The sequence below is a fragment of the Lolium rigidum genome, chromosome 6 (genome assembly GCF_022539505.1).
Source record: "Lolium rigidum isolate FL_2022 chromosome 6, APGP_CSIRO_Lrig_0.1, whole genome shotgun sequence".
Taxonomy (NCBI): domain Eukaryota; kingdom Viridiplantae; phylum Streptophyta; class Magnoliopsida; order Poales; family Poaceae; genus Lolium; species Lolium rigidum.
In genome coordinates, this window is record NC_061513.1 from 103,594,536 (window position 1) to 103,666,624 (window position 72,089).

At 45.6% G+C, this 72,089-nt stretch overlaps 2 protein-coding genes across 2 annotated transcripts; both read right to left on the reverse strand.

Annotated features, from left to right (window-relative positions):
• Nucleotides 1-13,549: 13,549 nt before the first annotated feature.
• Nucleotides 13,550-14,503, reverse strand: LOC124663061 (transcription repressor OFP8-like). The gene has a single exon (XM_047200815.1). The coding sequence runs from the start codon at nucleotides 14,501-14,503 to the stop codon at nucleotides 13,550-13,552; it is 954 nt and encodes a 317-aa protein (XP_047056771.1).
• Nucleotides 14,504-17,602: 3,099 nt separating this feature from the next.
• Nucleotides 17,603-25,720, reverse strand: LOC124666746 (GTP-binding protein At2g22870-like). The gene is made up of 4 exons (XM_047204077.1): nucleotides 25,047-25,720; nucleotides 24,215-24,284; nucleotides 23,209-23,371; nucleotides 17,603-18,167 (listed from the first exon to the last, which is right to left on the reverse strand). Exons 1-4 carry the CDS (start codon nucleotides 25,603-25,605, stop codon nucleotides 17,949-17,951), a joined length of 1,011 nt encoding a protein of 336 aa, XP_047060033.1. The 5' UTR covers nucleotides 25,606-25,720; the 3' UTR covers nucleotides 17,603-17,948.
• Nucleotides 25,721-72,089: the final 46,369 nt, after the last annotated feature.

The window sequence follows — 72,089 nt, forward strand, 5'->3', positions numbered from 1 at the left end:
TCTCTGCCTAGAAATAGTATTGATTCTTGGACTAAATGTAAGGATGCTTTTATTGGTAGATATTATCCTCCCGCTAAAATTATATCTTTGAGAAGTAGCATAATGAATTTCAAGCAATTAGATAATGAACATGTTGCTCAAGCATGGGAGAGAATGAAATCTTTGGTAAAGAATTGCCCAACCCATGGACTAACTACTTGGATGATCATCCAAACCTTTTATGCGGGATTGAATTTTTCTTCGCGGAACCTATTGGATTCAGCTACTGGAGGTACCTTTATGTCCATTACTTTGGGGGCGGCAACAAAGCTTCTTGATGATATGATGATAAATAACTCTGAATGGCACACGGAAAGAGCTCCACAAGGTAAGAAGGTAAATTCTGTTGAAGAAACCTCCTCCTTGAGTGATAAGATTGATGCTATTATGTCTATGCTTGTGAATGGTAGATCTAATGTTGATCCTAATAATGTTCCTTTAGCTTCATTGGTTGCCCAAGAAGAACATGTTGATGTGAATTTCATTAAAAGTAATAATTTCAACAACAATGCTTATAGGAATAATTCCGGTAACAACTATAGGCCATATCCTGCTGCTAATGGTAATGGTTATGGTAATTCTTATGGGAATTCTTACAACAATAATAGGAGTGTACCCCTGGTCTTGAAGCCATGCTTAAAGAATTTATTAGTACACAAAGCTGCTTTTAACAAATACTGTTGAAGAAAAGCTTGATAAAATTGATATTCTTGCTTCTAAGGTTGATAGACTTGCCTCTGATGTTGATCTTTTAAAATTGAAAGTTATGCCTAATAAGGATATTGATAATAAAATTGTTACTACAGCAAATGCCATCCAAGTTAGAATTAATGAGAATATTAGATTGATGGCTGAATTGCATGCTAGGTGGGAAAGAGAAGAAAATGAAAAACTAGCTAAAGAGAATAATGTAGCTAAAGTTTGGACTATTACCACCACTAGTAATGTTAATGATTCACATGTTGCTACACCTCCTACTATCAATGGTAAAATAATTGGTGTTGGCAATGTTTCTACTCCTAGTGCAAAGCGTGCAAAATTGCTGAAAGCTGCTAAAGCTACTTGAAATTGATAAAGCTGCTGAAATTTTTCAAAATATTGGGGACAATGATCCCATTGCTGTAGATCATAATGGTTTAGACTTTGATGATTGTCACATCTCTGAAGTTATAAAGTTCTTACAAAAGCTTGCTAAAAGTCCCAATGCTAGTGCTATAAATTTGGCCTTTACAAAACATATTACAAATGCTCTCATAAAAGCTAGAGAAGAGAAACTAAAACTTGAAACCTCTATTCCTAGGAAGTTGGAAGATGGTTGGGAGCCCATCATTAAGATGAGGGTCAATGATTTTGATTGTAATGCTTTATGTGATCTTGGTGCAAGTATTTCTGTTATGCCTAAGAAAATTTATGATATGCTTGACTTGCCACCATTGAAAAAATTGTTATTTGGATGTTAATCTTGTTGATAATGCTATAAAGAAACCTTTGGGGAGGATTGATAATGTTCGTATTATGGTTAACAATAACCTTGTCCCCGTTGATTTTGTTGTCTTGGATATTGAATGCAATGCATCTTGTCCCATTATATTGGGAAGACCTTTTCTTCGAGCTGTTGGTGCTACCATTGATATGAAGGAAGGTAATATTAAATATCAATTTCCTCTCAAGAAAGGTATGGAACACTTCCCTAGAAAGAGAATGAAGTTACCTTATGATTCTATTATTAGAACAAATTATGATGTTGATGCTTCGTCTCTTGATAATACTTGATTCACACTTTACGCGCCTAGGTGAAAGGCGTTAAAGAAAAGCGCTTATGGGAGACAACCCATTATTTTACTTCTGCACTTTATTTTATATTTGAGTCTTGGAAGTTGTTACTACTGTAGCAACCTCTCCTTATCTTTATTTTATTGCATTGTTGTGCCAAGTAAAGTCTTTGATAGTAAAGTCAATACTAGATTTGGATTGCTGCAGCAGAAACAGATTTCTTGCTGTCACGAATTTCGATATGCCTCTCTGTAGGTAACTCAGAAAAATCTGCCAATTTACGTGCGTGATCCTCAGATATGTACGCAACTTTCATTCAATTTGGGCATTTTCATCTGAGCAAGTCTGGTGCCTCTTAAAAATTCGTCTTTACGGACTGTTCTATTTTGACAGATTCTGCCTTTTATTTCGCATTGCCTGTTTTGCTATGTTTGATGGATTTCTTTGTTCCATTAACTTTCAGTAGCTTTGTGCAATGTCCAGAAGTGTTAAGAATGATTATGTCACCTCTGAATATATGAATTATGCACTGACCCTCTAATGAGTTTGTTTTGAGTTTGGTGTGGAGGAAGTTTTCAAGGGTCAAGAGAGGAGGATGATACAATATGATCAAGAAGAGTGAAAAGTCAAAGCTTGGGGATGCCCTCATGGTTCATCCCTGCATATATTAAAAAGACCCAAGCGTCTAAGCTTGGGGATGCCCAAGGCATCCCTTTCTTCATCGACAACTTATCAGGTCACCTCTAGTGAAACTATATTTTTATTCCATCACATCTTATGTGCTTTACTTGGAGCGTCTGTTTGTTTTTGTTTTTGTTTTTGTTTTTGTTGAATAAGATCGGATCCTAGCATTCTTTGTTTGGGAGAGAGACACGCTCCGCTGTTTCGTATGAACACATGTGTTCTTAGCTTTATTTTTAATGTTCATTGCGAAAGTTGGACTATTTCATTCATTGTTATATGGTTGGAAACGGAAAATGCCGCATGTGGTAAATGGTTTAATGTCTTGAATAATGTGATACTTGGCAATTGTTGTGCTCATATAGATCATGTTTAAGCTCTTGCATAATGTACCTTGTACTCATTAATGAATAACTACATAGAGCTTGTTAAAATTTGGTTTGCATGATTGATCTCTAGAGTCTAGATATTTTCTGGTTAAGGTGTTTGAACAACAAGGAGACAATATAAATTCTTATAATAGCTACAATATGTTCATATGTGAGCTTTGCTGCACCATTTTATACTTGAGTTTGCTTCAAACAACCTTGCTAGCCTAGCCTTGTATTGAGAGGAATTCTTCTCATGCATCCAAATCCTTGAGCCAACTACTATGCCATTTGTGTCCACCATACCTACCTACTACATGGTATTTCTCCGCCATTCCAAAGTACATTACTTGAGTGCTACCTTTAAAATTCTATTCTTTGTCTTTACAATATATAGCTCATGGGACAAAATAGCCTTAAAAACTATCGTGGTGAAGAATATGTACTTATGTGTCTTATTTCTTAATAAGTTGCTTGTTGAGCGGTAACCATGTTTCTGGGGACGCCATCAACTTTACCTTTGTTGAATATCATGTGAGTTGCTATGCATGTTCGTCTTGTCTGAAGTAAGGGAGATTTTCATGATCAAATGGTTTGAGTATGCATAATGTTAGAGAAGAACATTGGGCCGCTAACTAAAGCCATGATTCATGGTGGAAGTTTCAGTTTGGACAATCAATCCTCAATCTCTTATGAGAAAATTAATTGTTGTTGAATGCTTATGCATTAAAGAGGAGTCCATTATCTGTTGTCTATGTTGTCCCGGTATGGATGTCTAAGTTGAGAATAATCAAAAGCGAGAAATCCAATGCGAGCTTTCTCCTTAGACCTTTGTACGAGCGGCATAGAGGTACCCCTTTGTGACACTTGGTTGAAACATATGCTATGCAATGATAATCCGTGTTAATCCAAGCTAATTAGGACAAGGTGCGAGCACTATTAGTATACTATGCATGAGGCTTGCAACTTATAAGATATCTTATACATAACACATATGCTTTATTACTACCGTTGACAAAATTGTTTCTTGTTTTCAAAATGAAAAGCTCTAGCACAAATATAGTAAACAATGCTTCCCTCTGCGAAGGGCCAATCTTTTACTTTATTGTTGAGTCAGTTTACCTATTCTTTCTATCTCAGAAGCAAACACTTGTATCAACTGTGTGCATTGATTCTTACATGTTTACCTATTGCACTTGTTATATTACTTTGTGTTGACAATTATCCATGAGATATACATGTTTAAGTTGAAAGCAACCGCTGAAACTTACATCTTCCTTTGTGTTGCTTCAATTCCTTTACTTTGAATTTATTGCTTTATGAGTAACTCTTATGCAAGTCTTATTTATGCTTGTCTTGAAAGTATTATTCATGAAAAGTCTTTGCTATATGATTCATTTGTTTACTCATTATCTTCATCATTGCTTCGAATCGCTGCATTCATCTCATATGCTTTACAATAGTATTGATCAAGATTATAATAGCATGTCACTTCGTAAATTATCTTTGTTATCGTTTACCTACTCGAGGGCGAGCAGGAACTAAGCTTGGGGATGCTTGATACGTCCCAAACGTATCTATAATTTCTTATGTTCCATGCTACTTTTATGATGATACTCACATGTTTTATACACATTATATGTCATTATTATGCATTTTCCGGCACTAACCTATTGACGAGATGCCGAAGAGCCAGTTGTTGTTTTCTGCTGTTTTTGGTTTCAGAAATCCTAGTAAGGAAATATTCTCGGAATTGGACGAAATCAACGCCCAGGGTCCTATTTTTGCACGAAGCTTCTGTAAGGGTACATTGCCCCTATGTGTGGTTTTGGTAATTAATGACAACCCCTATGGAGTAATGTTTTCATTGAGTTTATATGAAGGAATATTCCATAGGTACTACTTGTAGTCCATGTGTTGGATTCAAGTATGGATGCCATGAAGATAAAGATATACCTTGTGTATTGGCATCAAGATCATCGATTTGAAGATACATATGTGATATGATCAAGAAGAAGAAATAAAGATAGAGTTCTTATGTGGAACTCAATATTAGCCATACTCTATCTTATGTGATAAGCAATGGATGATCAAGATCTTGAGAGCTTGTTTCCAAGTGAAGAATTCTTTATATACATCTCAAGATAGTACGATAGAGTATGAGAAGATACAAGGTTGAGTCGGGCAAGTTCAAGATGAGCATCTCAAGTGAATCACATGCTTGAAGCTTGCCGTCCATTTGGTGATAATGGACATGTGAAGATGTGCATCAATAGAGCTTTCCCATCATGGTGTATGGGGGAGCATTTGTGAGTCTACACGAAGCGACGATGATCAAGTGAGGCATTCCGGCTTGAGTGGAGCTTGAAGAGCTATCATCAAGATCAAGCGGGTTGCGCAAGGCAAAGGTATGGCCTTGCTAGGTTTTCCTTTTACCGGTCTCAAGGTGGTTGTTGGGAGACCGGATTATAGGATAGATAGCCGCACTATCAAGAGGGGCTTTCGGTTGGGTAACTTGATCGCATCGTCTTAGGGAGCTCAATCCTTTGCATACTTTGCATATCCTTATTGCTTCTTGGTGTTTCTCTGTGTGAGGTTCTTGAGCTTGTTGCTAGCTTTACAACAAGCCCAAGTTCATCGAAAACGGAATCCGCATGCATCTTCTATTGCGTTTTGGAGTTTGGACGTATTCACCGTTTCTTGACGGTGGGAGACTCCCTCTCTAAAATCATCTAAAATGTTCTGTGAGGAGTCTCCATATTTCGTCGTTATCTTTCCAACAAAATTGGTTTCATGTCAATCGGGGTCCGGACACAAAAGTTCTCACAATTTTTGTAGAACATGTTTTCCTGCTCTCCCGGTCAGGAACCCGGTCGGACCAGCCCGTGCGCCGGACTGGCTCCGGCCTGCCGCCCGGTCAGCCGGCCTACCAACCGGCCTGGCCGGCGTGCCGACCGGTCAACCGGTCGCCAACCGGGCGCCAACCGTGCGCGGAACTGATCCGGTCTGCTGCTCGGTCAGCCGGCCTACTGACCGGCGGGCTCGGCGTGCCATCCGGTCGACCGGTCGCCAACCGGGCGCCAACCGGATGAGCTCCTAGAAGACGCAAAGTGACCCCCGGTCGGGGTCCGGCCTGCCGCCCGGTTTGGACCGGCTGGTCCGGTCTGTGGCCCGGTCTGACCGGGCCCTGGACCGGACGGCCCGGCCCCAGGCCCGGTTGACCGGCCTCCTCGACGGTTTTCTCAGCCCAACTTTTCCCCAACGGTTATATTTGCTCTTGGGCTATAAATAGCCCTTCTTCCACCTTGGGCTGAGTTAGTTCTTCCCATTCTCTCTCCTCCATTGTTGCATTTGAAGAACTTGCTCTCCCCTTTGATTCCTCCAATCATTCTTGCTCATTCTTGAGGGATCTAAGAGAGGAGATCTAGATCTACACTTCCACCAATCCATTTCTTCTCTAAGTGAGGGAATCTCTTGGGATCTAGATCTTGGAGTCTTTGGTTGACTTTCCCCTTTGTTCTTCCTCTCCAATCTCATCCTAGCATTCGTTGCTTTGGTGAGATTTGAGTGTGAAGGACTTGAACACCTCTAGTGTTCTTGCTTTGCATCGTTGCATAGTGTTGAGCTCTCTACCACGATTAGTTCGAGTGAGAGACCGTGAGCTTGTTACTCTTGGAGGGAGACCTCCTAGTTGGCTTGGTGATTGGTGCTCCGGCGATCTCTTCAAGAAGATTGTGAAGAGGCCCGGGCTTCTCCTTCGTGGAGCTTGTGAAGTGGTTGTGGAGCTTGCCATCTCCGGAGCGGAGGAAAAGCTAACCATAAGGAAAGGGCCATTATCCTTCGTGGGTGTGGTTCGGAGAATAGGGTGAGCCTTCGTGGCGCGGGGAATCCTTCGTGGGACCTCCACTCCTCCAAACGTGACGTACCTTCTTGCAAAGGAAGGGAACACGGAAATACATCCTCGTCTCCGCGTGCCTCGGTTATTTCTATACCCAAGCTCTCTTTCCTTGTGATAGCCATCGTGCTTGAAGTTCATATATCTTGCTATCACTTGTGCTACATATATCTTGTGCCTATCTTGCTTAGCTCTAGTTGTTATTGTTACACTTAGTTGAGCTTAGCATATCTAGGGTTTGTGCTTGTAAACTAAACGATAGTTTAATTCCGCATTCTTACAAGACAAATCCGCAAGAGTTTTTAATTGCCTATTCACCCCCCCTCTAGGCGACATCTCGATCTTTCAGCTTCCAGAAGTCCGAGGGAGAGACGAAGTGGGGCCACGAGGCGCCGCCACAACAGGGCGGCGCGGCCAGCAAGGGGCCCGCGCGGCCCTGTTGTGTGGGGCCCCCGTGGTGCCTCCTGACCTGCCCTTCCGCCTACTTAAAGTCTTCGTCGCGAAAACCCCAGTACCGAGAGCCACGATACGGAAAACCTTCCAGAGACGCCGCCGCCGCCAATCCCATCTCGGGGGATTCAGGAGATCGCCTCCGGCACCCCGCCGGAGAGGGGAATCATCTCCCGGAGGTCTCTTCATCGCCATGATCGCCTCCGGGTCGATGTGTGAGTAGTCCACCCCTGGACTATGGGTCCATAGCAGTAGCTAGATGGTTGTCTTCTCCTCATTGTGCTATCATGTTAGATCTTGTGAGCTACCTATCATGATCAAGATCATCTATTTGTAATGCTACATGTTGTGTTTGTTGGGATCCGATGAATATTGAATACTATGTCAAGTTGATTATCAATCTATCATATATGTTATTTATGTTCTTGCATGCTCTCCGTTGCTAGTAGAGGCTCTGGCCAAGTTGATACTTGTGACTCCAAGAGGGAGTATTTATGCTCGATAGTGGGTTCATGCCTCCATTAAATCTGGGACAGTGACTGAAAGTTGTGGATGTGTTGTTGCCACTAGGGATAAAATATCGATGTTTTAACTAAGGATATTTGTGTTGATTACATTACGCACCATACTTAATGCAATTGTCTGTTGTTTGCAACTTAATACTGGAAGGGGTTCGGATGATAACCCTGAAGGTGGACTTTTTAGGCATAGATGCATGCTCGGATAGCGGTCTATGTACTTTGTCGTAATGCCCTGATTAAATCTCATAGTACTCACCATGATATATGTATGTGCATTGTTATGCCTTCTTTATTTGTCAATTGCCCAACTGTAATTTGTTCACCCAACATTTGTTTATCTTATGGGAGAGACACCACTAGTGATCTGTGGACCCCGGTCCTATTCTTTACATCTGAAATACAATCTGCTGCAATTGTTCTTTACTGTTCTTCGCAAACAAACATCATCATCCACACTATACATCTAATCCTTTGTTTTCAAGCAAGCCGGTGAGATTGACAACCTCACCTGTTACGTTGGGGCAAAGTACGTGATTGTGTTGTGCAGGTTCCACGTTGGCGCCGGAATCCCCGGTGTTGCGCCGCACTACACTCCGCCGCCATCAACCTTCAACGTGCTTCTTGGCTCCTACTGGTTCGATAACCTTGGTTTCTTACTGAGGGAAAACTTGCTGCTGTGCGCATCACACCTTCCTCTTGGGGTTCCCAACGGACGTGTTAACTACACGCAATCACACCTCTTGTTCCAGTTCATTCACTAAGTCATTAGTTTCCAGATGACCAACAACTAACTAACCTCTTAGCTTGCAAACTCACCCTACAGATGTTGATTTGATCAGTAAGACCATAGAGAACTATTCTCAGAAGAATATCATCTACAACGGCTGTGTTCCAGCAGCTCCGATTCTCAGTTTGCGATCCACCCTGCTCTCAGCCACCTCATGGATCACAAGAGGCACATGCCAATAGGTATCTTGCGATGGCTTCTACAGACATGGTGGTCTGGTTTACTGCCTTCCTGAGGAAGTACTGCCTCTGAGGAGCCCAAGTATTGGGTGCTTGTTCTCGTGCTTGTTCAGTTGCGGATGATGAACATCACTTCCATGATGTATATTATGGGAGTAACCAGGTTAGATCTAAACTAATGCCAAGTATGTAAATTTTGCAAGATGGTATTTATGTAACCCCTCGGTTTATGAATTTGTGTTGCATCACGAGCAACTGTTCGTGCTATCGTGGTGCAACACTATGATCCACTTCTAGAACTTTGATCTTTCTACTAGAACTATGGTAGCATTGCTGATTATGTGATATATAGTTGTCGCCATCTTCTTTCCTATTGCGTCGAACACCTTGTGGGAATTGTCTCTTAACTTGGTAAGCTCACAAAAAGGCTACGAGGTTACTGTATCCAGAAAACATGATGTAACCACACAAGTTCATTTCACGAAACATGATTTCTAGGCAACCAAACAATAGGGGACTTGGCTTCCCCTTTGATGCCCGGTAGGAATTGTTAGCAACCAAATAAGTTGCAAGACGTGGACTAGAGGTTGCATTTACGCACACAACTTCCACAGTGCCAAGTTCCCCGGTGCAGGAAATCCCTGCGAGCAACCAATCACGCCCCAAGAGCATGTTTGGTTGCTCCCGTAGTAGTTTCCCGGCTCGGCATCGAATACGTCGTATGGAGCCACCGCGACATTGTTGTGGTAGAGATGAGAGGATAGCGCGGTGGCGGTGGTGGAGATGAGAGAGGATAGCGCGGCGGCGGTGGAGAGTAGAGGATAGCCCCGCGGCGGTGGAGGGCGTACTAAATAGGGATGCCAACTACCCGCACAGCAGCCGAGGCGTCACATTTACAGCAGCGGCTGCGCGTGGACCGGTGGTTTCATCGGCGGCCGGCCGCGCTTTAGCCGAGGTGTCGCATTTATGATGCACCCGTCGCTTCGAATCGCTGCCAAGGCAGCCTCACCCGCGAAAACCGACGTGCCGTGAGGCACCAGCACACCCGATTTGCGCCCTCCGCGAAGAAGCCGGCAGGGGGTTGAGCCCATAAACCACACCGGCCACCAAAATGCTATCAGGACCGCCGCTATCAGAGCCACCGGTAACGGTGAAGACGCTGCTGGATTGGATCGATAGCTCATGGCCGTGCCGGCGCGGCCGACGGCGACACTCGTCGTACGTGATCTCTTGTTCGCAGTTGCATGGCTTCACTTCGGAATCGCGGATGCGTAGGTGGTGGTGTCATGTGTGGTTGGTTGGTGCGGCTCGCCGTCCCAACCGTTCCCACCAATCGGATTGTGGTCACCAACCGCGCCAACCCGCGCGCACATCAGCACATGGCTGCTCCTACTAGCTCGCGACCTCTATACCGAAGCAGGGGCTGCAAACAAGAAAAATATCATCAACGGGAAAGTCTCCCGTTTGCACATTATAATTTCGGTAATGCCCGCGACATACGCCTTGCAAGGGAGAGGACGTTGCCAATTTGGCACTTCTCCTTTGTTTGCCGGCTACTCCTTCCCCCAGATTTTGTTTGTTATTGTATCGATGATAGGGGATGATAGGGGCAGAGTCAGAATGAAAGCATGGGGTATATTCTGAACTAAAGTATATTAGAGTATTCGGTTGAAATTGAGCCCACATGCGCCAAAGACTCTGCGTCATCTAGTGAGAATAAATACTCTTTGTCAGCTAAGCTAGTTCAACTAAGCAAAATTCTCTAGTCAAATGTTGGTTCTTTTTTATTTTAGAGTTGAATCAACCAAAGAACGAAAGATAGGTGTTCGGCATTGTTGATGCAAAAAATTATCAGGTATTCACACGAAACACAACACTGTGCTCTTCAAACAAGTGTACATTCGTAAGTTAAAGCATCTCCAGCAAATCTCCTAAATCACAATATGTAAACTTGCATGTACATGGTGCCGTAAACGCGAATTCCGGGTTCGCGCGGGCGGCACCAATCAGATCCCGTCAATCGAAAACTGTAAAATCAAATATTTGCATATTCTAATCCGCACCGCAATATTGTCAATGATATGCTTTTGGGAAATTCTTCCATCTTCAATGCATAAAATCTACGCACCCTAGCATTTGGAGATCGAAGATACACGCGACGAAACACCCGGATCATCACCTTGGAAAACATCAGAACGACTTGAATGGTTGTATCTACTCGTCGGTATAGTCCATGGGGAAGCTATGTGCGAGCACCCGCATAGCCATGGATATTTTCTGATAAGGGCTAACCCCACGGCACCGACAATGTTTCTTTTGTCGAGTAAAATAGCGAGAATTGGCCTTGCAAGATTTGACTATGTCGACAAACAAACTACGGCGCATCCGGTACCTTCTACTAAAAAGATGTGGCGGGCATGTCGGTACCTCGGTGAAGTTCTTGCATTAGCGTGGTGTGCCAGAGCGCTCGGTTCCATGGGATGCAAATACGGTTGGCTATAGATTCGTGCCGCCTCTTGAGGTTGGCTCTATCTTGGAGCTCCTTCGCGGCGAGGATGAGGATCATGTGCTCGGTCTCGTCGTTGTTGAGCAATTCATCTATGTTTGAATCGTGCGAACACGAGCAGTCCTCGAAAAGGAACTCGTAGCTCAACGACGCAGACATCTACAACAATCCTATGTCAAAATAAAATAAAATCACACTCAATAGAACGAACTTGAAGAACATTTGGAATCAAATTTTATCGCTGGCGTGGTCGATGCGGCTCGATGTGATAGGAGGAGCTCCGGCGAGTTCAAATCCGGCAGCCTACGTCCTAGCCGCGGCCGAATCAAACCTCTGTTGCGCATCCATAGTGGCCTCCATCGAAATCTTGCTCTGTGGAAGAAAACGAGGCCCGCTCGGGAGATTCAACCTATTTGCCGACGTGGTGGGGTGCGGGGCACTCGTAGCCACCGTGGCGTGGTCGATGCATGCGAGTAAGATGGCGGGAGGCAGCGGCGGTGCGGCGGAAAGAGGATGCGCGGAAGGAAAAAAAAGTGTGTGGGAGGGGAATAGGAAATTTTAGTGTGCCCCCTAGCACACAATCTACGCCCCCTAGCATTTCCGACCAACATCTCATCTCTTTCATCGCCGTCAATTTTCATGGATCCTCTTCATTTGGAGATCGAAGATAAACGCGACCAAACACCCGGATCATCACCTTGGAAAACATCAGAACGACTTGAATGGTTGTATCTACTCATCGGTATAGTCCGTGGGGAAGCTATGTGTGAGCACCCGCATAGCTGCGGATATTTTTTTGATAAGGGCTAAACCCCACGACGCCGGCAATGTTTCTCCGTCAAGTAAAATATCGAGAATTGGCCTCACACAAGCTTTGACTATGTCGATGAACAAACAACGACGCATCCGGTACCTTCTATTAACAAGATGCGGCGGATATTTCGGTACCTCGGTGAAGTTCTTGGATTAGTGTGGCGTGCTCGAGCGCTCGGTTCCACGGGATGCAAATGCGGCTGACCGTAGATCCGCGCTGCCTCTTGAGGTTGGCTTTATCTTGAAGCTCCTTCGCGGCGAGGATGGGGATCATGTGCTCGGTGTCGTCGTTGTTGAGTAGTTCATCTATGTCTAAATCGTCCGAAGACGAGGAGTCCTCGAAAAGGAACGCGTAGCTCAACGAAGAAGTCATCTACAACAATCCTATGTCAAAATCAAATCGCGCTCAATAGAACGAACTTGAAGATCATTCCGAACCAAATTTTACCGATGGCGGGGTCGATGCAGCGTGACACGATAGGAGGAGCTCCGGCGAGTTTGAATCTGGCGGCCTAGGTCCTAGCCGCGGCTGAACCAAACCTCTGCGGCGCATCCATAGCGTCTGCCATCGAAATCTTGCTCGATGGAAGAAAATGAGGTCTGCCTGCAGGTTCGGCCTACTGGCGACGTGGCAGGGTGCGGGGCTCTCGTAGGCGTCGGGGCCTAGTCGATGCAGGTGAGAAAGATGGCGGGAGGCTGCGGTGCGGCGGAAAGAGAATGCGCGGAAGGAAAAAGTGTGTGAGAGGGGAATAGGAAATTTCAGCGCGCCATCTTCCCCGCACGGATAGAGGTTGGGCTCTCTTCCGCCACTCAACCCACGAATACCGATTTGAGGCGGGTTGTTTTTCATACCCATGTAAAAATATTCACAAGTCACCTCATTTTACGTTATCTTATCGATGGGAGAAACCGAACAAAAACTATAAAGAAGGAGATGTTCTAACATCCACAAGCTAAGGTACAGACGTATAGTACCATACTACAGAGTACGGAAGTCAGGGACGGAGCTAGGAATGAAATATAAGGGGGACAATCTTAGTATGAGAGAGACATAATTAGCTAAAATCACAGAAATAAGGAGTTGCTATGGCTTGTGTCCAAAGGAAAATCATGAGCATAGCTAAAATCACAGAAATAAGGAGTTGATATGGTTTGTGTCCAAAGGAAGCCCCCCTTGTCTCCGTCCCTGACGGAAGTCTAGTGTTGACTGTTCATAGAGTATTAGTACTTTTTTCACGAAAGATAAGTGTTAGGCATTGCTAATTTCATAAATATACAATCACATATTTACACGAAACACAAGTAAAATCGTAGAAATCCTAGAAGTTAACAACCAGAAACTAAGGTAGTACAGTACAGTACCAATACCACTGACAGAAACAACTACGGAGCACGGAACTACCAATTAAGCAGTTAGCGACCTTGGCCGAGATTCAGCGATGACAGAGACAATGCATGTAGTAAGTCGGACAATGTCCAACTCGATGTTGCGCGCGCCATCAGTCTCGCTCGATCGAAAGTGTTAATCCTACCAACATCACAGCCGATCGAATGGAGTTGAGGGGCAGAGCGTCTCCCGCACGTCGGCGAAGGCGGCGAGGATGGCCGGGTAGTGGCGCGGCGAGTTGAGCACGAGGTACGTCTCGAGGAGCCCCTCCGCGTCCTGCTCCTCGCCTTGGATGCCGTGTCCGCCCTCGGGCCACCCGGCGATCATCTCCTCCATGGACCTGCGGAAGTCCTCGTACGGGTCCGCGGAGCGCTTGACGACCGCGAAACCGCCGTCGGTCGCCGCGGAGGCCGTGGACCCGCGCGGGAGCTCGAAGCTGTAGCGGCAGCTCTGCGACGCTCCACGGCGCGCGCTGGCGCGGCACGGCGGGCCGGACACGGAGGCGCGCGCTCTGGTGGTGGCGCCGGTGTTCTTGCGCGGGCAGTTGTAGAAGTCGGAGGAGTCGGATGAGAAGCTCCGGGAGGAGAAGAGGTTCCGCGAGGAGTGCTCGTCGTACTCGTCGTCGGATGAGGAGCTGCTCATCAGGAGCCTGCTGCGGGAGGAGTGCGTGGAGAGCCGGCGGGTGGTGGTGCTGGCCCGGTCCTTGGTCCACTTTGGCAGCGGTGGCAGGGGCGCGATGGGGAAGGGGGAGGAGGGCGGGCACTGGCGGCCCTCCCACTCGCTGGTCTCCATGTTCTTGGCGTCGAGCGGCGCGAGGAGGGACGGGTCGGCGGCGTCGACGGAGCGGCGGCCGGCGCAGTCGATGGTGATGCGGATCAGCGGGATGGCGCGCCGCGCCGAGACGGAGAGGCGGCGGTCGTGCTGCCCGCCGACCTTCTTGCCGTTGCCGCCCGCTCCCATGCGCGCGTAGGAGGGCAATGCGAGCGGCGGCGGCGCGGCCGCCTCGTCGCGGCGCTTCCTGCCGCCGGAGCGGCGGGAGAAGACGGAAAGGATGGCGGCTAGGCGGTGCTTGAGCTTCTTGCGGCCGTTGCCGGCGCCGTCCATGGCTCCCTGTTCCTGCGTGCGTGCGTGTGCGTGGATAGGTAGAGCGCGCGCGAGGTGCGGGGGCGGGAGAGGGATGGAGTGGAGTTGGAGTTGGTCTGCTATCGCATTCGCGCCGGGATAATGCGGCCTCGCGCGCGCTGAGGGTGGCTTTTAACCGCCCCGTGTGCCGCCCTCGATCGGAAGAGAACCGCCAAGGCCAAGGTGGGGGACACGGTCGTGGCCGGGCGATGGGGACGGCCGTCGGCCACGTAGTAACGTAGTGGAGGAAATGGCCCGAGGCGGCGCGCGGTTGGTTACGCGCGATGCTGCGCTATCCCGCGCAGGCTGGCTGCGTCTTGGATCCCCATGTTTACCCGCCGCCGATCTCCTGGATTTAGCTTACTGACAAGATTGGCCTGCCTAATGGCCCTCGCCGCCGTCGTCTTGCGTTTGCCCGTGTGCCGCATGCCGAAATGGCTCGTGAGCACCGCACGGGAACGGAGCGACCAGCCAGCAAAATCGATCTCTTGTAACTGGTCCTCAAAAACCTGTTGCTGGGCACACTGCAGTTTCAGTTGCAGTACAGTTTCAGTACACAGTTTTTTTTAGTACTAGAGTAAGAGCATCTCTAGCGTCAGGACATAAAATTAGCTGCCTGTTCACGGTTGATCGTTTGCGTCGGGAATCGGAATACCCAGCGGCTCCATATATTTTTAGATTATTTCTCATCCTATTCTTCCTAAATTGGCACATAGATATGTAATAAAATGAAACTTCCAAATGTGATGCTCAACAAACTTATACATCTAAACCATAAACCCTTGCCTCTGGGCAAACCTCTTGGTTTTCTTTGTATCACATTTGCGGGTTGTGTTCATAAGCGTGGCCCAGTTAAGATAGATACAATCAGCAAGATAGTGTGGCTTGTCGTATGCTTTGCCATTGATTTCATAGTTTACCATATGAGTAACACCTATTAGAAGCCGGTCGAATACTGGAGAGCGGTGGAGCACATTAATGTCATTGTGTGAATCGGCCACGTCAAAGAAAGAGTGCCAAATCCACAAATCATATGATGCCGCTACCTCAGCAATGATAATGCATCCCTCGATACGGCCGTTGTATTGACCCTGCCACGCAAATGGACAGTTCTTTCGCTCTTAGTGCATGCAGTCTATGCTACCAACCATCCTCGAAAACCCTCTTGCCTCGTTGATCGACAACAACTGTGTTGTGTCCTCAACGGTTGGCTCTCTCGAATAAAGTTTGCCGAACACCACAATCATGGCTCGAAAATAATTGTACATGGATTCAAGGTAGGTGATCTCACTCATTCGCTGGTACTAGTCGAAGAAGGAGAGGGGGCATAATTTCGGTCTGCTGGATTTCACTGTCCCTAACGGGCAGGGCCTGGTAGGTCACGCGAGCTGACCGCTCCATGTCCGCACCGACGCATTCGCGGCCCTAATTTGAGCTAGGAATACGTCTCGAACGACAACCCGTTTAGTTTGTGTCGAACCGGTGGGTTGGAGGCAGATTCAAATTTTAACCGTACAGACACAAGGACGCTTTCGTTTAAATGGGGCCACCAAAGATATCCAAAGGAAGGTATGCGATTTTCTTACGCAAACTTAGTCCATCAGTAAGTTATGTAGTGTCCGACCCGTAAGTTACAGGAAACTACTGTGTAGGTGAGTTTCCTTCATACTATTCATCTAAAACTTATTATTTTTTCTAAACTACGTACTTTCAAATTTGAGTATGAAAAAGGTACACACATACATACATGCGTCCTCTACGCGCAAAATATTTGTTTGGAATTTTTAAAGCTCTAGAGATACCATTTTTAGCCGCTTCAGTACAACGGGTTCAAATGAATCTAGGTTTCACTGTGTGGGAATGGTGTTTTGGCACATGGGAGCATATGCTCCCTTTATTTTGAAATGCATGTTACATACATTTTGAAATTTCAAAAAATTGAAATGAAAAATTCGAATGTACATCTTCACGTGCTACGCGCTCACAAAGTTGTTTCATAAAAATCCGACTTGTCGTGTGACGTGTGTAAAAAAGACAAAATTCAATGCTGAAAATAAAGCTTTTCAGGAGATAAATTTTCTCTTTTTTACACAGACCACAAAACATATTGGTTCCTCGCGAAACTTGACGAACGTACGTATATTGTGGAGATGTATATGTAGAATTTTTTGTCAAAATTTTTCAACATTTCGAAATATAACTTTTTGATAGAGGGAGCATATGCACCCGGGAGCCGAATTGAATTTCCGTCACTTGTGTATTTTTGCAAAGGAAGGAGAGAACGAATGAGGTATAGATTTGTTGGCGATCTGGCATACATTCTCTGCGCGTGGAGCAGGCCTTCGCAAGGCTGCCCAGTTTTACTGCACAACAACAGGCCGGCCATGTCACGCAGATTTGACCGCGCCAAACTTTCTCTGCAGCAGCCTGTACACCACTGCTACAGTAGCGCCAGCAAGTACATAGTACAGGACTACAGGTACTAGTACTCCACTACTCGTTGTATACTTTTACGGTTGCAATCAGCAACGCAGAGCAATACGCGAACGACCGCGTACAGGCAGGCTGTACGCGCCGTTAATCCTTCTTAAATCCATGTCCGTCCGTGGCATTAAGTATGCGTTGTTTAGTGAAGAATGCGCCCACCAGCTGTGTGAAAGCAGCTGAGCTGTTCTTCTGGCCTACAGGTATCTATCTGCCTACACCTATCGCTTAGACGGCGCACAGCTTTTAACGATTTTGACCCTTGCAAAGACAAACGAGCCGGTGTTGCTGCTGCTGCTAATACAAAACTCATGACAGATCAGCCTAACAAACCAGGCGTGCATGAGTATCAGGACCTCAGGAACTATGAGCGCACGTTACAGTGCAGCCAGCCTGCAATTATCTGACCAGGGTTCTGTGCCTCCAGGCAGCTCAATATTTTCTTAATTGACTCTTGGATGAAAAGGAACAACTGTATATGATACAACCCAATAATGTTCACTTTCACTGCACTCTGTACACCACGGAAATGATTGACTAGTCAAGAAGTGCATGTATCTCCTGCCATTTGTGCCATGCAGGGTACAAGGGAGCAAATAATAAACAAGAAATGTTAGATTCCCAATGATGGTTAGCTGACACATGAGTTCTTTATTAATCTACAGATTGCATAATCTTATATATATTCAGAAAGTAACAAGGACAAAACGTTGAGATTGTACGGTTATACAGACATTGAAAAAAGAAACAGGGTTGTTGATTTCAGCGGCTTGTCTGTAGTCCCGGTTTGCGTATTGAGTAATCATGGACGAGGGCAATTGGGGCAATCCACAGCTCAAAAGGCGAAATTAGTTGATGAAGATCCTGATTGCAAAGGTGCCGATCGATGCATCAAAGCGTAACAGTTTTGCTGTTGCTTCGGTCCTATATATGTTATTCCATCTTAATGCTTGCGCCAATAGTTCCTGAGCTGAGACATGTGCAGGAGTATCTCGTCTCTGCCTTGGTTGGTTACGCTGCTCGTCATTATCCAGGGAGGTGCTGCCTCAAAGTATTCACGGATCAGGCTCTGGAAGGCTTCTACGTTTTCTTCTGGTCTCTTGCCGCCGTTTTTCTTCTTCTTGCGTTTGTCGCATTTTGTGAACACCAGTGTCATCGGGACCTGAAAAGATGAGCATCGAATTGGAACATAAGAACATTGGAATTGAACATTTAGTAGCCTTTTCTTTATCATAGGGGATTCACACCCAGCTCCATTAACAAAACTTAGCTACAGAGTACCAAATTTCTCACATGCCTCAAGCAGCAATAATGCATATCTGATGTAGTAGTAGTTGTATATACACTGCAAGATACAATGCACATCTATACGTAACTAATCAGATTTAGACATCAATGCAACAAGAGAAGAAATAAATAAATATGGAAGACAATAATGCATTCTTTGGATCTTGATTTTTATTATACCCACACAGAAGGGCAGTCCATTAATGTGCATGTCCGAAACAAGGAATACGTAAATGGATGTCCACAGGACATACGCAATGACTCAAACATAGGTCCTTGTCCAAAGAGGAGTGTTTTGCACTGAATTGCAACAAAACAAGAAAGAGGACGGTCCAAACTCGCAAAAGAGAAAATAATGGTTGTGGGGTGGGGAGGCACCAATAAAAGGACACAAGAGCTTAACGAACACTACTGATCTATTGACTGGGTAGGACAAGCTCGGGCCTTGTTGCAAAGAGTGGTAGTTGAGTGGGGACACTACAGTAGCAGTACTACGCACAGAATGGAACGAGAACTTGCTCCACCCTCCAGGTCCATATTGTTACTTGTTAAGATACTACCACGTTCCAATGCTGGGACAGAATGCTAATTTCCCAAAGAGACAGGGCGACTCCGCAGTGGAAGGCTTCTATACAAGGAGCGACGTCGCAGCACTAATCTGACTCATTTTGAGGTGACTGAGCTAGCTTTCGGGACATCAGGCAGTACAACATGGCCTGGAGGCAGGCAGCGAGTGTTGCTGTTAGCTAGAGAATTTTTTTTCTGAACTTATAGGTTTAGACATGTCCCCTTCAAAAACAAGCCACCACTCTGTACAGATTACATATCTTTCATCGAATGAAAAGGCAGTGCTCCTGCCGGTTCCTCGAAAAAAAGAGTCTAACATGCTCATCGCAAAAGGCAAAGATACTAATACTTTCACTTTGCAGTGACAAGTTTTAACTCCCGGAAACGAGATAGGGAGTCCGCAATCAAGCTGCAGCTGGCAGATTTGTGGCAGATATATAGACACTATCCAGAAACAAAAATAAAAGGCCATGTTATAAGCAACAAAGAAAGCACACTGCACATTATGAACAAGAAACTATCCAACACCTTTTTTCGATTGTCACGTGTCACCTACTGCATGGCGCCCTGTGTATTTAGCTTTTAATATTACTCCACTGTGTAGTGATTCACACGTTTTTGGGTCATGGCTGCAGGGAGTACAGAAGTAGTTAAGACCACTTCTTGGTTGGAGCCATTGTTCTGGAAATCGTTAACAGGTAGCTGTTCGGTTGGATGGCGAGTAGAGGATTAATAGGCTAATCGGCCAGTTAATCAGTTAATCGCCAATTTATCAGTTTATCGGCTACTCGCTGACCCTCCGAGCAGGGATAACTGGCCGATTTCCTGAACACTGTTGGAGCTGCAGCGGGTTTTTGTTTTGTTTGGCTTATTCGACTAGGTATGCAGAAATAATGTTGTCTTTGACAACAAGAAAGTTCAATCATGTATACAGGTGTTACTATCATGCACCCGTTGGTTGCCATTATGGGCACTGTCACAGAAGGCGCAGCGCAGTGAGGCAATGGAGCTTGGCACCAAGAAGCTAAAGTAGATTACCAGGGAGTTTATGTTCCAGTTTGGACAGCGTGCTGTCACTCCCTATTTTTGTTGGCTTGTTATGTCTTTATGATCTATCCTTTTTTTTTTGTTAGGCCAACGTTTTGACTTGTAATAAATAATGTAATAAGTTGGGTTGTATACATCTATGATGCAGAGGCCAGGGTAATAAAAGCTTCCATTATCTTAGAAAAGTGCAACTCTACCAAATAACAAACATTTCATAGATATTACACTCAGAAACTTGGTAGGGCCCTGGTTGATGCCTCGTTTTCCCTTACTAACGGGACAACTCAATTTCTTCTAAGGAGAAAGGCAACACTTCTGCTAGTTCCTCCGAAAAAAAGAAACTTGTTAGGGGATTTGTTTTTTGAACTGAAAACTGTAGGGGAGGCCCCGACAGTAAATTTTATTAAAAGAGAAAACATATGTACAAGAGAGAGGAGAATGTACAAAAGGGCTTAGCCCAAAAAATTACAGAGAGTCTAGCCAGGTAATGAGAGGAGATTTCAGATCATCCTTCATTCTGTAAGAAAGAAGGAAGAGGTCTCTTTTAAAGGAAAAGGACCAAGCTCTGGTAGAAGGCGCTAAATAATAAAAAACGAGAGTGTTCCTCTGCTTCCAAATATTCCAGCAAGCCGTGGCAAAAGCTTCAAAGAAAAAGGGTCTTCCAAAGTTGTGTTTTGCAGCAGTAATCATCTGAGGGAGTTCTAGGCTGTCATCTAAAGATATGTTGATTGATTGCCAGCATTGCCTGCTGAAACTACAGATCCAAAAAAGATGGTTCCTGGTTTCCAACGATCCATTGTCGCAGATTTGGCATAGCCCATGGTCATTAAGATTGAAGCTTTTCCTCATTAGCATGTCATTTGTGTTTAACCGGTTGTTAGCTAGAAGCCAGAAAAAAGATTTTATCTTAGGCGTGCATTTAGACTTCCAAATCCAGGAAGTGAAAATCGGAGCCTCAATGTTAGGGGATTATAGATATTTCTCTTCACAGTGGTCATATTTGGAATTTATCTGTATACACTAATTAACCGAAGTAGACTAAGAGCTCTTCACCTATTTGATGGAAACCTACTCTTGAAAGATAGAAAAGAAATCTAAAGGTCAACAATGAGAACATTTGTCACAAGCATCCACTTAAAAATCTGAAATGTTGGCAGGAATTTGAATATGCAAATTCAACAGAACCCATTCAAATTAAGCAAACATAGAGATATTGCTTTCATGCTCCTTTTGTTGGGGCACTTTATCTGATATTTTTACTTTCAACTGCATTAATGCACTCTGTTTTTCCAGGGTACTCTATGAGGCCATTTGATATTTTCATTTGTCACTCATTTCTGAACAAAATGATCAATAGTTTTACTTTGGGTTTCAATTAACTTCATCCAAAGATTTTATTCTGTTCACTCTCTACATGTATTTTCAGAAATTTTCTATACAGCTTGGACTAAATTCTCCTAACCCTTGCTTCATGTTTCGCCATACACACTACAGTGACTAATTTCGTCAGACCGTTCTCTGCAGGTTTCAACTGTTCATTTGAACTACCTCACATTCATGAGGTTTTGATGTCTAAAGAAGACTGGTTTATGTATGTGCTGCATTTATTGTATCCACAGAAGACATTACTTCATGTGCTAGTTTATCGGTGGCCTTCATCCAAAGGTTTTTTTTCTAATCATTCTCTACGTGTATTTTCAGAAATATCCTGTCAACTTGGAGTAAACTCTCCTAACCCTTGCCTCATGTTTCACCATACACACTGCAGTGACTAATTTTGTCAGATCATTATCTGCAGGATTCAACTGTGCATTTTAACTACCACACCTGCATGGGTTCTTGCGTGTCTAAAGAAGACATATTTATGTACGTGCTGCATTTACCATATCCACAGAAGACATTACTTCATTTGTTAGTTTATCGGTAGCCTTACAAAGATTTATTCTATTCACTCTTTCAGAAATATCCTATACAACTTGGGAGTAAACTCTCCTAACCCTTGCTTCATGTTTAACCATATACACTACAGTGACTAATTTCGTCAGATCATTATCTGTAGGTTTCAACTGTTCATTTGAACTACCTCATGTTCATGAGGTTTTTGCTTGTCTAGAGAGGACTGATTTATGTACGTGCTGCATTTATCATATCCACAGAAGACACTACTTAGTTTATCGGCTTGATGTCATGTGCTCTTTTATAGTTTGTGGTGTTTTCATATGGTGGCCCACACTCCATAGATAACTGATTTTTAAATTTTGTTACTTCCTCCGATCCAAATTAATAATCGCAGATTTAGGAGAATGTTGCCTGAATCTGTCTAGGTTCACTGAACCTGCGACAACTAATTTGGATCAGATGTAGTATCATTATATCACATAGGGGGGAGGACAAAGGCAAGAATAAGGAAAGTACTCTTAGGATCACCTATAGTGCAATGGTGTTGCTGAAATCACACGTCGATGGCGAAGAAATGAAACAAAATGCTCAAATGAATTGGCCCAAAAGTAAAACCATTGACATCTTAGCTAGAGAAATAGCGCAAGGCCAAAACAAACCCAGGTCAAACAGAACCCAATCAAAAAGCATGAACAAATGCTCCTGCATTTTCCTAGAATGGATGAGATTCGTTCTTGTGATACACCACACCCCACATTAAGGACTGCATCTTGGATGACACTAGCAAATCTCTATGCAAATTATTGCTAAGAAGAGGATGCACAACCCAAGCCCTGGTGGGCGTAGTCGTGAGGTGCGGGCGGGGGGGGGGGGGGGCAATAGCATTGTAATTTGTTTCATCGGAGATGTAAAATCAACGAGAGCAGGACATTGAGATCATAATTTGGGACAGGGGTAGGTGTCCAGTTTTATGTCGTCTGCAAGATTTCAGTGGTGCATTCGTTAGAAATGGAGAAAGACATCTTTGAATGTGATGGGTAAACAGATTGACTAATTTCATGTCAATTCGTGTAACATGATCAACTCGCATAATCGGTAGTCCAATAGGCAAAAGGTGTAGATAGTTAAGAAGACTTTACAATAGGTGCATCTCTATTGTTTGCCAAAAAAATAATAAAGAAAACTGTTATGAATGTCTGTTCAGTCCATTGCTAGAATCATGAACGTATGTGAACATGACGTACTAGCAAATTTTATCCTGCTTTTACACATTATTATTAATAAAACGTTTTCTCTTGTTAAGATGAACTTGAATTACTCCTACTCCTAACATTATGAAAGAAGAATTGAACGCATAGTTACTTGACATATGAAGATTTAGTTGTTTGGGAAAGATGGCTTACCTTGTTTTGCCCAAGCCAACTAGCATAGTCAAGATCAATCTTCTTAGCAGGAATACTTGCATCTATTAGGAGAAAAACTGACACCAAATTATCCCTGCTGAGGAAGTAATTTCTAGTAAATTCATCCCAATCTTTACGAGCTTCCTGCGGTGCTGAAGCATATCTGTTCGATAGAGGCTCTAGTTAAAACCAGAAGACGGAGAATATTTCACAAAACAATAAACTTCAACAAATGTTGTCATGAATCCATTCACCATTTGCGGTATGTTCGAATAAGCACATGAATTTTGGTTATTAACGTACATAAAGCAGGTCCAGAGAAACACACAAGACCTACTCTTTTTTTGGCATATATGAAACATCATTAAGTAACTCAAATTAATAAAAAAATATTGAGTAAACATGTCACAGTCAATACTCATGGCATGGACATAATTCTGAACTCCAAAATATCAACTAGATTTCCAAGTGATTGGCAACAATTCGGTCACCATAATCATGTTTCTTACAGAGTCTAGAACTCCAGGTTAAAGTACCCTGCTTTCACTAAAATTGTAACCTTGATTTAATCAAATCATTTTTTCTTCCTGCAGATACTACCTATGCAGCATAGAATTTATTCAGTAACGAAGTCTTCGATGGTAGGCAGCAAATTAAAAAATAGGCATCCGATAAGGCTTTAACTAAAAGGAGGCTGACACTTCAAAAACGATAGCCAGATTTACTACTTAAGAGTCGAGTTAAGCTAGTCTATAAATTTCAATAATATGATATTTGGTAGTAGTGGAAAATGAACATGTAATGCTCCAACTTCAATTCCCATGGATTCGTAACATCAAAATTGATGCAGGAATGGTAATTAGAAAGAGATGTCATTAAGTTCCATGGCAACCAAAAAGACATGAAGTTAAATGCCCAAACATTTTGAATATGTTCATCTACATGGTTAAGAATTTATTTAGAAATAAGAAATGGAACGTAAAGTGAGTTAAGAGCAGTAGTGTACCCATAACCAGGCAAGTCAACAAGGTACCAGCTGTCATTTATTATAAAATGATTGATACACTGGGTCTTGCCTGCAATGACAAACACAATAAGAAAATTAATGAAATCAGCAAGAGTTATATTTATAAACACTTGTACTACAGCATATCTGAGAAGTGTAAAGCGTAAAAATAATCCTAACATATTACAGAGAAATGCTAGACCGCCTCAGAACTCCATGTGATTGAAGTAACTTTATTGTTACAATAAACAGACAATTGTAGTTTCTTAATCTTACATGGTATGATAGCTCTAAACAGTTGGGCAAAACAAACGTGATATGGAACTTATACAGCACAGTTTCATGGCCCTTTCGCCATTCCAGTCTCAGATTCCATTTGGACCGACAATTAAGATCTTAGAAGATAAACATGTGGCCAACGAAATAAACCTAAAGACCACAGTACCATACCTTCTGAAAGCGCAACATTACAACAATAAGCATGTACAGCCAGGTGACTCTGTCATAGTATAAACGGCCTTAAAAAAACATGTAAGGGCATCGAACAGCCTAATGTAGGACCCAAACACATAAGATTAAGATTTAGGTTTGTACAGCCTAATGTAGGACCCAAACACAATTGGGCACTCAAATCCCAGAATAGCCCGATTCTACCAGATCCATAATTACTGGCAAAGCCAGTGATATCAACTAGGTAATCGCCTCCTCCAAAAATGAACAGAGGTCCTATTTCAGCCACTAAACCCTAAACCCGGATAGCATTACATTTGTAGCATATACTGAGGCAACAAAATAAAAAATAAAAAAACAGGAACAATGAAGCGCGACCAACCAGGCTTCTTGGAGGTGAGCGCGAGTTTCTTGCGGCGGACAAGCGAGTTGAGCAGCGACGACTTGCCGACGTTGGAGCGGCCGACGAGCGCGAACTCGGGCCGGCCATCCTTGGGGCAGTCATCGGGGCGCACGCTGCTCTTGACGAAATCCGCGTTAACCACCTGCGCGTCGCCTCGCGCGTACGTGCCGAGCACAATGTTGGAGCCCTTGAGGACCCGCGCGGTCACGCCCTCCTCGTCCCCCGGGGTCACCTTCGCCCCCGGCGGCAGGAAGAGCCGGTCGAGGGGCAGCTTTACCTGCACATCCCCCAGGGGCTCTTCGGCGTCGAATTGGTTTTCGGGCTCTTCGGCATCGAAGTGGTCTTCGGGCTCTTCGGCGTCGGAGTGGTCTACTACGGTTTGGGGGTCCGCGAGCTGGCAGAGCGCGGCGCAGCGAGGCAGTAAGGGGCGGCGGGGTGGGAAGCGGGAGGGGCGGAGGAGGAGCTGTGAGGCCGGTCTGGAGGGGAGGGTGAGGGTGAGGGTGAGGAGGCGAGGCAGGATTCGATGGTAGAGAAGCATAGCCGCCGCCGCCCGCCGGCGGTCAGGGGTTTGGTTTTGGCGGCGGCGAGAAGTGTGGAGCTTGTTTGGGGACGCACGGAGCAGAGTGGAGCGGAAAAGCTAGGCGGAGTGGATTGGGTGGGACCGGAAGGAGGATGGTCTAAGCCGTCCGATGGTAATTTGAGTTCTCCGATTTTACTTTTTTTCAATGAAGCCCTTAGGCATCTCCAGCGGCGCGACGCATTTTAATGTCCGCGAGCGTCCGTTTACGTCGCGCTTCGGACGGTAAAATGACCGTGTTTGTCCGCACGTCCGTTTGCGTCTGGGGGCTGCTCCAGCGGGGCGACGCATTTATTTATTTTTTTCTTTTTTTTCCTCTTCTCCATTTAAACATAGTTTCAAATATTACATTTTGAAACATGATTTTACACAAACTAACACATAGTTTGGAACATGGTTTACACAAACTAACACATAGTTTGAACCATGGTCGACACAAATATAATTTTTTTTTTAAAAGAAGTCAGTTGTGTTGATTTCCGTATGTTCGCTGCCAAGAAAGAACATTCGAGGGCACACCCAATCACCCAAACTGGAAAATCCAGCGGGAGGAGATGGTGCCCTTGTTGGTTCTACCGAGGAAGAACAGACAGAGACCTCCACTATCGGCTTCGTCGGCCTATAGCCAGATTCGCTGCAAAGAAAGAACACTCGAAGTTCTAACTATCGGTGTCCGAGCCGGATTCGCCGGTGTGGTAGTGCATGCGGCATGCTGTGTCGTCGAACACCTTGACGATCATCTCGCCGTCCCCCTCGTAGAGGAAGGTGAGCTGGCAGCCGGGCTCAAGCGCGAGGTGCTTGTGACGGTAAAGCACACGTCCGTTGGGAACCCAAGAGGAAGGTATGATGAGTACAGCAGCGAGTTTTCCCTCAGTGATAAACCAAGGTTATCGAACCAGTAGGAGATGAAGACCACGTGAAGGTTGTTGGTGAAGGAGTGTAGTGTGGCGCAACACCAGGGATTCCGGTGCCAACGTGGAACCTGCACAACACAATCAAACTACTTTGCACCAACTTAACAGTGAGGTTGTCAATCTCACCGGCTTGCTGAAAACAAAGGATTAAACGTATGGTGTGGAAAATGATGTTTGCTTGCAGAAAACAAAAGAGAACAATGATTGCAGTAGGTTGTATTTCAGATGTAAAAGTATGGACCGGGGTCCACAGTTCACTAGTGGTGTCTCCCCAATAAGATAAATAACATGTTGGGTAAACAAATTACAGTTGGGCAATTGACATATAGAGAGGGCATAACAATGCACATACATATCATGATAACTACTATGAGATTTACTTAGGGCATTACGACAAAGAACATAGACCGCCATCCAGCATGCATCTATGACTAAAAAGTCCACCTTCGGGTTAGCATCCGCACCCCTTCCAGTATTAAGTTGCAAGAAACAGACAATTGTATTAAGTACTGTGCGTAATGTAAACAATACAAATATTTTTAGACAAAGCATTGATGTTTTATCCCTAGTGGCAACAGCACATCCACAACCTTAGGGGTTGCTGTCACTCCCCCAGATTCAATGGAGACATGAACCCACTATCTAGCATAAATACTCCCTCTTGGAGTCACAAGTATCAACTTGGCCAGAGCCTCTACTAGCAACGGAGAGCATGCAAGATCATAAACAACACATATAAGATAGATCTATAATCAACTTGACATAGTATTCCATATTCATCGGATCCCAACAAACACAAAATGTAGCATTACAAATAGATGATCTTGAGCATGATAGGCAGCTCACAAGATCTAAACATGATAGCACAATAGGAGAAGACAACCATCTAGCTACTGCTATGGACCCGTATGTAGGGATTCGTTGCTTAGAAAACAAAAATTTCCTACCGCGAGAACGCAATCCAAGCCAAGATGCAATCTAAAAGACGGGAGCAACGAGGGGATGATCGAGACTCACCCTTGAAGATTTCCAAAGCCTATAAGAGTAGGCTCTTATTGCTGCGGTAGACGATCACTTGCCGCTTGCAAAAGCGCGTAGAAGATCTTGATCACGGTGCCACGATCGGGCAGCACCTCCGTACTCGGTCACACGTTCGGTGTTGATGAAGACGACGTCCTTCTCCCCGTTCCAGCGGGCAGCAGAAGTAGTAGCTCCTCCTTGAATCCGGCAGCATGACGGTGTGGTGGCGGTGGCGATGGAGAACTCCGGCGGAGCTTCGCTAAGCGTGCGGGAGAGGTGGAGAAGAGAGGGGGCGGCTAGGGTTTGGGAGAGGGGGTGGCCTGACTCAAGGGGTGCGGCCAGCTTATTGGCTTTGTGGTGGCCGGCCCCCTCCCCTATGCCCCTCATTATATAGGTGGATCCCCAAGTGTTGGACTACAAGTCTTCGAATAAGACCCCAACACAAGAACCTTCCATGTAGTAGGGAAACCTACCCAAGGTGGGACTCCCACCCAAGTGGGATTCCCACCCTTCCATGAAGGGGGGTGGCCGGCCCCCTTGGTGGAGTCCACCTTGGACTCCCCTTCTAGGGTTGGCCGGCCATGGGGAGGTGGAGTCCCTCCGGGACTCCTCCTTCCTTAGTGATTCCTTCCGGACTTTTCTAGAACCTTCTAGAACCTTCCGTAAAATCACCGGATCATTTTCAAACTTATAAAATGACTTCCTATATATGAATCTTATTCTCCGGACCATTCGGAACTCCTCGTGATGTCCGGGATCCCATCCGAGACTTCGAACAATACTTCGAACTCCATTCCATATTCAAGTTCTACCATTTCAACATCAAACCTTAAGTGTGTCACCCTACGGTTCGCGAACTATGTGGACATGGGTGAGAACTCTCTCCGACCAATAACCAATAGCGGGATCTGGAGATCCATAATGGCTCCCACATATTCAACGATGACTTTAGTGATCGAATGAACCATTCACATACAATACCAATTCCCTTTGTCACGCGGTATTTTACTTGTCCGAGGTTTGATCATCGGTATCACTCTATACCTTGTTCAACCTCGTCTCCTGACAAGTACTCTTTACTCGTACCGTGGTATGTGGTCTCTTATGAACTTATTCATATGCTTGCAAGACATTAGACGACATTCCACCGAGAGGGCCCAGAGTATATCTATCCGTCATCGGGATGGACAAATCCCACTCGTTGATCCATATGCCTCAACTCATACTTTCCGGATACTTAATCCCACCTTTATAACCACCAATTTACGCGAGTGGCGTTTGATGTAATCAAAGTACCTTTCCAGTATAAGTGATTTACATGATCTCATGGTCATAAGGACTAGGTAACTATGTATCGAAAGCTTATAGCAAATAACTTAATGACGTGATCTTATGCTATGCTTAATTGGGTGTGTCCATTACATCATTCATACAATGATATAACCTTGTTATTAATAACATCCAATGTTCATGATTATGAAACTAATCATCCATTAATCAACAAACTAGTTAAGAGGCATACTAGGGACTCTTTGTTGTTCACATAACACACATGTATCAATGTTTCGGGTAATACAATTATAGCATGGTATGTAAACATTATCATAAACTCAAAGATATATTATAATAACCATTTTATTATTGCCTCTTGGGCATATCTCCAACACCGTAGTCCAAGGATGAACTATTCACGCATCAGTCCGGAGGCGGGCATGGTGATGTAGAGCCCTCCGGTGATGATTCCCCTCTCCCGCAGGGTGCCGGAGGAGATCTTCTGAACCCCCCGAGTTAGGGTTGACGGCGGCGGCGTCTCTGGAACTGTTCTGGTATTTTGGCTCTCGGTATTAGAGTTTTCGGGGACGAAGGAATAAATAGGTGAAGGGGCAGCATCGGGGGAGCCAGGGGGCTCCCTCCCCACGTCTCGGCGCGGCAGTGGGGCCCCCCGTGCCGCCATATGGGGAGGGCCCCCTGCTGGCCTTCCTCGACTCCTCTTCGGTCTTCTAGAACACTCCGTGGAAAATAGGGCCGTGGGCTTTTGTTTCGTCCAATTCCGAGAATATTTGTAAAACAACTTTTCTGAAATAAAAAACAGCAAAAAACAGGAACTGGCACTGTGGCATCTTGTTAATAGGTTAGCCCCAGAAAATGCATAAAAACATTATATAGTGTGAATAAAACATGTAGGTATTGTCATAAAACTAGCATAGAACATAAGAAATTATAGATACGTTGGAGACGTATCAAGCATCCCCAAGCTTAGTTCCTACTCGCCCTCGAGTAGGTAAACGATAAAAAGAATAATTTCTGAAGTGACATGCTACCAACATAATCTTGATCAATACTATTGTAAAGCATATGAGATGAATGAAGTGACTCAAAGCAATGGTCTATAGTTTGCTAACAAAAGATAGTGACTAAACAACTAATCATATAGCAAAAACTTTTCATGAATAGTACTTTCAAGACAAGCATCAAAAAGTCTTGCATAAGAGTTAACTCATAAAGCAATAGATTCTTAATAAAAGATTTTGAAGCAACACAAAGGAATATTTAAGTTTCAGAAATTGCCTTCAACTTTCAACATGCATATCTCATGGATAATTGTCAACACAAAGTAATATAATAAGTGCAATAAGAAAGCATGTAAGAATCAATGCACACAGTTGACACAAGTGTTTGCTTCTAAGATAGAAAGAAGTAGGTAAACTGACTCAACATAAAGTAAAAGAAAGGCCCTTCACAGAGGGAAGCAGGGATTAAATCATGTGCTAGAGCTTTTCAAGTTTTGAAATCATATAGAGAGCATAAAAATAAAGTTTTGAGAGGTGTTTGTTGTTGTCAACGAATGGTAGTGGGCACTCTAACCCCTTGTCAAACGAGACTTTCAAAGAGCGGCTCCCATGAAGGACGTTATCTCTACCAGACAAGGTAGATCATCCCTCTTCTCTTTTGTTTACACATGTATTTTAGTTTTATTTATAGATGACACTCCTCCCAACCTTTTGCTTTCACAAGCCATGGCTAACCGAATCCTCGGGTGCCTTCCAACATTTCACATACCATGGAGGAGTGTCTATTGCAAAATTAAGTTGCTTACTGATAAATCAGGGCAAAACATGTGAAGAGAATTATTAATGAAAATAAATTAATTAGAGCTGGGCACCCCGTTGCCAGCTCTTTTTGCAAAATTATTGGATAAGCGGATGTATATGCCACTAGTCCATTGGTGAAAGTCTGCCCAACAAGATTGAAAGATAAAACACCACATACTTCCTCATGAGCTATAAAACATTGACACAAATAAGGAGTAATAAAGTTTTGAATTGTTTAAAGGTAGCGCATGAAGTATTTACTTGGAATGGCAGAAAAAATACCACATAGTAGGTAGTTATGGTGGACACAAATGGCATAGGTTTTGGCTCAAGGTTTTGGATGCACGAGAAGCATTCCCTCTCAGTACAAGGTTTTGGCTAGCAAGGTTGTTTGAAGCAAACACAAGTATAAACCGATACAGACAAAACTTACATAAGAACATATTGCAAGCATTATAAGACTCTACACTCGTCTTCCTTGTTGCTCAAACACTTTTACCGAAAAATATCTAGACCTTAGAGAGACCAATCATGCAAACCAAATTTCAACAAGCTCTACGGTAGTTCTTCACTAATAGGCTTAAACTACATGATGCAAGAGCTTAAACATGATCTACTTGAGAGCTCAAAACAATTGCCAAGTATCAAATTATTCAAGACAATATACCAACTACCACATGAAGAATTTTCTGTTTCCAACCAAATAACAATAAGTGTTGCGGCTTTCAGCTTTCGTCATGAACATTAAAAGTAAAACGAAGAACACAAGTGTTCAAATGAAAAAGCGGAGCGTGTCTCTCTCCCACACAAGCATGTTAGGATCCGATTTATTCAGAAAACTAAAATAACAAATGAGAAAAAAAAAGCGCGGACGCTCCAAGTAAAGCACATAAGATGTGACGGAATTAAAATATAGTTTCACTAGAGGTGACCTGATAAGTTTGATGAAGGGGATGCATTGGGCTCCCCAAGCTTAGACGCTTGAGTCTTCTTGAAATATGCAGGGATGAACCACGGGGGCATCCCCAAGCTTAGACTTTTCACTCTTCTTGATCATATTATATCATCCTCCTCTCTTGATCCTTGAAAACTTCCTTCACACCAGACTCAAAGTAATCTCATTAGAGGGTTAGTGCATAATCAAAAATTCACATGTTCAGCAAGGACACAATCATTCCCAACACTTCTGGACATTACCCAAGGTTACTGAAATTTAATGGAGCAAAGAAATCCACTCAAACACACTAAAAGAGGCAATGCGAAATAAAAGGCAGAATCTGTCAAAAACAGAACAGTCCGTAAAGACGAATTTTTTCGAGGCACTTAACATGCTCAGATGGAAAAGCTCCAGTTGAATGAAAGTTGCGTACATATCTGAGGATTACTCATGAAGTTTTCAGAATTTGAAGATTTTTCTACAGAGATAAAAGCTCAAATTCGTGACAGCTAAAAATCTGTTTCTGCGCAGAAATCCAAATCTAGTATCAACTTTCTATCAAAGACTTTACTTGGCGCAACAATGCAAGAAAATAAAGATACAAAAGTATTGCTACAGTAGTAACAAGCACCTTGACTCAAATATAAAACAAAAACTGCAGAAATAAAATAATGGGTTGTCTCCCATAAGCTGATGACCCACAAGTATAGGGGGTGTATCATAGTACTTTCGATAAATAAGAGTGTCGAACCCAACGAGGAGCAGAAGGTGTTGACAAGCAGTTTCGATGAAGGATTCACTGTAAATGCTCACAGACAAGTATTCAGGGGGTTTTAATATAGCAGATGAATAAAGTACAAGTAAGTAAAATGCGAGAGTAATAACTGCAGCGAGTGGCCCAATCCTTTTTAGCACAAAGGACAAGCCGGTTTGTTTACTTATAATGACCAAACGTTCTTGAGGACACACGGGAATTTAGTCTAGTGCTTTCGCTTCATATAGTTGATTAATCTTCATTGTTTTGATAAGTGTTGTGTGGGTGAACCTATGCTAATGTACCGTCCTTCCTAGGACTAATATATACTTGTGATTATACCCCTTGCAAGCATCCGCAACTACAAGAAAGTAATTAAGATAAATCTAACCACGACCTTAAACTACGAGATCCCGATATCCCTCCCGCATCGATATACCAACGGGGGTTCAGAGTTCTTGTCACTCCGGCAACCCCACAATTAGCAAACGAATACAAGATGTATTCCCCTAGGCCCATAAACGTGAAGTATCATGTAGTCGACGTTCACATGACACCACTAGAAGAATAACACCACAACTTAAATATCAAACCATTGAATATTACTCAACATAGTTCACTACTAACATTTAGACTTCACCCATGTCCTCAAGAACTAAACGAACTACTCACGAGACATCATATGGAACATGATCAGAGGTGATATGATGATGAATAACAATCTGAACATAAACCTTGGTTCAATAGTTTCACTCAATAGCATCAATAACAAGGAGTAATCAATACCGGGAGAGTTTCCCCTATCAAACAATCAAGATTCAACCCTAGATGTTACAGCGGTGATGAGGTGCAGCGGTGGAGATGACGGTGACGGTGGTGGGGATGATGGTGATGATGATCCCAATGAAGTCCAGCTCGATGGCGGTGACGATGGCGTCGATTTCCCCCTCCGGGAGGGAATTTCCCCGGCGGATTTCAGCCTGCCGGAGAGCTCTTTTCTCTCTGGTGTTTTCCGCCCCGCAGAGGCGGCTGTGTCTCCTCTCGATTATTCCCCGGAGCTTAGGTTTTCGGGGAGAAGAAGTACGCGAAGGAGAGGCGGCCGAAGGGGGCTGTGGGCCCCCTCCCCACAAGGCGGCGCGGCCAGGCCAGGGCCCGCGCCGGCCTATGGGGGAGGCCCATGGTGGCCCTCCTAGGCTCCTCCTTTTGGCTAGCTCAATCTTCTGGAAAAATAAGATCCTCGGTGTAATTTCCGTCAATTGTTGATCTCCAGAAATATTGCATTCTGACGGTGCTTTTTCCAGCAGAATCCTGACTCCGGTGGATGATCCTCCAATAATCATGAAACATGCAAAATAGATGAAATAACATAAGTATCACCTCTAAATATGAAATATATCAATGAATAACAGTAAATTATGATATAAAATAGTGATGCAAAATGGACGTATCATAAGCGCTTTTCTTTAACGCCTTTCAGCTAGGCGCAGAAAGTGAAAATCAAGTAACATCAAGAGAGGAAACATCAACATCATAATTTTCCTTAAAAACACAACTTGTCGCAAAAGGTATCTTAGATGCTCCATTATCTAAATTTCCCATAGTGGTACTAAGGGTTTTATCAATTTTAAGCTCATAATGATTCTTTGGCTTTGGCATCTTAGGGACATACATGAACTTTTGCTCCTTACCCACATATGCTTTCTCCTTAAACTTAAGAGAAGAAAAAGTTGAACCCAAGGTTCCCATAGCTTCTTCAAGTTCACCAATCCTATGGGTTTGATTATCATGGATAGCACAAGTTTCTAAGACAACAATTCTTTCATTAATTCCTCCTAGGGATTTATCAAGGTTATCAATATTATCAAGTAATATTCCCAATTTAGTCTCAACACTTGGAAGATTTTTCTCTATGGCCTCCAACTTTTTCATGACATCCTCAAGAGAGATTTCAATTTTAGCTTCATTAACAGGTGGTATTCCAACTAGACTCTTGATGTCTACGGGTGCTTCTATTCTTGTAGACAGTGTTGGGCCTCCAAGAGCAAAGGTTTGTAGAACGACTGACAAGTTTCCCTTAAGTGGATCACCCAAGGTTTATCGAACTCAGGGAGGAAGAGGTCAAAGATATCCCTCTCATGCAACCCTGCAAGCACAAAGCAAGAAGTCTCTTGTGTCCCTAACACACCTAATAGGTGCACTAGTTCGGCGAAGAGATAGTGAAATACAGGTGGTATGAATAAATGCGAGCAGTAGCAACGGCACCAGAAAAGTGCTTTGCTATCCAGGACTGGTGTGTGATTGATGGTGGTAATATTGCAGGAAGTAAAGATGCGGTAAAACGGTAAACAAACGGCGATATCGGTATTTAGGAACAAGGCCTAGGGATCATACTTTCACTAGTGGACACTCTCAACATTGATCACATAACGAGAATAAATAGATAGATGCTAGACTTTACACCGTCTTGTTGGATGATGAACACCACTAAGCGTGTAGGATTACACGAACCCTCAATGCCGGAGTTAACAAGCTCCACAATATTCAATGTTCATATTTAAATAACCTTAGAGTGCATGACGAGATCAACATAACCAAACCAAGTACTAACATAGCATGCACACCTGTCACCTTCACACTACGAAAGGAGGCATAGATCACATCAATACCATCATAGCAATAGTTAACTTCATAATCTACAAGAGATCACAATCATAGCCTACGCCAAGTACTACACGATGCACACCTTGTCACCATTACACCGTGCGGGAGGAATAAACTACTTTAATAACATCACTAGAGTAGCACACGGATGTATTGTGATACAAAACACATTGCAATCATAAAGAGATATAAATAAGCACTTCACTATGCCATTCATAACGGTGAATAAGTATTACGTGAAATATAGCCTAAGAGACCCACACGGTGCACACACTATCACCTTTACACACGTGGGACAAGGAGTCTCCGGAGATCACATAAGTAAAATCTACTTGACTAGCATAATGACATCTAGATTACAAGCATCATCATATGAATCTCAATCATGTAAGGCAGCTCATGAGATTATTGTATTGAAGCACATAGGAAGAGAGATGAACCACATAGCTATCGGTACAGCCCCGAGCCTCGATGGAGAACTACTCCCTCCTCATGGGAGACAGCAGCGTTGATGAAGATGGCGGTGGTGTTGATGGAGAAGCCTTCCGGGGGCACTTCCCCGTCCGGCGGCGTGCCGGAACAGAGACTCCTGTCCCCCAGATCTTGGCTTCGCGATGGCGGCGGCTCTGGAAGGTTTTCTCTGGTTTCGTCGAACGTCATAGGGTTTCGGCGACGGAGACCTTAAGTAGGCGGAAGGGCAGCCTCGAAGGGGGCCTGGTGGGCCCGCACACTAGGGGGGCGCGGCCCCCCCTCTGGCCGCGCCAGGGTGGCGTGTGGGGCCCCCAGGGCTCCTCTCCGATACTTCTTCGATGCTCTGGAACCTTCCGGGAAAAATAGGATGCTGGGCGTTGATTTCGTCCAATTCCGAGAATATTTCCTTACTAGGATTTCGAAACCAAAAACAGCGAGAAAACGAGAGCGGCACTTCGGCATCTCGTCAATAGGTTAGTTCAGAAAACGCATAATAATGACATATAATGTGTATAAAACATGTAGGTATCATCAATAATGTGGCATGGAACATAAGAAATTATCGATACGTCGGAGACGTATCAGCATCCCCAAGCTTAGTTCTGCTCGTCCCGAGCAGGTAAACGATAACAAAGATAATTTCTGGAGTGACATGCCATCATAAACTTGATCATACTATTGTAAACACATGTAATGAATGCAGCGATCAAAACAATGGTAATGACATGAGTAAACAAATGAATCATAAAGCAAAGACTTTTCATGAATAGTACTCTCAAGACAAGCATCAATAAGTCTTGCATAAGAGTTAACTCATAAAGCAATAAATCAAAGTAAAGGTATTGAAGCAACACAAAGGAAGATTAAGTTTCAGCGGTTGCTTTCAACTTGTAACATGTATATCTCATGGATAATTGTCAACATAAAGTAATATAACAAGTGCAATATGCAAGTATGTAGGAATCAATGCACGGTTTACACAAGTGTTTGCTTCTTGAGGTGGAGAGAAATAGGTGAAGCTGACTCAACATAAAAGTAAAAGAAAGGTCCTTCAAAGAGGAAAGCATCGATTGCTATATTTGTGCTAGAGCTTTTATTTTGAAAACAAGAAACAATTTTGTCAACGGTAGTAATAAAGCATATGTATCATGTAAATTATATCTTACAAGTTGCAAGCCTCATGCATAGTATACTAATAGTGCCCGCATCTTGTCCTAATTAGCTTGGACTACCGGGATCATCGCAATACACATGTTTTAACCAAGTGTCACAAAGGGGTACCTCCATGCCGCTTTGTACAAAGGTCTAAGGAGAAAGCTCGCATTTTGGATTTCTCGCTTTTGATTATTCTCAACTTAGACATCCATACCGGGACAACATAGACAACAGATAATGGACTCCTCTTTAATGCATAAGCATGTAGCAACAATTATTGTTCTCATATGAGATTGAGGATATCTGTCCAAAGCTGAAACTTCCACCATGATTCATGGCTTTAGTTAGCGGCCCAATGTTCTTCTCTAACAATATGCATGCTCTAACCATTAAAGTGGTAGATCTCCCTTACTTCAGACAAGCCGGATATTCAACAAAGAGTAGTTGATGGCGTCCCCAGGAACATGGTTATCGCACAACAAGCAACTTAATAAGAGATAAAGTGCATAAGTACATATTCAATACCACAATAGTTTTTAAGCTATTTGTCCCATGAGCTATATATTGTAAAGGTAAAGAATGGAAATTTTAAAGGTAGCACTCAAGCAATTTACTTTGGAATGGCGGAGAAATACCATGTAGTAGGTAGGTATGGTGGACACAAATGGCATAGTGGTTGGCTCAAGGATTTTGGATGCATGAGAAGTATTCCCTCTCGATACAAGGCTTAGGCTAGCAAGGTTATTTGAAACAAACACAAGGATGAACCGGTGCAGCAAAACTCACATAAAAGACATATTGTAAACATTATAAGACTCTACACCGTCTTTCTTGTTGTTCAAACTCTTTACTAGAAATTATCTAGACCTTAGAGAGACCAATTATGCAAACCAAATTTAGCAAGCTCTAGGTGTTTCTTCATTAATGGGTGCAAAGTATATGATGCAAGAGCTTAAACATGAGCACAAAAATTGCCAAGTATCAAATTATTCAAGACATTCTACCAATTACTACATGTAGCATTTTCCGTTTCCAACCATATAACAATTAACGAAGCAGTTTCAGCCTTCGCCATGAAAAATAAAAGCTAAGAACACATGTGTTCATATGAACCAGCGGAGCGTGTCTCTCTCCCACACAAGCATGTATTTATTCAGAGAATGAAAATAACAAAGCGAAAATAAAAGCACATAGATGCTCCAAGTGAAGCACATAAGATGTGACTGAATAAAAATATAGTTTCAAGAGAAGAAACCTGATAATTTGTCGATGAAGAAGGGGATGCCTTGGGCATCCCCAAGCTTAGACGCTTGAGTCTTCTTAAAATATGCAGGGGTGAACCACGGGGGCATCCCCAAGCTTAGACTCTTCACTCTTCTTGATCATAGTATATCATCCTCCTCTCTTGACCCTTGAAAACTTCCTCCACACCAAACTCGAAACAACTCATTAGAGGGTTAGTGCACAATAAAAATTAACATGTTCAGAGGTGACATAATCATTCTTAACACTTCCGGACATTGCATAAAGCTACTGGACATTAATGGAACAAAGAAATTCATCCACCATAGCAAAAGAGGCAATGCGAAATAAAAGGCAGAATCTGTCAAAAGAGAACAGTCCGTAAAGATGGATTTTATTGAGGCACCAGACTTGCTCAATTGAAAATGCCCAAATTGAATGAAAGTTGCGTACATATCTGAGGATCACGCACGTAAATTGGCATAATTTTCTGAGTTACCTATAGAGAATTAGGCCCAGATTCGTGACAGCAAGAAATCTGTTTCTGCGCAGTAATCCAAACCTAGTATGAACCTTACTATCAACGACTTTACTTGGCACAACAATGCACAAAACTAAGATAAGGAGAGGTTGCTACAGTAGTAACAACTTCCAAGACTCAAATACAAAATAGAGGTACTGTAGCAAAATAAACACATGGGTTATCTCCCAAGAAGTTCTTTCTTTATAGCCATTAAGATGGGCTCAGCGAGTTTTAATGATGCACTCGCAAGAAATAGTAGTTGAAGCAAAAGAGAGCATCAAGAAGCAAATTCAAAACACATTTAAGTCTAACATGCTTCCTGTGCATAGGAATCTTGTAAATAAACAAATTCATGAAGCATAATGCAACAAGCATAGAAAGATAAAACAAGTGCAACTTCAAGATTTTCAGCAAAAAGAGAGGTGTTTTAGTAACATGAAAATTTCTACAACCATATTTTCCTCTCTCATAATAATATCCAGTAGCATCATGAGGAAACTCAACAATATAACTATCAAATGAAACATTCTTATCATGAGTCTCATGCATAAAATTATTACTCTCCACATAAGCATAATCAATTTTATTAGTTGTAGTGGGAGCAAATTCAACAAAGTAGCTATCATTATTATTCTCATCAAGTGTAGGAGGCATAGTATAATCACAACAAAATTTACTCTCCATAGTAGGTGGCACCAAAAGACCACTATCATTATAATCATCATAAATAGGAGGCAAAGTATCATCAAAGAAAATTTTCTCCTCAATGCTTGGGGGACTAAAAAGATCATGAAAATCAGCTTCCTCAAGCTTAGAACTTTCTATATCATTATCAACAATGGTGTTCAAAGCGTTCATACTAATATGTTGTTGACGTCAGAAACCCCCTGGCGGGCAGAGACGGGCAACACGGTAGAGCCGGGAACAACTAGGGCTGCGGCTGGCCCCAGTCCCTCAGAGCGACGGCCCGCAAAGCCTCCTGGTCGCACGCGCCGATGTTTATCACAAGGGCGTGCCACCGACCTATACCGGTCGGGAAGGTGTGGATGATGCCTCGCTTAGTTTCTGCGGGGGCACACACGTAAACGTTAAATACGAGCCTCGATCGGCTCTCGAGTTATCCTGTGAATCGGCTCAAAGAGCCGATCCACCCATGATTCGAGACAAGGTGTCACGAATATATGGTGGTCCTGCTTGATCAAGGTAAAGCTAATGAGATCTACGACGATTTAGGGTTTTCACCGCATAATCGGATCGTCCTACTCCGGAGTTGGGCCTCGCGGCCACGCACGGTGATCGTAAGCCGATCCTAAACAAGGCCTAAAAACCAACACGAGGTTGATCCTCGGAACATCCCGCTTAGGGCCAACGAACGACACCCTACGTGCCGGCTGGATCCTCCCCCCTTTGTAAGGCCTAACTATTGCGGATATTAAACTAATCCTTGTAGAACAAGGAGCAATCGTAACGGATCAGATCTACTAAACTATGATCAAGCGGGGTGCCGCCCTACACCTAAGATAGGTGTAAGGGCGGCTAGACATGCAAGGGTTGCACTACGAAAGCATGTAATATGAAGAACAATGCTAACCCTAACATGTCTAAGATAACTACGTTGCTCGCCATCAAAAAGGCTTCAGTACGAGCAACGCATGAACAACGGGGCAGGCTTGTGCTGCCTAGATCGCAAGATGCGATCTAGGCGACATGATGCTACGGTAGAAACCCTCGAGACGAAGGAGTTGGCGATGCGCCGAGATTTGTTTGTGGTTGAACGTTGGTTGTTGTTTATTCCATAAACCCTAGATACATATTTATAGTCCAGGGGACTTTCTAATGTGGGCGTGCACCAAACCGTGCACGAGTAAGATTCTAACTCTAAACTAAGATGCGATCTAATATGTTACAGATACACGGGCAATTAAGCCCAACTTGGTATAAAAGGCCGATTCCCGTATTTCTTCCATGTATATTCTTCAAGTCCATCTTGATCGCGGCCCACCTCGACTTGGTCAAATTCTGGTGATAACACATGCCCCCCTGGTTTTGGAAATGACATTTCCAAAATCATTACGCTTTCTTTCGTCGGGTCATGTCGTGGCAGAGCAGAGCTGCCGCAGAATCCCCATCATGATGTCTTGCCCCTTCCACTTCTCCACGTGGCCGCAAAATTTTCCTGTTGGGCAACATCTCCTCGGAAGCTGCTGTGGCATTGAATCTCTCTCATATCCCCTTTATTTAACCGTTCTAAACAGCTTGCGTCTCCTTCGTCCTCCTCGCATTAGCACCAAAAACCCTCTGTGCCGCCATGTCTTCTTCCTCTTCCTCCGAGTTTTCCTACGGGTCTAACTCCTCCCGCGAGACGCCGCCGGAGATTCGTGCCCCGGAAGACTGGGACGCGGAGAGCCATGCCTCCTCTATTTGGTCTGAGGACGACAAGTCCTTGACCAGCGGGGATGAAGATCTTCAGTTCCTCGCCGATGGGGAACTGGAGTCAAAAGCGAGGACGACCGAGTTCTCCTGGGACGGCTGTCCCACCTCCGAAGAAGAGGGAGAAGAAGACGACGACGACAACGACTCCCTCGAGGGCTACCCACCGGCGAAGCGCCTCCGCATGTGGTGGGACGACGACGACAGCAGCGACGACGAAGACGGGGATGAAGCCCCCGTGGAGGGCTACGGGGGTAGCGACGAGGAGCCCATCGGCAGCAGTGCCGATGAGAGTTCTGAGGATGACGATGAGGGCAGTGATGGCCCGTAGATTAGGATCTAATAGTATAGGCCTAGCAGTAGTAGATTGGTCAATAGACCCTTCTTTTGTTCTTCCCTCCTTGAGCAATCGGCTCCCCATTGTAAGAAATCCCAATACTAATGAAGAATTCCCTTAGCTTGATTTCGCCGATTTCTTTCATGCTTTGAGTTTGTCGGCTGTTGGCCTAATCCATGCTTAATGACCGATGGCAACGCATCGGTTTCATAATAATCTGCGAGACGAGGCCAATTTAGCCACCCCTCCAAGCTAGGCGGCTCTGCCGGATGACGATGACACGGCCGATCTTGGTAGGCTGGCGACTTGATCTTTGAGCGAGTGACTTTAAAAGAGCCACGGAGCTGCCTTGGATGCTCAAAGCGATGACTCTGTAACGAACACCGCTCTCCAAATCAGTTGTGTCATAGGGCTAGCCGATTCCAACCAAATCGGCTCCCAAGAGCAACGACCTTTAGAGGCGAGCTGCCCCCGAGCCTTAATGAAGGCGAATCGGCCACATGTGCCGACATTAGCCTTAACTCGTGACGTAGCCCCAAGCGAGAGAACCTTCAAGGTGAGCTGCCCCCGAGCTTCTTCGGTTCTTCTGCGCCTTGCCAGCTAGATCGGCTCCTTTCCTTTGGTGACCTGATCTGCACGTCCAAGCTGCTCTTGGCATTGTTCTAGAAGAGAGGATCCGAGCTCTTAAACTACTCCATTGAGGAGTTCTTCCGTTAAAATCCCCCTTCGTGCTCCATTGACCCTCCGATCGTAACGGTCATTCTTCTTGAGTCGATGGTCATGCATCGGCTTTTATATCCTTAAGTCGATGTCTGCTGCATCGAGTCGTGCTCGAAAATTTTCGAATTTTCAGAATTTTTTTACGGCCGACTAGCGCATCGGCCCCCATATTCCGATACCCATCACCAAAGGATGAGACGCTTCCGTTGCATATCCTCGTGTTTTATCCACTCAGGTGCCCCACGAGCCGATTCTGTCAAGAGAATTGATGATATCGGCTCTCGTTGGATAACATGTCGAACCCGAGGCGAGAATGGATGGTGAGGATAATTTTGGCCGATTGCTCGGAATCGGCCTCCATGTTGCTTGTTCGATGAAAGGTTTTGTAATGTCCTTTCATAAATCTTTTGGGGCCGATCACAAGGATCAGCCTCGCCATGTTTGCTCATTGACGTGTTCTTGCTACTCGTTCAGGCCAGTAGATAAGACCAGCCCAATTTCTGACTTCATCATGTTGGTGCGCTTTCTGTCGCCCACCTTGGGTGCATCGTGTAATCGTGGAGCACTAAGTGTCGTCGGAAGAACGAGCACCATGTTTGTGCCAACCGATGTTTCATCATCGGCTTTCCTTTGCTTGGGGCGCCACTCCATTTTCCGTGGACGACCCTCTTCATCCAGGGTTCGCTGAACCTTTGCGGCCAGATCAGGCCTTGCCTTCCTCAATGTATGCAAGTATAACCTTTCGGCTTCTTCCGGGCCGCGCAATCGTTGAACCCTGCGTTTTTGGGAACGGCCGAGTCCATCGGGGCACCACCTTGGCCGGTGATACTGTCTTCTTCTTCTCCCTCGTCTTCTGAATCTTCGAGATTTCTCAACCGAGGGGACTCAGCCCGTTTGCTCTGTGGCGGGAGAGGTCCTAAGCGCTCGAACACGGACACGTTGGCTGCCTCCTTCTTCTTTCGGTTGCATTCTGGGCAATTGCCGATTGTTGGCAATCGGCTCATTCCTGAATCCCGGCGAGTGTACGAAGAAGGGACGGTCCCGAGTGCTCGTCCTCGTCATCTTGCTCCCTTGTCTTTTCCTTGGCACAACGCTCGTGCTCCTCCTCATCGCGATTATGCCGACGATGTCTTCGGCTTCTCTAGCCGGACGATCTCTTTCATCATCATCGCTTGAGCCGTCGGCGTTGGTCGTGCCGACTCACATACTTGTTGAGGAGGTGATCGAGAGAGAGTCGCCGATATCTTATGTTCTTCACTTCTCCCTCGCGTAACGTAGCGCTTTCCGTCTTGGCGGAGCCGATCGCGTGGAGCGGCTTCCTCTCGTATCTTTGCTATGAGAGCAGCTGCCCTCATCTCCATCCTTGCCGGCGTGGTGTCCAAGATCTACCATGTTGATATTGCACAGAAACCCGGCGGCACCCTCCATGGCAAGCATACTCCACCATGTTTACGGCGGGGAAGGGGTGCGTGTCGACCTTCATGGCGTATTGGTTGAAAATCAACCGTCCGTTTTCTATCGCCATTTGGATCTGCTGCCGCCACACCTGCGGTCGTTGGTGGTGTGGGAGAACGTGTTATGCCATTTGCAGTACGGCCTTCCGTTCAGCTCTTGCACCATGGGGAACTTGTGGCCTTCAGGTACCTTTATATGCTTCTCCGCGAGTAAGAGGTCAAAAATCTGCTCCGTCTTAGTCACGTCGAAGTCGAACCCTTTTGGAGGGCCTTGTGGCTTCACCCATTTGCAGGTCACGGGGCTCGTCGCTCGAGTCCATTCAGCCACTTTGCTACCTCCACGATCTCCCATGGCACCTTCATCTTCGTACGCCTCAACCACGGTCACCACCCGCTTGAATTTGTCCTGGTAAACATCCGGGTGGCGCTGTTCATATCTTTGTCGGCTTCGCACCATGTGCGCTAACGAAGGGTAGTACTGCGGGAGGCCACGTCCTTGATTGATGATGAGAGACCCACCACCGCCAACTCGGCTTGCTTCTTTTTCACTTATACGAGCCGAAAAGCATCGGTTCCTAATGGTCCTGAAGCGGCTGGACGTATTCTCGCCACTTGTCTCCCCGCGCTTCGTCGTATTTGCGCTAGATCGGCAAAACCAAGATCGGAAGCCTCGAGTGATACTTGCTCATGGAGCTGCTCTTCCAAGCTGCTTCCAAGTTTGGATGGAGTTCGGTGGTAGCGATGTGTACCACCCGAAAGCCGATCCTGTGAGGGACTGTGAGAAGAACCTCACGCGCAACTCATCCGACGTTGAGATCGTGCCCGAGCTGTGCCAAATATCGGCTCACATGCTCGATGGAGCTGGACCCATCCGATCCACTAAACTTTGTGAAGTCCGGGAGCCGATATTTGGGTGGCGGCGGGATCGGTTCGTAGGCTTGTTGGGGGTACGGCTTGGTGTAGCCGAACGCCTTCCTTTTCGGCATCATACCGAGCCGATCTTTCGAGAATTGTACAAATCTGATCCGCTGTGATGGCTGAAGGTGTCGAACCACGGAGATTCGCCGGGGTGGCATACTTAACCAGCCATGCTTGCTTTTCGGTTCTAAGCCAAGCTGCAGGAGCTCGGGCTTTGGAGGTTCGTCGGGGTGGCGTACTTAGCCAGCCACGATTGCTTCTCGGGATCGGCTCTCGACGTTCCTCCTGCCGTTCCGGAGGCCGGCGATATTGCAGCCTCGGTTCGAGAGTGCCCGGGCGTTGCGGTCCGGTACGTATGCGCACGTGTATCCGTGCGGGATCTCCTTAGGTGGCTCAGGTAGGAATTGGTAGTCACTAGGATCACCACCAACCTTGTAGACGACGTATGCCGATGAGTTCGGCGGTTCCGGTGCTTGCCCATGCGAACGGGCCGGGGCTGGAGCGGCATCTCTCCTTTGAAAGTCCCCGGAGCCGGTCCCGACGGGGAGTACCGGTGACTCATGATTTCCTTGACGACGCGCGGAGCGACACGCTCCAAGGTGTTCACCGGAGCTCTCGGAGTGGCGGTGCAGCGAATGAGCCACCATGTAGTTGATTTCTGCCGCGGCGACTACGGTGCGTTCTTCCGACGGGGCGGACAAGTCCACTCCATCGAGTGCGCCTTCGAGTGTGAAACCCTTCCACCCGACGCCATGGGAGCGGGTTCGGTGGAAGGAGCCGATGAGTTCGGCTTCGAGGGTTGCCTTGATCTCGTCATGCTTCTTCTTGAGCTCATCGAGCGGATCCTCGTACGTGACCGGAGTGTCTTCCGCCATCTCGGATGTAGATGGCGTTGTCGTGGATGTCGTCGACTGTCCCACCGGGCGTGCCGAAATGTGTTGACGTCGAAACCCCCGGCGGGCAGAGACGGGCAACACGGTAGAGCCGGGAACAACTAGGGCTGCGGCCGGCCCCGGTCCCTCGGAGCGACGGCCCGCAAAGCCTCCTGGTCGCACGCGCCGATGTTTATCACAGGGCGTGCCACCTGACCTATACCTGGTCGGGGAAGGTGTGGATGATGCCTCGCTTAGTTTCCTGCAGGGCACACACGTAAACGTTAAATACGAGCCTCGATCGGCTCTCGGGTTATCTGTGAATCGGCTCAAAGAGCCGATCCACCCATGATTCGGACGAGGTGTCCGAATATATGGTGGTCCTGCTTGATCAAGGTAAAGCTAATGAGATCTACGACGATTTAGGGTTTTCACCGCATAATCGGATCGTCCTACTCCAGAGTTGGGCCTCGCGGCCACGCACGGTGATCGTAAGCCGATCCTAAACAAGGCCTAAAAACCAACACGAGGTTGATCCTCGGAACATCCTGCCTAGGGCCAACGAACGACACCCTACGTGCCGCTGGATCCTCCCCCTTTGTAAGGCCTAACTATTGCGGATATTAAACTAATCCTTGTAGAACAAGGAGCAATCGTAACGGATCAGATCTACTAAACTATGATCAAGCGGGGTGCCGCCCCTACACCTAAGATAGGTGTAAGGGCGGCTAGACATGCAAGGGTTGCACTACGAAAGCATGTAATATGAAGAACAATGCTAACCCTAACATGTCTAAGATAACTACGTTGCTCGCCATCAAAAAGGCTTCAGTACGAGCAACGCATGAACAACGGGGCAGGCTTGTGCTGCCTAGATCGCAAGATGCGATCTAGGCAGCATGATGCTTACCGGTAGAAACCCTCGAGACGAAGGAGTTGGCGATGCGCCGAGATTTGTTTGTGGTTGAACGTTGGTTGTTGTTTATTCCATAAACCCTAGATACATATTTATAGTCCGAGGGACTTTCTAATGTGGGCGTGCACCAAACCGTGCACGAGTAAGATTCTAACTCTAAACTAAGATGCGATCTAATATGTTACAGATACACGGGCAATTAAGCCCAACTTGGTATAAAAGGCCGATTCCCGTATTTCTTCCATGTATATTCTTCAAGTCCATCTTGATCGCGGCCCACCTCTGACTTGGTCAAATTCTGGTGATTCTGGTGATAACATATGTTCCATGGGTTTTTTAATTTTTGCATCAAACCATCCATGTCTTAAATCAGGAAATAGAATAAGAAGCTCATTGTTGTCCATTATGCCAAACTAGTGTAAACAAGAAACAAAAAGATGCAATTGCAGGATCTAAAGGAAATAGCTTCGAGCACACACACAACGGCAACAGAAAAGTACTTTACCTGGGATCGAAGTATGAATTCCTTTTACCTTTCCTCCCCGGCAACGGCGCTAGAAAAGTGGCTAGTTGCCGGGGTTGCCGGTGTGTGAGTGCCGTTTACCTTTCCTCCCCGGCAACGGCGCCAGAAAAGTGCTTGATGTCTACGGGTGCTTCTATTCTTGTAGACAGGTGTTGGGCCTCCAAGAGCGGAGGTTTGTAGAACAGCGACAAGTTTCCCTTAAGTGGATCACCCAAGGTTTATCGAACTCGGGGAGGAAGAGGTCAAAGATATCCCTCTCATGCAACCCCTGCAACCACAAAGCAAGAAGTCTCTTGTGTCCCCAACACACCTAATAGGTGCACTAGTTCGGCGAAGAGATAGTGAAATACGGGTGGTATGAATAAATGCGAGCGATAGCAACGGCACCGAGAAAAGTGCTTTGTCTGTCCAGGACTGGTGTGTGATTGATGGTGGTAATATTGCAGGAAGTAAAGATGCGGTAAAACGAGTAAACAAACAGCGATAGCGATATTTAGGAACAAGGCCTAGGGATCATACTTTCACTAGTGGACACTCTCAACATTGATCACATAACAGAATAAATAGATAGATGCTAGACTCTACACCCACTTGTTGGATGATGAACACCACTAACTGTGTAGGATTACACGAACCCTCAATGCCGGAGTTAACAAGCTCCACAATATTCAATGTTCATATTTAAATAACCTTAGAGTGCATGACAGATCAACATAACCAAACCAAGTACTAACATAGTGATGACCCACAAGTATAGGGGATCGCAACAGTCTTCGAGGGAAGTAAAACCCAATTTATTGATTCGACACAAGGGGAGACAAAGAATACTTGAAAGCCTTAACAGCGGAGTTGTCAATTCAGTCGCACACGGAAACGAGACTTGCTCGCAAGAGTTTATCGGTAGTAACAGTTTTATAGCGATAGCGATAGTAAAATAACGAGCATCGGAGTAACAAATACAGCGGTAGTGATTTTAGTAAACGAGCGGGATTAAAATACTGTAGGCACGGGGACGGATGTCGGGCGTTGCATGGATGAGAGAAACTCATGTAACAATCATAGCGGGGCATTTGCGAGATAATAATAAAACGGTGTCCAAGTACAAAGCAATCAATAGGCATGTGTTCCAATTATAGTCGTACGTGCTCGCAATGAGAAACTTGCACAACATCTTTTGTCCTACCAGCCGGTGGCAGCCGGGCCTCTAGGGAAACTATCTGGATATTAAGGTACTCCTTTTAATAGAGTACCGGAGCAAAGCATTAACACTCCGTGAACACATGTGATCCTCACATCATCGCCATTCCCTCCGGTTGTCCCGATTTCCGTCACTTCGGGGCCATTGGTTCCGAACAGCGACATGTGTATACAACTTGCTGGTAAGACCATAAACAATGAATATCATGATGAAATAATAACATGTTCAGATCTGAGATCATGGCACTCGGGCCCTAGTGACAAGCATTAAGCATAACAAGTTGCAACAATATCATCAAAGTACCAATTACGGACACTAGGCACTATGCCCTAACAATCTTATGCTATTACATGACCAATCTCATCCAATCCCTACCATCCCCTTCGGCCTACAGCGGGGGAATTACTCACACATGGATGTGTTGGAGATATGCCCAAGAGGCAATAATAAATTAGTTATTGTTATATCTTAGTGTTCATGATAAATGTTTACATCCCATGCTATAATTGTATTAACCGAAACATTGATACATGTGTGTTATGTAAACAACAAGGAGTCCCTAGTAAGCCTCTTGTATAACTAGCTTGTTGATTAATGGATGATCATGGTTTCGTGATCATGAACATTGGATGTTATTAATAACAAGGTTATGTCATTAGGTGAATGATATAATGGACACACACCCAAATGAGCGTAGCATAAGATCAAGTCATTAAGTTCAATTTGCTATAAGCTTTCGATACATAGTTGCCTAAGTCCTTCGACCATGAGATCGTGTAAATCACTTACACCGGAAGGGTACTTTGATTACATCAAACGCCATTGCGTAAATGGGTGGTTATAAAGATGGGATTAAGTATTTGGAAAGTGTGAGTTGAGGCATATGGATCAATAATGGGATTTGTCCATCCTGATGACGGATAGATATACTCGGGCCCTCTCGGTGGAATGTCATCTGATTAGCTTGCAAGCATATGAATGGTTCATAAGAGATCACATACCACGGTACGAGTAAAGAGTACTTGTTGGTAACGAGGTTGAACAAGGTATGGAGGTACCGATGATCAAACCTCGGACAAGTAAAATATCGCGAGACAAAGGGAATTGGCATCGTATGTAAATGGTTCAATCGATCACTAAGTCATCGTTGAATATGTGGGAGCCATTATGGATCTCCGGATCCCGCTATTGGTTATTGCTCGGAGAGGAGTCTCGACCATGTACGCATAGTTCGCGAACCGTAGGGTGACGCGCTTAAAGTTCGATGTCGCATAAGTAGATTCGGAATATGAGTTGGAGTCCGAAGTTTTTGTTCGGAGTCTCGGATGGGATCCGAGGACATCACGAGGAGGTCCGGAATTGTCCGGAGAATAAGATTCATATATGGGAAGTCAATTTCCGGGGTTCGGGAAAAAGTCCGGTGTTTTGACCGGGAGCTTCTAGAAGGTTTTAGAGGGCCACCGGTGGGCCCACCACCCCGGGAGAGGCCACATAGGCGCCACATGGCATAGTGGGTCCTACCCACCATGACATGTGGGCCTAGGCCGGCCCCCTTAGAGATAAGATCTATCTCTAGTTTAAATGGTTTAAATCTAGAGATAAGATCTATCTCCTAAAATAAATGGTTTAAATTAGGAGATAAGGGGGAAAACTTGGGGGAGGAGTTTGCCCCCCCATGTGGCCGGCCAAAGGGGGTAGGTGGGCCCTAGGGGAAACCCTAGGCCGACCCCCACCTATATAAAGAGGGGAGGGGGTGGCCGGCCAAGGCACCCCATTCGAAACCACCGGCCGCCCCCTCTCTTTCTCCTCCATATGCTTGCGCGAGGCTTAGGCGAAGCCCCGCAACAATTCTTCTCCACCACCACCACCACGCCGTCGTGCTGCTGGGATTCCGTGGAGATCTACCACACCTCCGCTGCCCGCCGGAACGGGGAGAGGAAGGGCTTCATCGACACCGTACGCGCGGCCGAGTACGGAAGTGCTCGCCGGATTGCGAGCCGGGGATGATCGTCTACACCAACAACGAGATCTGATCTCGTAGGCTTTGGAAATCTTCAAGGGTTAGTATCTTATCAATCTCGTTGCTTCGATCTTGTAGATTAGATCTTGGGTGTTCCATAGATTAGATCTTGGTTTTATTCGTTTTGCGGTAGGAAATTTTTTGTTTTCTATGCAACGAACCCCATCAGTGGTATCAGAGCCATGTCTATGCATAGATCTGTTGCACGAGTAGAACACAATGGTTTTGTGGGCGTTGATGCTCTTGTTGCTTTAGTTTGTGTACTTTGCATCTTGCGGGATGGTGGGATGAAGCGGCCCGGGCTAACTTTACATGACCGCGTCTCATGAGACTTGCTCCACGCTTGACATGCAACTTGTATTGCATAAGTGGCTTTGCGGATGTCTCGTCTCTCCCACCATAGTGAAGATCCAATTTACTCTTTCTATTGACAACACTAGTATCACCGTTGTGGTTCATGTTCGTAGGTAGATTGGATCTTACTCGAAAACCCTAAACCACGTAAAATATGCAAACCAAATTAGAGGCGTCTAACTTGTTTTTGCGGGGTTTGGTGATGTGATATGGCCATGATGTGATGATGATTATATTTGATGTATGAGATGTTCATTATTGTATTATGGCAACCGGCAGGAGCCTAATGGTTGTCTTTAAATTTGTTAAGACCTGCGTGTCTATTCATCATGTAATAGCTTTATTTCAAGTAGTTGTTATAGTAGCTATAAGTGATGGACAACCATGAAGCGGTGCCATGGACCTTGGTGCAATGCTTGGTGATGATGGAGATCATGCTCGTGTGCTTGGAGATGGAGATCAAAAGCACAAGAAGAAAGGCCATATCATATCACATATTATGAATTGCATGTGATGTTAATCCTTTATGCATCTTATCTTGCTTAGATCGCGACGGTAGCATTATAAGATGACCCCTCACATTAATATCAAGATAATAAAGTGTTCTTCCCTCGTATGCACCGTTGCTACGGTTCGTCGTTTTGAAGCATCTCGTGATGATCGGATGTGATAGATTCTACGTTCACATACAACGGGTGTAAGCCATGTTTGCACACGCGGAATACTTGGGTTTGCTTGGCGAGCCTAGCATGTACGAGACATGGCCTCGGGACACGGGAAACCGAAAGGTTGAACACGAGTCATATGGATGATATGATCAACATGTTGATGTTCACCATTGAAGCTACACCATCTCACGTGATGATCGGTTTTGGTGTAGTGGATTTGGATCGTGTACCACTTAACAACCATGAGGGATGTTGTATTAAGTGGGAGTTCATTAGTAATTAGATTAAAACATGAACTAAATTATCATGAACATAGTCTGAATAGTATTTTGAATTAAAGTTTGTAGAATTGGCATCCGTTTTCTACCATGCGCTAGTCTTGTAATTGAGATAGAAATACTGTTAAGTCTGACAAGTAACTTTACGGACTGGTACCGTATTGTTAAAGAATCAAGATATGATTAAGTCCTAATGCAAACTTTTAGTAAACCTCACATTGATGATTCAAAGAGCATTGGTTTCAATTAGTACAAAATCATCTTGTCTCCGTGAAATTTGAAGTTCAAATCCGTTTGAAAAGTAAGGAGCTGAAAATTTTGTTTTCAGAAATAAGCGAGGTATGAGATATATGTGATATCTAAGACCTTATTGCAAGATGATAGAATATAATCTGGTGAGACTACATAAACTCATAAGTTTTATGGGAATGTACGAAGGTTGAAGACGCCAGGCGTCCCAATCCTCCAACTAAGTTGGGCACTAACGATATTCACATATCCATGAAGTAATCGTCCTTAGTATGCACCGTTGCTAAGACTCGTCGTTTCGAAGCATCACGTGATGATCGGGTGTGATAGATTCTACGTGTGCATACAACGGGTGCAAGCCAGATTTGCACATGCGAATACTGAGGTTAAACTTTAAGAGCCTAGCATGTACAGACATGGTCTCGGAAAGTCGTGATGATATGATGGATAAAAATTATGAGTGAAATTGTTCATCATATTACAAAGTTGCTAATAGTGAAGTCTGGAACACTTGTCATTTGATGATCAACTTTAAGGTAAGAACCTCAAGGTTATTGGTATTTGACCAATGGACCTAGAAGTTATTGATGGTGAAGTGTTTTCTGAGAATGGGGAAAGCTAAAAGAGAAACCACAAAAGATATTTTGGCAAAAAGAAGGAAAAAGACTAGAAAGTCTAGCTCAGATGTATATAGATGATATACAAGTTTTGGATGTATTCCTTGTTTGGTCACATAATAGAATTCTTGGGTATTTGTACCAGATTGGTTGGTATGAGATGTCATACAATACAACGCAATACAAGAATACGATGGCCTAAGTGACTGATAAGGAATATGGTAATAATGCACGTCTGGAACATAATAAAGTGTTATTATGTTTGTCGTTGGCATTCTACCTAGCCCTTAGAGTTTATAATAAAGAACTTAATAAATTGTTATTTTGCTCGGTCAAATGAAAACAATGAGTTGTTCAAACTATGACATTGCTCCATGTACGATGGATAAGTTATTATAAATCTTAATGGTGAAACACACATACATAACACTGACGCTAAAATGCTATAAGGCAAATGATTTGAATTCCACTCATTAGTGGAACCGCCATTTAGGTCATGTTAGAAAGGAACGCATGAAGGAACTCCATTTGAATGGATTTTTGGAGTCATATGAATTTTGAATCATTTGGCGCTTGCAAATCTCTTCTAAAGAGACTGACTTAAATACCGTTCATAGGCCAAGAGTTGAACGGGCAACTAACTTAGTGAAAACATACATGATGATGTATATTGTTCACTGGGCATAGTTACGTGCGGGAGATTCTTCTACTTCATGAAAACTTCTAACAATGAATTGAGTATATATATGTTGATATATTCGATAAGGAAGAAGTTTGAAAACATTTGAATGGATTCAAATAAGTTTCAGCATGAAGTGAAAATCATCGTAATAGAAAAGTCAAATATCTATGATTGGATCATGGTGGAAATATTTGAATTACGAGTTTTAGCGAACATCTAAGAGATTTATGAAATTGTTCTACAACTCACGTTTCTTGGAGTATCATGATAATGATGGAGTATCCAAGAGACGTATCCAAACCTGTTGGATTGATGATGAGATAAAATAAAATGACGCCATTATACTTTTTTGGATTATGCTTTAGAGACTACCGCTTTTACACTGAATAGAGCATCATCATGATCCATTGAAATGACACCATACGAGTTATGGCATGGGTATAAACCCTAAATAGTCCTTTCTTAAATTTTGGTATGCATAGCATAAGTAAATGAGTTTACAACCAAAATCGGATAAATGTCTTTGTTGATTATCCCATGAAATTGATTGGGAATTCTTTCCACTATGAAGTCAAAGACAAAAGTATTTGTCGATGTTTCTTACTTATTTCAAAGAAATTGTTTCTAGCGAAATATTTGAGTGGGAGGGCAATAGAACTTGATAAGGTTTATGAACCTGAGCATAATGATCAGAGTAGCGCAGCATCGGAATTGGTTCCGGAAGCGGCTACGAAGATCTTGGCTCCCATGTCTACAAAGTGTTATAGTCATGGAGATCAAAGTACTTATTGAACCTTGTAGATGTGGTTTATTTTGTGATCAAATAAATGATTTGTGGACAAAGGATTGTTTTTGAACAATGATAAACCAACTACATACAAAGAAGTTATGATGGGCCCTGACTCAGTTAAAATGGCTATGCGCCATGAAATCCAAGATAGGTGAATACTTTTTGAAAGTAAATGGATCTATAAAGTAGATGGACTTGGATGGAATATCCTTAAAGAAGCTTGACTTATCGAAAAGCAGTTGACGAAAAAGTTCAAAGAGTTGACTACGATAAGATTACATCTTCCGTGGCAATGCTTATAGTCTATGTGGATTATTCTAGTAATCGCTACATATTTCTTTTATGAGATATGATAGTAGGATGGCAAAAATACATTCCTTACCAGAAGTGTGTATGAAGGATGTATACTAGATACAACCAAGAGTTTTGCAGGTCCGTGGAATACTAGATAGGTATACAAACTTCAATTGGATGAAGTGAGTATCGCGGAGTTGGAATCTTCACCAGATGAAATAATCAAAGAGTTTTGATTTCATCAGAAACGATGAAGATGCTTGCATTTGCAAGAAATTAAGTGGGAGCGCTGAGATATATTTATAATACTTTATGTAGATGACATATCATTGATTATAAATAGTGTAATTATATAATTGATTTAAAAGGTTTCATTGAGAATTAACATCAATGAAAGGATATGAATTGAAACATATTTAGTGTTAAGATCTATGAAGATAGATACAAACACATAATAAGTTTAAATTTAAGTACATAGAATAGATATTGAAGTAGTTCAATATAGAAGTATTAAGAAGGTGTTCTTTTCATGTGAAGGTTTAACAAGACTTGAGTGTATTTGACACTCGATGAGTAAATACACATGAGTGATTTCAGATCACGAATAATATGTACAAAGTCAGATGTCCTGTGCTCTAAAGTGTTACGAGCATATACCAGAATGATTCATGTAATGATCATTGGACAGCAGTAAGAATATCCCTGAGTTCTTTAGAAGAACCAAGGATATATATATATATAGTTTTTATATGGGGTAGTGACAAACAAATCGCTGTAAGGTGTTGCACCGATATTAGTTTGGTCACATATAAAAATAAAATTTCAATCTCAATTAGGCTAAGTGTTATTTAAAAGGTAGCACAATGAGCTAGAACAAGTCTATTCTAGTTTTGGATGAGTTCCAAATATTGTGAAGGATTCTACAAACAAAAGCAGAGTATGTCATTGTTTTGACAATGACTGAGGATGTTAAGTCAAGGAGTTCTTTGAGAACTTGGTGTAGTTCCGACAGTGTCAGAACTTTGAAGCTATATTGTGTGTGACAATATTAGTGACTTATTTCAGACTGCGGAATTAAGGTTCCACCAGAGGACTAAGCATATAATGCCGACTCATTTGGAAAATGAGTGATGCGTTGAGACGCAAATGAATTGCAAAATACATACGGTTCTGAGCGTGTCAGATCCGTTGACTAAAACCTCTCCTGTGAGCAAAACATGATAAAGCACCGGAAGGCCAAGGTGTTATATCTTTACAAATGTAAACTAGATTATTGACTCTAGTGCAAGTGGGAGACTCGTTGGAGATATGCCCAAGAGGCAATAATAAATTAGTTATTGTTATATCTTAGTGTTCATGATAAATGTTTACATCCCATGCTATAATTGTATTAACCGAAACATTGATACATGTGTGTTATGTAAACAACAAGGAGTCCCTAGTAAGCCTCTTGTATAACTAGCTTGTTGATTAATGGATGATCATGGTTTCGTGATCATGAACATTGGATGTTATTAATAACAAGGTTATGTCATTAGGTGAATGATATAATGGACACACACCCAAATGAGCGTAGCATAAGATCAAGTCATTAAGTTCAATTTGCTATAAGCTTTCGATACATAGTTGCCTAAGTCCTTCGACCATGAGATCGTGTAAATCACTTACACCGGAAGGGTACTTTGATTACATCAAACGCCATTGCGTAAATGGGTGGTTATAAAGATGGGATTAAGTATTTGGAAAGTGTGAGTTGAGGCATATGGATCAATAATGGGATTTGTCCATCCTGATGACGGATAGATATACTCTGGGCCCTCTCGGTGGAATGTCATCTGATTAGCTTGCAAGCATATGAATGGTTCATAAGAGATCACATACCACGGTACGAGTAAAGAGTACTTGTTGGTAACGAGGTTGAACAAGGTATGGAGATACCGATGATCAAACCTCGGACAAGTAAAATATCGCGAGACAAAGGGAATTGGCATCGTATGTAAATGGTTCAATCGATCACTAAGTCATCGTTGAATATGTGGGAGCCATTATGGATCTCCAGATCCCGCTATTGGTTATTGCTCGGAGAGGAGTCTCGACCATGTCTGCATAGTTCGCGAACCGTAGGGTGACGCGCTTAAAGTTCGATGTCGCATAAGTAGATTCGGAATATGAGTTGGAGTCCGAAGTTTTTGTTCGGAGTCTCGGATGGGATCCAGGACATCACGAGGAGGTCCGGAATTGTCCGGAGAATAAGATTCATATATGGGAAGTCAATTTCCGGGGTTCGGGAAAAGTCCGGTGTTTTGACCGGAGCTTCTAGAAGGTTCTAGAGGGCCACCAGTGGGCCCACCACCCCGGGAGAGGCCACATAGGCGCCACATGGCATAGTGGGTCCTACCCACCATGACATGTGGGCCTAGGCCGACCCCCCCTTAGAGATAAGATCTATCTCTAGTTTAAATGGTTTAAATCTAGAGATAAGATCTATCTCCTAAAATAAATGGTTTAAATTAGGAGATAAGGGGGAAAACTTGGGGGGGAGTTTGCCCCCCCATGTGGCCGGCCAAAGGGGTAGGTGGGCCCCAGGGGAAACCCTAGGCCGACCCCCCACCTATATAAAGAGGGAGGGGGTGGCCGGCCAAGGCACCCCATTCGAAACCCCGGCCGCCCCCTCTCTTTCTCCTCCATATGCTCGCGTGAGCTTAGGCGAAGCCCCGCAACAATTCTTCTCCACCACCACCACCACGCCGTCGTGCTGCCGGGATTCCGTGGAGATCTACCACACCTCCGCTGCCCGCTGGAACGGGGAGAGGAAGGGCTTCATCGACACCGTACGCGCGACCGAGTACGGAAGTGCTTCGCCGGATTGCGGACTGGGGATGATCGTCTACACCAACAACGAGATCTGATCTCGTAGGCTTTGGAAATCTTCAAGGGTTAGTATCTTATCAATCTCGTTGCTTCGATCTTGTAGATTAGATCTTGGGTGTTCCATAGATTAGATCTTGGTTTTATTCGTTTTGCGGTAGGAATTTTTTTGTTTTCTATGCAACGAACCCCATCAGGATGGGGGAAACATGGCTGGTCGATGGAGAGGAGTTGGCGGTGATGATGGCGATGATCTCCTCCAATTCCCCGTCCCGGCGGAGTGCCAGAACGGAGACTTCTGGCTCCCGAGACGGAGTTTCGCGATGTGGCGGCGTTCGGAGGGTTTCTGGCGACTTCGACTTCTCCCCGTGCGTTTTTAGGTCGAGGCCAATAAGTAGTCCGAAGGAGAGCGTCGGAGGCCGGCCGAGGGGGCCACACCATAGAGCCGCGCGGGCCCCCCCTAGGCATTTGTCCTTCTGGCTCCGTCAGTATTCTGGGAAAATAGGGCCTTCTGTCAAAATCCCGAGGTTTTTCCTGAAAGTTGGATTTCTCCACAAAAACGAGACACCAGAACAGTTCTGCTGAAAACAGCGTTAGTCCGTGTTAGTTGCATCCAAAATACACAAATTAGAGGCAAAACAATAGCAAAAGTGTTCGGGAAAGTAGATACGTTTTGGACGTATCACATAGCATGCACACTGTCACCTTCACACTACGAAAGGAGGCATAGATCACATCAATACCATCATAGCAATAGTTAACTTCATAATCTACAAGAGATCACAATCATAGCCTACGCCAAGTACTACACGATGCACACACTCGTCACCATTACACCGTGCGGGAGGAATAAACTACTTTAATAACATCACTAGAGTAGCACACAGATGTATTGTGATACAAAACACATGGCAATCATAAAGAGATATAAATAAGCACTTCACTATGCCATTCATAACGAATGAATAAGTATTCTCGTGAAATATAGCCTAAGAGACCCACACGGTGCACACACTCGTCACCTTTACACACGTGGGACAAGGAGTCTCCGGAGATCACATAAGTAAAATCCACTTGACTAGCATAATGACATCTAGATTACAAGCATCATCATATGAATCTCAATCATGTAAGGCAGCTCATGAGATTATTGTATTGAAGCACATAGGAAGAGAGATGAACCACATAGCTACCGGTACAGCCCCGAGCCTCGATGGAGAACTACTCCCTCCTCATGGGAGACAGCAGCGTTGATGAAGATGACGGTGATGTTGATGGAGAAGCCTTCCGGGGGCACTTCCCCGTCCCGGCGGCGTGCCGGAACAGAGACTACTGTCCCCCAGATCTTGGCTTCGCGATGGCGGCGGCTCTGGAAGGTTTTCTCTGGTTTCGTCGAACGTCACAGGGTTTCCGCGACGGAGACCTTAAGTAGGCGGAAGGGCAGCCTCGGAGGGGGCCTGGTGGGCCCACACACTAGGGGGACGCGGCCCCCCCTCTGGCCGCGCCAGGGTGGCGTGTGGGGCCCCCAGGGCTCCTCTCCGATACTTCTTCGATGCTCTGGAACCTTCCGGGAAAAATAGGATGCTGGGCGTTGATTTCGTCCGATTCCGAGAATATTTCCTTACTAGGATTTCTGAAACCAAAAACAGCAGAAAACATGAACTGGCACTTCAGCATCTCGTCAATAGGTTAGTTCCGGAAAACGCATAATAATGACATATAATGTGTATAAAACATGTAGGTATCATCAATAATGTGGCATGGAACATAAGAAATTATCGATACGTCGGAGACGTATCAACTCTCAATGATGTAACTAGCTTCTAAAGCAGGAGTACCTAGGAAATAACCCCCTGTAAGAGTATCAAGAACATACCTATTCCAGCTAGAGATACCAACATAAAAGTTCCTAAGGAGGATAATAGTGGAGTGTTTCTTAGTGCACCTATGATGAGCATCACTAATTCTATACTAAGCATCTTTAAAACTTTCTCCCCCTTGTTGCTTAAACGAACGAACTTCAACTTCAGGACTACTCATTTTAGCAATAATAAAAATAAATAAAGCAAAACCGAATTAAATAAAGTAAAACAAGTAACTAATTGTTTTGTGTTTTTGATATAAAGTAAGCAAACAAGACAGAAAATTAAATAAAACAAGGCAATAAACAAAGTAAAGAGATTGGGTGCGAGAGACTCCCCTTGCAGCGTGCCTTGATCTCCCCGGCAATGGCGCCAGAAAAGTAGCTGCTTGTGACGGTAAAGCACACGTCCGTTGGGAACCCCAAGAGGAAGGTATTATGAGTACATCAGCGAGTTTTCCCTCAGTAATAAACCAAGGTTATCGAACCAGTAGGAGATGAAGACCACGTGAAGGTTGTTGGTGAAGGAGTGTAGTGCGGCGCAACACCAGGGATTTCGGTGCCAACGTGGAACCTGCACAACACAATCAAACTACTTTGCCCCAACTTAACAGTGAGGTTGTCAATCTCACCGGCTTGCTGAAAACAAAGGATTAAACGTATGGTGTGGAAAATGATGTTTGCTTGCAGAAAACAAAAGAGAACAATGATTGCAGTAGGTTGTATTTCAGATGTAAAAGTATGGACCGGGGTCCATAGTTTACTAGTGGTGTCTCTCCAATAAGATAAATAACATGTTGGGTAAACAAATTACAGTTGGGCAATTGACAAATAGAGAGGGCATAACAATGCACATACATATCATGATGACTACTATGAGATTTACTTAGGGCATTACGACAAAGAACATAGACCGCCATCTAGCATGCATCTATGACTAAAAAGTCCACCTTCGGGTTAGCATCCGCACCCCGTACTGTGCGTAATGTAAACAATACAAATATTCTTAGACAAAGCATTGATGTTTTATCCCTAGTGGCAACAACACATCCACAACCTTAGGGGTTGCTGTCACTCCCCTAGATTCAATGGAGACATGAACCCACTATCTAGCATAAATACTCCCTCTTGGAGTCACAAGTATCAACTTGGCCAGAGCCTCTACTAATAACGGAGAGCATGCAAGATCATAAACAACACATATAAGATAGATCTATAATCAACTTGACATAGTATTCCATATTCATCGGATCCCAACAAACACAACATGTAGCATTACAAATAGATGATCTTGATCATGATAGGCAGCTCACAAGATCTAAACATGATAGCACAATAGGAGAAGACAACCATCTAGCTATTGCTATGGACCCGTAGTCCAAGGATGAACTACTCACGCATCAGTCCGGAGGCGGGCATGGTGATGTAGAGCCCTCCGGTGATGATTCCCCTCTCCGGCAGGGTGCCAGAGGAGATCTTCTGAACCCCCCGAGTTAGGATTGACGGCGGTGGTGTCTCTGGAACTGTTTTGGTATTTTGGCTCTCGATACTAGGGTTTTCGGGGACGAAGGAATAAATAGGCGAAGGGGCAGCGTCGGGGGAGCCAGGGGGCTCCCTCCCCACGTCTCGGCGCGGCAGTGGGGCCCCCCGCGCAGCCATATGGGGAGGGCCCCCTGCTGGCCTTCCTCGACTCCTCTTCGGTCTTCTGGAACACTCCGTGGAAAATAGGGCCGTGGGCTTTTGTTTCGTCCAATTCCGAGAATATTTGTAAAACAACTTTTCTGAAATAAAAAACAGCATAAAACAGGAACTGGCACCGTGGCATCTTGTTAATAGGTTAGTCCCAGAAAATGCATAAAAACATTATAAAGTGTGAATAAAACATGTAGGTATTGTCATAAAACTAGCATGGAACATAAGAAATTATAGATACGTTGGAGACGTATCACGAGGTCACGGGCGAACTTGTCCCACCCCGTGTGCAGGTACATCTTGCCCTGCCCGTCGAACAGGACCTCCACGGTCCAGCGGCAGAAGTTGCAGAACTTGTCCGGGAGCCGCTTGATGCCGAGTGGGTCATCGTCGATGCGGAGGAGGAACTCGAAGCAGCGGTCCTCCTGCGAGGACGAGGAGGGCGCAGGCGACGGCGAGCGTGGGGCCATAGCTGCTCCACCACGGTGGCCCCTGCCCGGGCCACGGGGGCGCCCAGGGCCGCGGCCTCGACCGCCTCGCCGGCCACCAGGACCGGCCATGGACTACCTCGCGGGCCTGGATGCGTCGCAGGAACACCTAGGCGGCGCTACGGTCGAGCTTTTTGTGGCGGCTAGGGTTTCTTTGGAGGAGTGGATGAGGAAGAAGAACGCGCGCCCTCATTATATAGGCCGGAGGCATGCGGTGGCCGCGGGACGCGTGGCGTCGCCATTAACGTGGTTGGCGGAGGTGGGCGGCCGCTCGACAGCCGAGGCATCGCCATTAACGTGGCGCAGAGTGCCGAAACGACCCAGCGGCGCAGTCGCTGGCGCGTTTGAGAAGACGCATCGACACAGGGTCACTGCCAGGCGGGCCCGACGAAACGTCCGCCAGACGCGAGCGGACGTTTCCGGACGTCCGCAGAGACGCATCTGAGGCGCATATTTGGGCCAGGTTTGCGTCTCCGCGAACGGCCCGGTCACTTTGCGCGCCCCGCTGGAGGTGGTGACAGACGCATTTCCGGTCACGGCGGACGAAAACGGTCGCTCATCGACCGTTTGCGCGCACCGCAGGAAATGCCCTTAAGTCACACTAGCGTGTGGTATAATTTACATAAAGGACCTGATCAAACAAAACAATTATCTAGGTTCTTGGCTTTTATAGAACATTCCCTGAACAAAAAGGAAGAAAACACAGTCGGGTACTCCATCACCCCGACGATCTTAAACCTCAAGTGACGGTCTTTGCCACTAGCACTAGGGACTTGGCCACTTGGTGCAATGGAGAGGATGTGCTCCACAACAAGTCCTTCATAGGCCCTTCGAGGGAGGTTGAAGATTACCTGACGCAACGCCAACGTCAGGCCCTAGAGTTGCTTCCCGCTAGGTCTATAGGCAAGCACGGGCCACCGAGGATGAACTCCAAGCAGTCGCAGTACCACAAAATATGTAGTCTTCTACGTCGCTAAAGACCAGCTAGCTTGCCTTTCTCCTCACCTCCACGGCCGTACAGAATGGAGAGCAGCAATAGTGAGCTCTAGCAGCATAGAAGTACACCAAACCTCTTATTGAAGAAGACCTCACCGGATCTTAGATCGCGCCCAGTTTCCACATCAAAAGCTAGCCTTACGTTGAGCGTCATCGACGACCGACTGGTGCCGCGGAGAAACACCAAATCGACCAACCGCAAGAAGAAAGGGACACAGCCTTATTGCAGGAGATGCCAACCTCCATCTTCCTCCCAAGTCGTAGCTCTCGCCACTGAGCAGTGTTGCGAGGACGACGAATCAAAGGGCACACCAGATCCTGCTAGTGGGACCCGACGACCGGCCTACTCCCAAACGTCACTAGGGGAAAACCTACACTAAAAAAACCAAAAACTACTTCCGGCGCCCTTACTTTGCCGAGCGGGAGACCTTCCTTGAATTGGCAATGGCGCTTGAGGAGGTTGCGAGGGAGGCCCCACCCAGAGGGAGGAGGCTATCATGGCGGGGGAGGAGGAGCGAGAGGCCACGGTGAGGAGGGAAACCATGTAGCGGAGGGAACCAAGCCCGCCGAATTAGTTCTCTCATTGGAGAAGGTACATTGGTCGTTGTGGCGCTCGCACGAGCCACCCTTGGTCCTGAAGTGGTCGCCGGCGGCCAGCACAACCACGCGCCCGTTGTCATCAAGCTCAAGAGAGACGGTAAGCTCGACTAGGGTCCCGACGACGACCCCTAGTATGGGGTTTGGTTAATTCAAATTAATTAGCGGTTGTGGTCGTAGACGCGGCCTTGCTGCCGTGGACAAGACCAGGCTTGACAAAGAGCGTCTCATTCTTGATCATGAGGACGGCTACATGATGACCTGGGGGCAAGAAGTCGGTGTTAGCCATGGGATGGAGGGCTAGGACGGGCTCAACCTTTTCCTTGGCTTCGACGGCCCTTGCCTCACAACGTCTTGTCAAGCGCCGCGTTTCTTGGTATCAATTTCTCGCTCGTTCGACGTCAACTCTTTCTCGTCGGCATGGACAAGGCCTTGCCCTTACATCCGGAAGCGGTGGAGGTTGTGTGGGCGGTTGGGGCATGGTCGATGGGGCGGTGGCTTCCTCCATTGTAGGCTAGGGTTGTTGCAGTTGCGCCGACGATTTTCGTGAGGAAGTGTGCCACTGACGAGCGGCCCTGGGAGGACAAGAGGGAGACGCAGGCAGACGCGAGAGCTGTTGGCGCAGTTGCATTTGCATCCCAAATTTGGTCCAGAAATTGGTTGGTCCAAACCAATCGGTGTGTTTATGTCGAGCCACTCGGTTAAGTATTTTGTGTCTTTTATAGACGCGGATCAAAACAGACAATTTCGATCCATTTGTGTCGGATTGCTAGAGATGCCTTAAACATTGTTATCCATGTTCTATGTTCTAGCTATGGGCCATTTGAACTAGTAGGAATGGTTGTATTTTTGATGGCATGAGGGAAAATCTTTTCAGATGCAACAAAATGTTTACGTACGGGGAAGTGGGATTGGGTTATTCTCAACAGAAATCTTGCCCCTTTTAAGACCTACTAGGTGAAAAATTTCTCCTAACTTGTGTCTCGTAAGTCATAACTGGCAGGTTTTCATATCTCTTTGAACTCCTTTATTTAAAAGCAATAAAATGTACAGCATAGCCCGTTTTTCCCGAAAAGATGTTTCTACAGTTCGACTTACCTAACAATACACTAGAACCAGTACTAAGATATTTATTTCATACGTTTTGTAGATATGTATCATCATGTTAATTAAAATAAATACACAAACACACATACATACGCACAAATACACATGGTTACATTATCTAATTCATACAACTACGAAAAACTAGTTTCACAATTTTTTTACTACAACATACGATTTAATTCTACATAAGCAAATTTTGTAATGACAAATATTGCAATATATAGCGAAGTACATAATAACTATAACTAATGTTCATAACATTATTATATGGTTAATTATGATAGCTAAGTGAAAATGTACTAACTAATATTATAGTGATTATATAATAAGTTAAAAAGAAATATAAGAGTTTAGTACAAAACTAAGTATATTTATTTTCATTCCCAATACTTTTTAGACCAGCACCATATGCAGAGAACAGAGGCAATGCATGCAGGCCGTGGCGCATCACGGAGCTGCATGCACAGCTTAGACCCGCTCGAGGATCGACGGCCGAAGAACGGCGGGTTTGTAATGGTGAAGCGCTACGCCGATCTGTATGATCACTTCCGCAGATCCGTGGAGCAGATGATTGACGAGGGGCTGGAGGGCGGCGAATATGACTTCGAAGGCGGGGAGCGGGACGCGGAGGGGCTCCTAGTGAACTTGTTCTCAACTCGCACCACCAATGATCGATTAACTTTTTCGAGTGAGGGCAGGATGGAGTTTGAGATATGCTATGTTGAGTATGGGCTAATTCATTTCTGAATCTCGGTTCGCTCACTTGTGCTTAATTGGGAGTTCAAATCTATTCTATTTTTATGAGTGGTATTGGTGTTGTACCTTAATTTTTGCACGTATGAATACCACAATTGTGCTTAGTGTGAATATGTTATGTAGTATAGTATTGAATTAGGAGTGTCGAACACATCTGTTGGTTTTTTCGCTTGATTCAGCTCTCACGTGAAAAAGAAGCAATTCTCTGTCAAAAATATCATGCTTAGGCTAACTCCCCTCATGTGGCAACACATTTTCAACTGAATACTCTACTAACACATGCGCGGCGGTTCTGGAGCTCTGGGCTTCAATCCCTGCGTGCGGCTAGGCCGGCGGTTCAGTGGCAGTGGTGTCGCCGGTTGGAGAGGTGGTGGCTTGGGTGGTTGTGTTGCTGGCCTAGCTTCGGTCCACCTTGGTTCCGTTGGGACTTGGCATCGGCAGGCGGGGAGGTGGTGGTGGTATTGACTCTGGAGGCCTGGTTGCAGTTTGTAGCGTGCCACCTCGGTGGTTCGAGGTGGAGGTCCTAGGAAAATATCCTTATCCGGACTTTGGTTCGGGCCGGAGACGGCTGACACATGCGGGTGCCATTGACTGGGCCCGGGTACTAATGCGCGAGCGGGTTGGCGTGGTTGGTAGGAACGGTTGGGACGGCGAACAGCACCCAACCAAACCACACATGACACCAGTCACACCACCACGTACGCATCAGCGATTCCGACGTGAAGCCGTGTAGTTGTGACCTGTGAGCAACAGATCGATCACCTAAGAGCATCTCCAGTCGCGTCCCTCAAAAAACGTCCGGCACAAATGATTTAGGGCACGTTTGGGACCGCGCCGGACAAAAAGAGACCAAAAATCTGTACAAAAAAGAGGCCCTTCCCAGCCGCGTCCCTCAAACAGCGTCCGGATGCATGCATTTTAATAGAGGGGACCACCCCATGTGGAAAAAGTAGGTGAGAGAAAGTGTGGGGAAAAAGACTAGCATGTGGGGACTAGGGGCTGCATGCATGCATGTGGACGCTGTTTTTGTGTCCGGCGTCCCCGGTAGAGTCTCTACCGGGGACGCCGGACACAAAATGAGGCGCTAATTAGCTTTAGGAGACGCGACTGGAAAGTTTTTTTCCCCATTTCTTGTCCGCCGTCTCCCCCGAACCTCATTTGGGGGACTCTAAGCCGGGCCGTCGCCGTCGGCCGCGCCGGCGCGTGGTGGGAGTCAGGCGAACGGCGTTCCTGTGACTGTGAGCATGCATGCACCGGATTCCATGCTATCTATAGCCATAGCTTGATGCGTGGGCCTTTCCACGCAACGTGACCGCACCGCGGCGAAGAGGCCCCGCGCGCGGCCGACCGACGTGACGGCCTCGTCAGGAGCCCAGAACGTCTGCCAGTTCGTCGCGTCTTGTCGCGCTCCCTAATCAGCGCCGCTGTTCCTGGCGCTTGTAAATACAGAAATGCGTGGTTAGGGCATCTCGAGCTGCGCGCGACGCATTTTAGCATTCGCGCGCGTCCGGCGTCGATTCTTTTTGTCGAAATCGATAGCGCGTCCGTTTACGTCGGGGGTGGCTCCAGCGACACGACGCATTTTTTTGACAAATCATTTTTTTAAACATGAAACATAGTTTACATACTTTAAAACATAAAAAATAAACCTAAACGCCACCTGCTCCTCGTCGTTGTGCTTCTCCTCGTCGCTGTGCTGCTCCTCGTCGCTGTCGAGTACGATGAGCTCCGGTATGAACCAAGGCCAGTTGCCATCCGGGGGAGCGTACGCCGGGCGCGCCGCGGGTGCTCGAGGTTGAGGAGGCTGCGGCTGTGGCGGCGGTGGAGGCGCCCGCATCTGCGGGCGTGGCGGCGGTGGAGGCGCCCGATCTGCGCGCGTGGCGGCGGTGGAGGCGCTCAGTGCTGCGGCTGTGGCGGCGGTGGAAGCGCCCAGGCCTGCGGCTGTGGCGGCGGTTGAGGCGCCCAGTGCTGCGGCTGTGGCGGCGGTGGCGGAGGCGCCGCCTGGCGTAGCGGGGCAGTGGCGGCTACACAGGCGCGTCGTACTCGAAGACGAGGACGACGACCTTCGCCATCTCGTCGTCTGTCATGTTCTCCGGGAACTCGAAGTTCCGGCCCTCCGCCAAGGCCTGCTGCCATTCGTGGAAGACGACAGCGACGAGTCGCTGTCGTCCTTCACCTCCTCGCTATGGTACGCGAGCTCCTCGACGTAGTCGTCGTCGTCGTACACCGCGTAGGCTTCGTCGTCGTCGTCGTCCTCGCGGTCGTCGGCGTCGTTGTGCTGCGTCTGCTGCCGTTGCGTCCGCGCCTGCTGACAACGCGTCGGCGCCTACTGACGACGAGCCGGCGGTGCAGGGCCGAAGGGGTAATCCCTGTCGCCCATGAAGCCTGCCCTTCGTCTCCTGTCCGTCTCCGTGGACAGGTACGTACGCCAAAGCTCCGAGTCGATGGCGTACGCCGGATCGTCGCGGAGGTCCGCCGGCAGATACCTCCTCCTGCGCCGGAGCTCCGCCGTCCGATCGGGCTCACGCGCAGTGCCGGAGGGATGGGCACCCGACGGCGGCTGAGCCGCCGGCCGCCGGCGGCCGCACGCCGGACCAGGCGTCGTCGCACGGCATCCATTTGCCGTGCATGAGCCTCCCCACCGTGACGGGGAGCGGGATCTTCTTGGTGCCGCTGCCGGAGGCCTCGAAGTCGTTTTTCTTCCCCATGGCGCTGCGGCGGTGGTGGTGCGAGTGGAGGTGTGGTGTGGGCGAAGGAGCGACGCGGCCGGTGGACTTTTAAGGGCGGCCGCGCACGGGATACGATGCCATTGAAGGCGACGCAGAAGCCCAGCCGCCGCCCGCCAGTGCGCGCGTAGAACAGGCAGCCGCGCCATTGATGGCGAAGCCCGCAGACGCGGAAGCGCTGACCGCCGAAGCGGTGCCCTCGGTGCAGACTCGCTGCCAGCCGGGCCCGATGGAGACGCGAGCGGACACTTTGCGCGTCCGCGCAGTATCCACCGAGACGCAAACCTGGCGCATATTTGGGCCAGGTTTGCGTCTCTGCGGACGGCCCGATCACTTTGCGTCGCGCCGCTGGAGGTGGTGCACGACGCATTTTCCGTCAAGGCGAACACAGACGGTCGCTCAGCGTCCGTTTGCGTCGGTCTGCTGGAGATGCCCTTACGATTCCGCGGCGTCGATCGGCTACTGCAGCTCGGTGGTTTAACCCGATCGACCGTCGTGTATGAACCACCTGATCCAAGATCAGATCGGTCGGCCGGTGTGGTGTGGCAGCTCCGGTTTGGTTGGATCGATCGCATTGTTCGTGGAGCAGCGGAGGCACGCATGGTAGCGTGGCATGGCTTTCTCCGTGTGACGTTTTTTTTTTTGACACAATCTATTAATTAAGATGAAGTTTTACAAAAAAAACATACAAGCATACAACTGACATGCGCGTACGGCACGAAATTACTCTCCTGGAATGATTTCAATCGACTTCTTAGCACCCACGATCACCCGCAAAGCCAGCTTCACTTTTAATTCTATCTAGCACAACCCTAGGCGGATCATAGTTAAAGACTCGCGCATTTCTTTCATTTCATACCTCCCAAGAGGCGAGCAAGGTGATGGACCTACGGTTTGGAAGGATCCGTCCGACATCTTTAACCACCAATTTCAAGGTGATGACGTTTTCTTATGGTCACGTCTTGTCGATGCTCATATGAAATGAACCCACTCCTGTACCATACATCATCGATTAGTACGTCGAAAATAATTGCGAAAACATGTACGACCTCGTCCCTTCCGATCGTATCGCACTGATCTGTCTGTACTCTGCGTGACGCATTCCATCCATAAAATGATTCCGGGATCCGTACGGCTTCGCCAGGATGCCGCGTTACCTTGTCCGTACAGCACGTCAGTCGATCAGGAAGCTCAGCCTGAAGTTTTATGCAGCTTCTGATTGTGTTACCACAGCTTGTCCAGAAATCATCCCTCTGTCTTTCTCAACGTACGTGTCAGGGGCTGGCTTTTCATGGTGTGGACTGTCGTTGAGAGATCGTAAATTCAACCAGTTGAGCACTGAAGAATTTCGTCGAAGGTTGCAACCCATTCCGTGTGCTGTATGCATTTCTTACATAAACTTTACAAAAAATTGAAGTTTTTTTGGTCTTAAATATGAACAAACACTATCCCCCCCCCCCTACTCAGCTCTATTTGGGTCCGCCCATGAAAATATGCATGCATATAGATATGTTTTTAGTATGTAGATACATGCAAATTTAGGTAAAATTGAGACATCTTTTTTATGGACGGAGGGAGCAATCAATTAAAACCATGAAACACTCCGCTCCATGTAATCATCTCTAGAGTAAATGGCTCTCTGTCATAGCTCGAGGGAGTGAATCGTACAAAACACAAGTCTTAGGTCCTTTGTTGGAAGGAGCTATAACTTTATGATTTTTTTCTTCATAAAACCACAACTTCTATGCTGGACTGTTGCACAATATCTGATTTAAGAGCAAGTACAATAAATCCTAATCAACTGGCTACAAGAATTAAAATAGTATATTTGTGTCTAGTTGGAGGAGAGAGAAGAGGAGAGAGAATTTAAGTGGGCTCTTAGAGCAATTCCAATAGTGTAGCCAGCTGCTAGCTATAAGCCAAGTGGCATGTCGTCTATATCCAACTTAGAGCCAACATATAGAATAGTGAGCTATAAAAATATAGTACTTTATCAATGTATGACCCACCTTTCATTCTCACAAAGTGCCTAGGAGCACGTGCTAGAGTTGGCTCTTGCATAAGAGCTCACTCTCCTCCTCTCTCTCCTCCAACTAAGCAATAATATATTATTTTAATCCTTATAGCCAGCTGACTAGGACTTATTATACTTGCTCTTATGCAAGAGCTAGCTCTAGCACGTGCTCCTAGGCAAGTTGTGTGAATAAAAGGTGGGTCCTCCATTAAAAAAGTAGTACATCTTTATAGCCAACTATTGTACTTGTTGGCTATGTGTTGGCTATAGATGACATGGCATCTTGCTTATAGCCAACAACCGGCTATACTATTGGAGTTGCTCTAACTAGTTTGCCAGTCTACTTGACAAGCAGGCCCGCACAGCAGTACTTGTGTGGCGATTCGTGGCTTTGTCAGCCAATCTCACATGGCAAAACAATGCAAAAGAGATGGCCATGTGAAATAAGCTTTGATGGGATGATGATAATACAATAACACTAGCACAACTACTTTATAATAATTTATAATAATACAATAACACTAGCACGGTGGATTAACAACCCCAATCCAAAACGAGCACATGACGGTGGGAGGGCTACAAGGCGAGCGCGAACTTCTTACCTGACGCCAGGGAAGAGTCAACTTAAATCCATCGGCGGCGACCACATCGCTACCGTGTTGGTCGCCGCCATCGCACCACCTTCTCTACGTGTCGCCCTCTACTCTCTCCTCTGGTGTGTGTCGAGCATTTGGGACTAGTTGCAAGCACGGGCTAGTTTGTCATGTAAGCTAGGCTAGACTAGTAAACGGCTCATTTTCTACGCGGGTTGGGCTCACATGACCATAAATAACCACACTAGCACTGATGTGTTGGCCCCGCTTGTCAGGTAGGCTGTTAAACTAGCTAAACCAGATACTTAGGTGTAGCAGGTCGTAAAGTTATAGGTCATTGCAACAAATGTCCAAGACTTGGTGTTTTGGGCCATTCACTCTAGCTCCCAGACCTTCGTGAGGTAACTTGGCAGTTGTCTTAAATTCAGGGACAACATAAGTTGCCAGGTTTCGGAGACAACATTATTTGCGATGGTTGCTTGCAATGACTTTTTTCTTGAACTTGTAAGTTCTGGTTATGTCCTTTAAAAAACTCCACAGCCTAGTGTATTGTACTAGCAAACAGATGCTTGGTTGCAACTCATAAGATGATAGCTGAGATACTTCAAACTTGAATTTGAGAAAATGCTTCGGCAACCATCCACGCGATGAGCGATCAGGAGGCGGTCACGGTTACCAGCCGCCTCCCGTCGACGCCGCCGGTCTACCCCAAATCCGTGGCCTTCGGGCCATGGAGGAGGGATGGATTTGGCCTCCGTTGGCGGGAGGGTTCCGTTTTTCTGGATTTAGGGTGAAGGTTTGGAGGAGCGATGCTTAGATGGTGGCAGCGGCGTCTTCTTCAATAAAGTATCCCCAGTTTCAGCTCCATCTCGTCGGTGACGTCGAGAACCTTGTGGGAGTGGTGTGTTTCTCGAAGATCTTTTCTGATTGGGGGATCTTCAGATCGTCACGGAGCTTCATCGGCGGTTATTCCTTCTTCCTTGTCTCTAGAATGGATGTGGTCTTCTTGACCCGTTCATCGACTTCCCGTTCGCATCCAACAATGTTAGACCGTCTCAGGAAGGAGCGGCAGCGGCGGCGCGCCGTCGACACGGTCTGGAGGTTGAAGACGAAGGGCATCTCAAAGATTTCATTGTAATTTTTTCTTTTTATTGAGGTGTTGTATACTGTTCGATGTTAATTTCTCTTAATTCCAAGGTCATTTTTCGCAAATTTTTTTTTGAATTGATGTATTTGTTTTGCTTTAAGTTCGTCCCGTAGGTGGATAAAATTTTGTACACGAAAAAACTGTAGGAGCCGTGCTGGGCCGCAGCTGCCAAACGCAATCTGTGGCCAGCAGCTGTATAGGTCTGCCCAAGCCCAATTTCTGCCAGGATTTTCTTATTACCTTTGGGCCCAATTTTCTAGGGCGCCACTACTTTGGTCTTTGGGCGGGAGGCGAAGAGCTCATCGGCTCGCCATCGCCACCAAAAGGGGCAAAACAGTCGGCCCCCGAAGCCTAGAATCCAACCGTAATGGCGCCCGAATCCTATCGAGACTTGGGGAATCGGAAGCTGCTGGAGTTCAGGGCTTGGGGCGCGGAGTCGCCTGCGATAGCCACCTGATTCGCGTGGCTAGGGTTCCGAAAATGCCCCGATCCTGCGAGGAGGTGAGTCCCCGATGCACGGAATTTTCTCTTGCCGTAATCGGCGATTCGGTGTAAAATTAGGTCGCGGGTTTGAGTGCTGAAGCGCTTTGGCACCATTGGGAGATAAATCAGCTCGCGAAGTAGTCCGTAGCGGCTGTATGGTGTAGGATTGGTGCGGAAACTTTCCCGTTCCAGCAATCCAGTCGCGCGAGTAGTTCCAGCAGTACATTTTTTTTCGTGACTTGCTTCCAGAATTTGGATTTTGGTATATCCTGATGAGTATTACTATATACCCAAACAGTGGAGCTGCGATTCGTGATGTCTGTCTCATACTTAATATACAAGATGTTCGGCCGAACTACCTGTTTTAATATCTACAGAACAAAGGGATTCCGTGCAACATGCAGGCCTGTTGAGTGTTGACATTCCTAGTCATTACCCATTCCTTTACTGGTTAGCCAACAGTTGTACATGCTGCTATGCTTATACTGTGCTGATTGCTGGGTTTAATAATTTTGTCGTGAAAAGCGAATGAACAATAGTTACTCTGCTCGGTTGAGGTGTGATTGCACAAGTACTATCATTTCACTCCTTTCTTATACTAATCAAAACTCGAAATGGAGTCTGGCACTACACTCGTTTATTTCTTGTTCGTGCTTGATTTGCATGGCACTTCAACTGAGAATGAAACAGTGTTTCACATTGATTTATTATGGATGCTGACTGTAATCATGTTCTGATATAGAGGTAACTTGCATATTATTCCCAGAGCAACAATATGACCTTATTGACAAAACGGTCATATACTACAACAGAGCCAAGAAACTGAAATGCATATGACCAACAAAGACCCCTGATAGAAACTAAAGTTACATAAAAAAATCCTTTCCAAAAAATACATCACTTGTATCATACAAGCAGTAGTCTAGCTATGTTTTGTCCATGATGAAAAGGTTTTCTGCTGTCTTCTCGGACTTGAGAAATCGTATGTAAAATTTATGGTAGCAGTTCTTGCTTTTTTAGGGTCGTTG

Excerpts from the sequence above, each read along its gene's own strand:
- LOC124666746 (XM_047204077.1), bottom strand. The coding sequence starts at position 25,605 with ATGCTTCTCTACCATCGAATCCTGCCTCGCCTCCTCACCCTCACCCTC. Across the intron at positions 24,285-25,046 it reads GCTCACCTCCAAGAAGCCTG|GCAAGACCCAGTGTATCAAT; the intron begins GTTGGTCGCGCT and ends TTGTCATTGCAG. Across the intron at positions 18,168-23,208 it reads GTTGGCTTGGGCAAAACAAG|GTCCCGATGACACTGGTGTT; the intron begins GTAAGCCATCTT and ends TCATCTTTTCAG.
- LOC124663061 (XM_047200815.1), bottom strand. The coding sequence starts at position 14,503 with ATGGACGGCGCCGGCAACGGCCGCAAGAAGCTCAAGCACCGCCTAGCC.